The sequence below is a fragment of the Notolepis coatsorum genome (assembly GCF_963971535.1).
Source record: "Notolepis coatsorum genome assembly, chromosome: 1".
Lineage (NCBI taxonomy): Eukaryota > Metazoa > Chordata > Actinopteri > Aulopiformes > Paralepididae > Notolepis > Notolepis coatsorum.
This window is the reverse complement of record NC_140165.1, coordinates 120,355,744-120,427,832: the sequence shown is the minus strand read 5'-3', so window position 1 is coordinate 120,427,832 and position 72,089 is coordinate 120,355,744.

The window sequence follows — 72,089 nt, the reverse complement described above, 5'->3', positions numbered from 1 at the left end:
CCAATACCCGCACACCTTGCCTCCACATGGAGAGAGTGGGAGACGGAACTCCGCTCACTCCCAGGCGTCAATATACGCCGCAGCTACTTCCCACCCACAGTGAGGCCAGAGACATGCAAGATGGATCTACACATCTTCAGCGACGCCTCCGAAGTAGCCTATGGATCGGTGGCCTACTTGCGTGCCCAAGAGAAGGGAGGAGAGATACACACTGCTTTCATCCTGGCTTGCTCAAGAATAGCCCCACGAAAGCAACAATCTATCCCGCGTCTAGAGCTCTGCGCAGCCCTAGCAGGAGCGCACCTAGCCACGTTAATCCAACGTGAACTCACCATTCCGGTGCAAAGAACAATCCTGTGGTCAGACTCCACGACAGTACTCACATGGATCAGGTCTGATTCATGCAGATACAAGGTCTTCGTGGGAGTCAGAGTCACAGAGATTCAAGAGTTAACAGAAGCAGCGAGCTGGCGGTATGTGGACACCAAACACAACCCAGCTGACGTCATCACCCGGGGAATGTCCCTAGATGACCTCACCCGTCACAACATCTACAGTGACGGACCAGAGTTTCTCAAGCTCCCGGAAGAAGAGTGGCCTACGCCCACCCCACGGGAGGCGAGTAAAGAGTAGGCTGAAAACAAGAAACCTATGTTCTGTGGATTGAACACAATCGCCTCCACAGACCCCAACATAGATGATTGCCTCACCCTACAGAGTGCGCAGCTAAAGACATTTCTGTGGCACCACCCAGAGATTCAGCCCACCACTGACATTTCAGCAGCTGACTACGAAGAAGCAGAACTTCTTCTACTACAACGAGCCCAGAGAGACTCGTTCCCCGACGAGCTAGACTGTCTACAGGGAGGAAAGCCCGTCCCATCAGACAGCAGACTGCTCCACCTGGCACCCGAGAGCGACGCCCATAATCTCATCAGAGTGGGTGGTCGTCTGCGGAGAGCCCCCGACCTACCGGATGACGTTAAGTACCCGATAGTCTTGAACAGCCGACACAAGGTCACAGAGCTGATCATAAAGAAATACGACGAGGATGTGCACCACGCAGGAGCAGAGAGAGTCTTCGCGGAGATCAGACGTCGCTATTGGATACTTCAAGGGAGAGAAGCAGTGCGGCGCTTCCAGCGAACCTGTCTAGACTGCCGAAAGTGGCGCGCGCAGCCCAGTATAGCCCGGATGGCAGCCCTACCTCCCTGTCGCCTCCGACTCGGCGACAAGCCTTTCCACTCCACAGGTATGGACTGTTTTGGCCCGTTGTATATAAAGAAAGGAAGAGGAACCGAGAAGCGGTGGGGTATTGTATTCAAATGCATGACCACCAGAGCGATACATATCGAACTCCTCCCAACCATGAGCACAGACTCATTCCTTATGGCCTTCCGAAGATTCACATCGCGGAAAGGAAAACCGTCTACATTGTTGTCTGATCACGGGACAAACTTCAAAGGCGGAGAAAGAGAGCTGAGAGAGAGCTTCCAAGCTATGGGCCCAGAACTTAAGACCCACCTCGCTCCATCCCAAATCGACTTCCAGTTTAATCCCCCGAACGCACCCCACTTCGGTGGAACCTGGGAACGAGAAGTACGTTCCATAAAGACAGCCCTGTACGCCGTGCTTGGGGCCCAGACTGTGGCGGAAGAAGTCCTAATGACAGTCCTCACGGAGATCGAGGGAGTATTGAACTCCAAGCCCCTCGGTTACGTCTCAAGTGATGTAGCAGATGTCGACCCAGTCACCCCCAACACACTCTTGATGGGGCGGCTGGACCCCGCGCTACCCCAGACAATGTACAGGCCTGAAGAAGCGAACGGCCGAAGAATGTGGAGGTACAGTCAAGTACTGGCTGACAAGTTTTGGAATAGCTTCCTACTCCACTACCTACCGTCTCTACAGACCCGCCAGAAGTGGGTAAAAGAGAGAGACAATTTGACAGAAGGAACAGTCGTCATGATTATCGACCAGTCACTACCCAGAGCTATGTGGCCGGCTGGCCGCGTAAGCAAAGTGATCACCGGTGCCGATGGAAAGGTCCGAGCAGCTGAAGTGCTCGTCCAAGGGCGGACTTACACACGACCCGTGGCGAGGCTAATAGAACTGCCAAGACTCCCAGACACTATCGATGACGACCATGACCCCATGACTTTGTGAGTTGACTGACCCTTACAGCGGACATTGAGTGGTAGACAGTGCGGTTAATCTGTCTCTGCTTAGCTAATTAGGTGGGACTAATTAGGGGGCGGCTGTTGTGAAGGATCAGATTAAACCGAATATATATATTTATTTATGGATATATATTTAATAGTATTTGTATATCGTTCGATATCCCTTGTATATTCTTTGTACATATACACTGAATATCCCTTTAGTCTACTACAGCCCATAATAGTTCATTCTCTCATTGGACAAGGACCTGGCGCCAGCAGACAAGCCCCTTGAGTCAAGTTCAATAGTGCCGACGAACATGTCGTTACTAGCCCCGGTTCCGCGTAGGAATACGGCTACCGAAATACGAATGGTACTATTTGTTCACCGTGCATATAAATATGGCGCAAGTAAAGTAGAACTTCCCTTGTTCCCTTAGCCCTTAGTCTTTACCCTCCAACCTAGTAACAAGACGTGAAGCCTCACCCACGACCAGCGTGTGGTGCAGTATGGTCTATTTGGCCCCAGAATAGGCATTGAGACCTCGTGTAAATTAATAGCTGAATTGTCATAGTTTGGCACTGTACCGTCGAGTGGGACGTATTTCTATTAAGTTAATAATAGTCTATTATGTATGGTGCATCGTGCGGTATAGAGTTCTAAAGTGAGTAGCATCCCCATCGCTTCCTCGTGTTATCTAGAAGCTTAACCAGGTTGGGCAGACCACACGTGGTGCTTGCATCCGAGGAGTTCTGGACGAGGACAGAGGGGGACCTGCACATTGGATTACCTACCCGGACGACTGCTGAGCCCTATACGGCATGGAATATCTATTTGCTTTGGTGCTTTGATTGTGGAGCGGATAACAGCCAACACCGGTGAGTGTTGGAATTACCCCCGAGAGGAGCCCAGGTGAGACGGCGCTCAACCCAGACTGAGGTCGCCTCGCTTCTCCTTCGTTGTGGACCTACAGCCTACAGCTACCGTCTACAAGAGGGCCCAAGTGTATTCATCTGTGGATCAAGATTCTGCGGGCACTGTGTTCTGTACCTGAATTCTCCCCAGAAATCGTTGGCCAGATGGGATACAGCTGACGGCTCTCCTACCCCCCCCCCTACTGGCTTACAACCGGCAGGACCCTTTAGTATATCCCGCTATAATCATTAAGTACCATCGCTATAATTCCCTAAGAGCCAGGTTGTATACTTGCTTCCTGCGTAACCAGAGATTGGACATTCAGTGTTGATTTGCCTACGAATACTCATTTGCCTTACAAGTGCATTCAAATCATAAATGTAATAAGTAACTATTGTATATACCCTTTGCTATATTAAATATTTGACTGTTACCTTTGTGTGGACCTGATTTCATATGTGGGAAAGTGTTCATCATATTTAGATATCGTGTACTGTATGGCCAGTAGTTAAAGTACATAAAGCGGTAGTGGTTTAATGATACCATACTTATCAATACAGTCAGGGAATTGTACCCCTCAGTTACATTTATTGTATGCGTTTATTGCATGCGTTAGTTATTATCTGGTGCCGCCTAGTGCAGGGGTTCTCAACCTTTCTGCTGCCAAGGCACCCCTGTGTCCAATAAAATATTCCAGGGCACCCCTACATACGATAAAGACTTTTCCGGTCCTGTCTTTTTTGCTACAATGATGACAAAAGTGCTTGCTTTCAAAATAACGTTTTTTTTTAACCCATTGAAACCGGGAAACACATTTGTGTGTATATGCAGGCTATATAATGCATTATTAGCAGGCGTTTCAGGTCTAAATGTATAAATAAATATAGCAATAGTGTGACCATTTCTCAAACAGAAAATCATGTATTTTCTTTTTAAATACAGAAAAGGATCACACAACATGATAACAGTCTGGTTTAGCATGAGAACACAACATGATAACAGTCTGGTTTAGCATGAGAACACAACATGATAACAGTCTGGTTTAGCATGAGAACACAACATGATAACAGTCTGGTTTAGCATGAGAACACAACATGATAACAGTCTGGTTTAGCATGAGAACACAACATGATAACAGTCTGGTTTAGCATGAGAACACAACATGATAACAGTCTGGTTTAGCATGAGAACACAACATGATAACAGTCTGGTTTAGCATGAGAACACAACATGATACCAGTCTGGTTTAGCATGAGAACACAACATGATAACAGTCTGGTTTAGCATGAGAACACAACATGATAACAGTCTGGTTTAGCATGAGAACACAACATGATAACAGTCTGGTTTAGCATGAGAACACAACATGATAACAGTCTGGTTTAGCATGAGAACACAACATGATAACAGTCTGGTTTAGCATGAGAACACAACATGATAACAGTCTGGTTTAGCATGAGAACACAACATGATAACAGTCTGGTTTAGCATGAGAACACAACATGATAACAGTCTGGTTTAGCATGAGAACACAACATGACAACAGTCTGGTTTAGCATGAGAACACAATTGATTGATTGATTGAAAAGTTTATTAACAGATTGCAGAATGGGTACAGTACAGTACAGCTCAATACATACAATTGTTAAGGGGATGCAGACCAGAGAAAGACTTTCGTCTTGTTTACATCAGGGTCCCCCATTTTCAATTCATCATAACATATATGACATACATGACATACAGATAGACAGTACTGCTACATCTATACATTTATGACATATCAGATTTGCAAATACAGTACTGTTTGTGATACAAAAGTGTCCAGAAAAAGAGTGTATATACATTTGACGTAGAAACTGTACATTGGAGGAGGTTGGGTGGGGTTGGGTGGGTGTGTGGGGGCTGTACATTGGAGGTGGGGGGGGGGGGGGGTTGGGTAGGGGGGGGACACACACTGTACACTGTACATTGGAATACTGACAAAGCCATACTTGGTCATTTATTGTACAACTGGGTTAGGACATTTGTAGGGGCCAGTTTCGAATTGCAGTCTCCCGTAGGTGTTTTTTGAGAGTATTTTTGAAAGTGGGTTGTGATTCACATTCCTTTACAGCTTTGGGTAGGGCGTTCCACATTGATGTGGCATAATTGCGAAATGTGTTTAGTCCCTTGTTTGAGCCGAATCTGGGTTTAACATGATTTGTGGAGCTCCCTCTGGTGTTGTGATCGTGGTATTCACTGACCTTTGGGAAGTATTTTGACATGTACATGGGTACCTTGGTCGCATAGTGTATCTTGTAGACCAGGCCCATTGCAAGTTGCTGTACTCTATCGTCTACTCTAAGCCATCCTAGGTTGTCAAAGTGGGCAGGGGTGAGGTGGGTTCTAGGAGTCAGGTCAAGCAGTAGTCTAACTAGCTTGTTTTGAGATGTTTGTAATTTGTTTTTTAGTGCCTTTGAGGTGCTTTGGTACCATGAGGTGCAAGCATAGTCATAGTACCCTTGAATGAGTGCTCCTGCTAGAGTCTTCAGACTGATAACAGTCTGGTTTAGCATGAGGACACAACATCATATCAGTCTGGTTTAGCATGAGAACACAACATGATAACAGTCTGGTTTAGCATGAGAACACAACATGATAACAGTCTGGTTTAGCATGAGAACACAACATGATAACAGTCTGGTTTAGCATGAGAACACAACATGATAACAGTCTGGTTTAGCATGAGAACACAACATGATAACAGTGCTGGTTTAGCATGAGAACACAACATGATAACAGTCTGGTTTAGCATGAGAACACAACATGATAACAGTCTGGTTTAGCATGAGAACACAACATGATAACAGTCTGGTTTAGCATGAGAACACAACATGATAACAGTCTGGTTTAGCATGAGAACACAACATTGCAGCTGCACTGTTTGACTGGGGCAATCTCAGCGGTCGAATTGGTACTGGAAGGTACTGAATTGGTATTGGTAACTGTAACCTGTTTCGATGGACGAGTTAAAAACGTGTCCATTTTGTGTGAAAATTCAGCTTTGCGGTTCACGTTGGAAATATTATTCTAGTGAGGTGACGATTGATTATGACATCACATCCCTGCAGAGTGCCTTTTACTGTTTATCTGTTAAATACAGTTTTCATTCATTCATTCATTTACATTTTGTATCATAATAATCATAACACAGCGGCTGATACACTCACTTGTTCTGCGAGTAGACCATCACAGTCGGAAGCGTGTAATTAGCACTTTTCAGAAGCTGTGTGGTCCGGTCTTGAACTTTCCATAACGTGTCTCGATAAATCCATTTGATTAGATCCAGCACTGAATGCATTTAGTGATTATTATCACAACGACGATTGCGATAGCTGCTTTGCATTTCCTTGATAACGGACATAGGTCTGCTCTTTTATGACACACTTGATGGGTGTTTAGCTGGGGTGGAGGGGGTAGAAAAAATTCGTATTGGGGACTGGAACACGGATATGCTGCGTAAAGCAGCACCCGTCTTCAAGGCCTTCAGTAGATTTTCTGATCTGCACGGTTTCAACCAGCTAATCACCCAACCCACAAGGGTATGTGATTCGACACAAACCACCATTGACCTCATTTTGACCTCTGACAAGTCCATGATCTCCAATAAAGGGGTGATAGCATGCGGGTTAAGTGATCATTATATGATTTTCTGTACCCGCAAAAAGCTAAAACAGAAGGCCGGCTGTCACAAAACAGTCACATCTAGAGACCTCAAAAGTTACTCTAGAGAGGCCTTTAACCTAGAACTGGGGAGCTTGGACTGGTCAGATGAACTCAGTGGTACACAGGTTGAAGAAACATGGCTTGGATTCAAAACCAAATTCACAGCAATACTCAACAACATGGCACCCATAAGAACCACCAGGAGGAAAACAAAAACAAACCCCGCGAACTTTGGAAATTACTCAATAATCAACTAGGCTGCAGTAAAAAACTTAAAACCAGATTCTCAAACATAAACATAAAGACGGACAACACGCTCATCACAGACAAGCTGGATGTAGCCAATTACTTAAACATCTTCTTCACAAACATAGCCACAACACTGGTAAACAAACTACCCTCCCACTCAGGGCATTATGGGGTAGAACACATAGTAGCATACTACAAAAACCTAGGGGTCCACAAAGACGACTTCAAACTTGAAATGGTAACAACCGATGAGGTACTCAAAAAATTGAGCGCCCTCCAACCTAACAAGGCCACTGGCCATGACAACATCCCCTCCAAATTCCTCAGAGACGCAGCAGCCGCCATCACCCTAGTCATCACACACATAATAAACCTCTCTATAAAAGAGGGACACGTCCCCAAGGACTTCAAAATTGCGAGAGTGACCCCTCTGCACAAAAAGGCCAGCAAATTAGACCCAGGCAACTACCGCCCTGTTTCTATTCTACGAATAGAATAGTCTACGAACAGGTCGAAAAGTACCTGGCAGAAAAAATTCTAATCTACGAATTCCAATCTGGCTTCAGAACGTCCCACTCCACTGACACATGCCTCCTCTATTTGAATGACCACATCAAACAAGAGGTGGACGCGGGCAAATACTGCGGCATGGTCATGCTGGACCTACAAAAGGCCTTTGACACTGTCAATCACTCCATTCTGATTGACAAGCTAAAAGCAATTGGTTTTGATAGCTTATCAGTGAGCTGGATGCAATCCTACCTGGAGGGGAGAGAACAGATGGTAGAGGTAAACGGTACTCTACCCCCCCCCCCCTCACAGTGAGCTGTGGTGTTCCACAAGGAAGCATACTAGGACCGCTACTCTTCCTAATTTATGCAAATGACATGTCGTCAGCCTGTGACTGCAACTTGTTCCTGTTTGCGGACGACTCAGCCCTGCTGGTCTCTGACAAGAACAAGTTGCAGGTTGAAAAAACCCTCAGCTCAGAACTACGCAAAATCTACATATGGCTCGCTGATAACAAACTATCATTACACATGGGCAAAACAGAGTCTGTAACTGAGGGGTACAATTCCCTGACTGTATTGATAAGTATGGTATCATTAAACCACTACCGCTTTATGTACTTTAATTACTGGCCATACAGTACATGATATATAAATATGATGAACACTTCCCACAATGAATCGGTTCCACACCAAGGTGTAATTAAGTATTTATTGCAGCAAAAGGTACATAATATACTTCTCTGGTCACTTTGGATGCGCTTATAAGGCAAGGAATGTGCGTAGGCAAATCAATAATGAATGTCCATTCTCTGGTTACGCAGGAGGTAATTATACAACCTGAATCTTAGGGAATTATATCTATGGTACACTAGTAATATATAGCGGGAGATACTGGAAGGGTCCCCCCGGTTGTAAGCCAGCAGGGGTAGAGGATCTGTCGGTAGTAGAGAGTCTGGTCAACGATGACTAAGGAGACTCCAAGTACAGGAGACGGTGCAATAGCCTCTTGATCCACAGACGAATACAGCTGTTCTCCGTAGACTGTAGCTCCACAGTGAAGAAAGCTAGCCGGCCTCAGGCTCTCTGAGGCGCAGGCTCGACGTGGCTCCCCACAGGGTAAATCCCACACGTGTAGGCGTCGGCGATTCTCCGCTCCATAAATCACAGGACCAAAACAAATATAATCCAGCCGCAAAGGGCTATGTAGTCGTCGGGTAGATTAATCCAGTGTACATGTCCACACGGTTCTCGTCTAGGTCTCCTCGGGTGAAAGCGCCATGAAAGCAGCCCAGCCTGGATAAGCACTCTAGCTGGTACGAGGAAGCGTTGGTGATGCTGGTCACTGTAGAACTTTAGCTGCACGATACACTATACACAAATAGACTATTACTGACTTAATAGAAATATGTCGCACTCGACGGTATAGCGCCAAACTCTGACAATTCAGTTATCAATTCGCACGCGGTCTCAATGCTCTTATTTGGGGCCAAACAGGCCATACTTCACCGCACGTTGTATCGTGGGTGAGGCTTCAACTTATTGGGTAACTCTTGACTTCTGACTAAGTGCTTCTGTATTCACCTGCGCCATATTTATATGCACGGCGAACAAACTAGTGCCAACCTCATTTCTGTCTCCGTATTCCTGGGCAAGGCCGGGCATGTACAGACATGTCTTGACGGTGACTTTGAACCTGACTCTAGAGGCATGGCCCTGGCGCCTGTGGACCGCTGTCCAATAGGAGAATGAAATATTATGGTCTGGACTAGGCTAAAGGGACATTCCGTGTATATGTACAAGGAATATACAAGGGATATCAAACGATATACAAATACTATGCAATATATATCAATCAATAAATATATATATTCGGTTTAATCTGATCCTTTGTAACAGCCGCCTCCTAATTAGTCCCACCTAATTAGCTAATCAGAGACAGATTAACCGCACTGTCCACTACTCAATGTCTGTTGTGAGGGGTCGGGCAGTTCACAAAGTCATGGGGTCATGGTCGTCATCGATAGTATCGGGGAGCCTTGGCAGTTCTATTAGCCTCGCCACGGGTCGGGTGTAGATCTGCCCTTGGACGAGCACTTCGGCTGCTCGGACCTTTCCGTCGGCACCGGTGATCACTTTGCTTACGCGGCCAGCCGGCCACATAGCTCGGGGTAGTGACTGGTCGATAATCATGACGACTGTTCCTTCTGTCAAATTGTCTCTCTCTTTCACCCATTTCTGGCGGGTCTGTAGAGACGGTAGATAGTGGAGTAGGAAGCTGTTCCAAAACTTGTCAGCCAATACTTGACTGTACCTCCACATTCTTCGGCCGTTCGCTTCTTCAGGCCTGTACATTGTCTGTGGTAGCGCGGGTTCCGGCCGCCCCATCAAGAGTGTGTTGGGGGTGACTGGGTCGACATCTGCTACATCACTTGAGACGTAACCGAGGGGCTTTGAGTTCAATACTCCCTCGATCTCCGTGAGGACTGTCATTAGGACTTCTTCCGCCACGGTCTGGGCCCCAAGCACGGCGTACAGGGCTGTCTTTATTGAATGTACTTCTCGTTCCCAAGTTCCACCGAAGTGAGGTGCGTTCGGGGGATTAAACTGGAAGTCAATCTGGGATGGAGCGAGGTGGGTCTTAAGTTCTGGGCCCATAGCTTGGAAGCTCTCTCTCAGCTCTCTTTCTCCGCCTTTGAAGTTTGTCCCGTGATCAGACAATAATATAGACGGTTTGCCTTTCCGCGATGTGAATCTTCGGAAGGCCATAAGGAATGAGTCTGTGCTCATGGTTGGAAGGAGTTCTATATGCATCGCTCGGGTGGTCATGCATTTGAATACAATACCCCACCGCTTCTCGGTTCCTCTTCCTTTCTTTATATACAGCGGGCCGAAACAGTCCATACCGGTGGAGTGAAAAGGCTTGTCGCCGAGTCGGAGGCGACAGGGAGGTAGGTCAGCCATCCGGGGTATACTGGGCTGCGCTCGCCACTTACGACAGTCTAGACAGGTTCGCTGGAAGCGCCCCACTGCTTCTCTCCCTTGCAGTATCCAATAACGACGTCTGATCTCCGTGAAGACTCTCTCTGCCCCGGCGTGGTGCACATCTTCATCGTATTTCTTTATGATCAGCTCTGTGACCTTGTGTCGGCTGTTTAAGACTATCGGGTACTTGACGTCATCCGGTAAGTCTGGAGCTCTCCGCAGACGACCACCCACTCTGATGAGACCATGGGCGTCGCTCTCGGGGGCTAGGTGGAGCAGTCTGCTGTCTGATGGGACGGGCTTTGCTCCCTGTAGACAGTCTAGCTCATCGGGGAATGAGTCTCTCTGGGCTCGTTGTAGTAGAAGAAGTTCTGCTTGTTCGTAGTCAGCTGCTGTAATGTCAGTAGTGAGCTGAACCTCTGGGTGGTGCCACAGGAATGTCTTTAGCTGCGCACTCTCTAGGGTGAGGCAATCGTCTATGTCGGGGTCTGTGGAGACGAGTGTGTTCAATCCACAGAACATAGATTTCTTGTTTTCGGCCTCCTCTTTACTCGCTTCCCGTGGGGTGGGTGTAGGCCACTCTTCTTCCGGGAGCTTGAGGAACTCTGGCCCGTCACTGTATAGGTTGTGACGGGTGAGGTCATCCAGGGACATTCCCCGGGTGATGACGTCAGCTGGGTTGTGTTTTGTGTCCACATACCTCCAGCTTGCTACTTCTGTTAAATCTTGAATCTCTGTGACTCTGACTCCCACGAAGACCTTGTATCTGCACGAATCAGACCGGATCCATGTGAGTACTGTCGTGGAGTCTGACCACAAGATTGTTCTTTGCACCGGAATGGTGAGTTCACGTTGGATTAACGTGGCGAGTTGCGCTCCTGCTAGGGCTGCGCAGAGCTCTAGACGCGGGATAGATTGTTGCTTTCGTGAGGCTATTCTTGAGCGAGCCAGGATGAAAGCAGTATGTATTTCTCCTCCCTCCTCTCGGGCACGCAAGTAGGCCACCGAACCGTAGGCTACTTCGGAGGCGTCGCTGAAGACGTGCAGGTCCATCTGGCACGTCTCCGGCCTCACTGTGGGTGGGAAGTAGCTGCGGCGTATGTTGACACCTGGGAGTGAGCTGAGTTCCGTCTCCCACTCTCTCCATGTGGATGCAAGGTGTTCGGGTATGGGGTCGTCCCAGCCCTGGTCCTTGTCCCATAACGCTCTTACAATCATCTTTGCCCTGGTGGTGTAAGGTAGAATACATCCCAACGGGTCATATTGTCTGGCGAGTGTTCTGTATACACTCCGTCTGGTGGTCGGTAGTGCAGTCGACCTTCCCTGCTCCTTGGTCAGGGGTGTGTGTTTATAATGGAGCGAGTCTGTTTTGAAGCGCCAGACTAGTCCTAATGTCATTTCTTGGGCTTCTCCTGGGATGGTCGCCATCCAGGTCTCGCTGCTTGCTGCCTTGTCCTCGGGGGAGAGGCTGCGCAATACTTGCGGGTCGCTGCTGGCCCACTGCCTGAGATCAAAGCCGCCTTTGATCAGGGAGGCGCGGAGCTTGAGTAGAAGGGCCTCAGCTTCTTCTGGCGTCGAGACGCTTTGCAGACAGTTGTCCACGTAGAAACTATTTCCTACACTTTGTCGGACCTCTTCATCAGCTGCTGGGTCCTCTGCGACGTGTTTTTGCAGTGCAAACGTAGCACAGCATGGGCTGCATGTGGTTCCGAAAGGGAGGACTTCCCATTGATAGATGGCTGGTTGCTCATCCCCGATCCTCTCTCTCCATAGGAACCGCAGCAGGGGCTTGTCCTCCTCCACTAGTCTCACCTGCAGGAACATCCCTTTGATGTCGCCGCTGATGGCCACCTTGTCTTGGCGGAAACGTAGTAACACGCCTAGTAGAGAGGGGCCGAGTGTTGGGCCGGGCAAGAGCTCTTTATTCAGATTTTGTGATCCGATCTGGTAGCTGCAGTTGAACACAATACGATCCTTGCCGTTGTGGTGGACTTTGTGGTGCGGCACGTACCATGATTCGGTCGTCTGATCGGCCTCTTTAATGTCAATTTTCTTTATGTGTCCCGCTGTGATTAGCTTGTTAATCTCAGCGCGGTACACCGTCTCTTGAGCGGGGTCTCTGGCTAGGCGCCGCTCTGTGTTCAATAGATACCGCTCCGTCGCTTCTTTTGGGGCGTGGAAGGTAGGCATACCCTCTCGCCTCAGGAGTGGAGTTGCGTATCTCATCACTCCGTTGACTTTGACTCTCTTTGTCCCCTGCTCGAGGAGGGCTATAGCGTAAATGTCTTCCTTGGAACGAATGTCTTTCTTTTCGTTCTTAAAGGGCATTGTCTCTAGTGTCCATAGCCTCTCGACATGCTGTAGGAGGGTGGTGTCTTCTTCTGTCACTCTGGAGTGGAGGCAGCTAGTGGCTGCTGTTCGGTTAAGAGACTTAGCGAGGGGGCCTTGTAGTGTCCATCCTAGGCGGGTCTCGACTGCTGCAGGACAGCCTCTGGGCCCTGTGTGGACCCGGTCTATCGGGACGATGAGGTCTGCATGGTCGGAGCCTATCAGCAGGGTCGGGGTGGCACCGTCTATGAGCGGTATAGGTAGTTGACGCAGGTGCACATATTTATCCATCAGCTTGGCGATGGGGTAGGTGTACTGCAACAGACCTATTTCTTGGCTGGTGAAAGCGTTAGTAATCCTATACCGTCTCTCTGGCTGCCCGCTTGCTGCGATAGTGAAGGAGACATTCTCGCCCTTTATCGTCTTTAGATCTCTTCTTATTGTCCGAATCGTCATCTGGTTTTCGCTCCCCCGCAGCCCCAGCTGGGCCGCAGCGGACGCGAGGAGAAGGGTCTTCTCTGACCCGTCGTCAAGGACGGCGTAAGTGTCCATGACCTTATCTTGGTAACTCAGTGTTACGCGGACCACCTTTAAGAGCACCCGGGCGCCCCCGCTGCTGGCGGGGTCAATGTACATAACACTTGCCTTTGTGCTGCTTGAGGGTGCAGGCTTTCTTCTGTTACTGTCGTGTAGGACATCTAGGTGGGCTCCGTCACACCGACTACACCTCTTCTTTAAGCGGCAATCGGCTGCCATGTGACTGCGCGCACATCGGTAACAGCGTCGGTTGGACTTTATCCATTGACTCACCTCGTCGGCGGTCATCTTCTTGAACGTGTCACATTGTGACAACCAGTGTTCCTTTTCGCAGTACGGGCACACCATCTTCCACTTCTCTTTCATCGAGGGGGTACTGTGGTTCTTGCTGCTCGGTACTGATTCTGATTGGTGCATGACGGTCACCAATCTTCGGCCATCGTTTGCTCTCCTAGGTCCCTCTCTGGAGCTTGGTGTGCTCCGCATGAACGTATCCAACCGTAGGCTGTTGACTTCTCTCGCCAGGAAGTCGGCTAGGTCTAGGAGGGATGGCTCGGGACCGTTAGGATCACGGTGGTCTCTTTGCCGCCTGAAGCGCTCTTGTCGGGCGGGCGGAAGCTTCTCTAAAATCCTCTCAACATTAGAGTTTGCGTACAGTTCGTGCATACCCTTTTCTCTTTGCGCCCCCAGCATCCCTACCAGGGATTGTACCTTGATAGACAGGTCATCTAGTGAGCGATTGTCTGTGGCTGGGGGTAGGCAGTCAATATGCCTTATCTCTTGTATTACGTAGTCCCATATGCGTCCATATCTTTGGTCGAGTGCTGCTAGAGCCGCTGTGTATGGGGTAGTAGAGGTGGCATAGGCCAGCGCTATATTGTGCGCTCGGGGCACCTTGAGGTGCTTCAGTAGGATAGCATACTTGTACGGTTCATCAGCTACATCGGACATCATAGTCTCTAAGCACATTCGTAGCTCCGTGTACTGTGCTCTGTTCTCGTGGGTGAAGTCCGGAAACGTCGGTGTGCCAATGTATGATGCCATGGATGGCTGGCACATCGGTGAGCGTTGGAAGAGAGGCCTCCTTGGCGAGTCTCCTCTTACGCCTCTTGGTGGGCTGGTACCTGCTGGGTACCATGGCCCGCGTATCCAGGTGCTGTTCCTCGGGGCTGGTCGTGCGTCAAGCTCACCCGTGAATTGAGTCGGGGGTCTGTAGCGCAGAGCCGCGGGGGTAGAGCCTGGGCTGTACTGGACCTCCTGGTCCTGTGGAGTACTGTGCTGCTGTCGGGCTTGACTCTCCTCCTCTCCCTCTTCTTCTTCCTCTGGCAGGTCCTCTAGATCCTGTAGTCGTCTATTTAGCCTCTCCGCGGTGTAGACCGTTTCTTCCTTGTAGCTGGGTCTCACTTGGACCGGTCGGGGAAGGGGTTCGGAGGGGGGTATAGGCTCTCTCTGGTGGTCGGGCTCAGGGTCGCTTGATCTGGTAGGGGAGGGTGCCCTTGACCCTTGTCTTGACGAGGCCCTGGAACCCCGTGCGGAGGGAGGGGGTGTTGCCCTGGTGATCAGCTGCTCCATTATCTGCGCTTGTAATCGGTCGCGCTCGGCTTCGCGCTTGGTGAGAGCGAGGTCGCGCTCTGCTTCTCTTTGGGCACCGGCAGCGGCGCGCTGGGCTTCGGCGGCGGCGCGCTGGGCTTCGGCCCGGTCCCTTACCATATTCTCTTCCGTCTGAAGGCGTCTAATCTCTAGACGTATACGATCTTCGTCGCTCCGTTGCTGCGCCTGAAGGCGTTCTCTTTCCATGGAAGAATGTTCGCGCTCACTAAGCGTCTGTGCTTGGAGTCGATCGCGCTCTGTTGAGGCTGCTAGGCTGGCGAGGAATGCCTGTGCCAGCATCTTGTCCGCCTCGCTGGGGGAAGACGCTGGTTGAGGTGATCCGCTCCTGGCAGTACTTGTTGGAGATCTGTTCTCCTGTGGCGAGTCCTGGAGATCCATCTCCGGGGTGCTCTCCTCTTCTTGTAGCGGGTAGAGTTCCATCCCTGGAGGGCTGTCTTTATCCTGGAGCTCTCCGGGGACTACTTCTTCGGTCTTGGCGGGGGATAAAGTCGTGTCGGGTCCCTCCTGGTCCCTACCGTGAGCTTGGTCAGTTACGTTAGAACCCACTAGGGCCTCTATTGGCGGGGTAGCCTGGTCGATAGGGTCGGACATAATTTTACTATCTACTTTTTCCGCGTTTACCGTCTGTAGAAAGCTAGGTAGTATATTGGCAACGTAATCCTCTAAGTACTGAGGTGTCTGCCGTCTACGCTGCGGGCGATCTACTTTAGGAGAACCGTTTTGTGGAGTGTTCATCATAGGCCATGTCAATATTAATACCACTATATTAATATTACGCTAGTTACCATCCGGCTCGAAGGACCAATTGTAACTGAGGGGTACAATTCCCTGACTGTATTGATAAGTATGGTATCATTAAACCACTACCGCTTTATGTACTTTAATTACTGGCCATACAGTACATGATATATAAATATGATGAACACTTCCCACAATGAATCGGTTCCACACCAAGGTGTAATTAAGTATTTATTGCAGCAAAAGGTACATAATATACTTCTCTGGTCACTTTGGATGCGCTTATAAGGCAAGGAATGTGCGTAGGCAAATCAATAATGAATGTCCATTCTCTGGTTACGCAGGAGGTAATTATACGACCTGAATCTTAGGGAATTATATCTATGGTACACTAGTAATATATAGCGGGAGATACTGGAAGGGTCCCCCCGGTTGTAAGCCAGCAGGGGTAGAGGATCTGTCGGTAGTAGAGAGTCTGGTCAACGATGACTAAGGAGACTCCAAGTACAGGAGACGGTGCAATAGCCTCGTTACATTTACATTTACATTTAGTCATTTAGCTGACGCTTTTATCCAAAGCGACTTACAGCGTCTCTTGATCCACAGACGAATACAGCTGTTCTCCGTAGACTGTAGCTCCACAGTGAAGAAAGCTAGCCGGCCTCAGGCTCTCTGAGGCGCAGGCTCGACGTGGCTCCCCACAGGGTAAATCCCACACGTGTAGGCGTCGGCGATTCTCCGCTCCATAAATCACAGGACCAAAACAAATATAATCCAGCCGCAAAGGGCTATGTAGTCGTCGGGTAGATTAATCCAGTGTACATGTCCACACGGTTCTCGTCTAGGTCTCCTCGGGTGAAAGCGCCATGAAAGCAGCCCAGCCTGGATAAGCACTCTAGCTGGTACGAGGAAGCGTTGGTGATGCTGGTCACTGTAGAACTTTAGCCGCACGATACACTATACACAAATAGACTATTACTGACTTAATAGAAATATGTCGCACTCAACGGTATAGCGCCAAACTCTGACAATTCAGTTATCAATTCGCACGCGGTCTCAATGCTCTTATTTGGGGCCAAACAGGCCATACTTCACCGCACGTTGTATCGTGGGTGAGGCTTCAACTTATTGGGTAACTCTTGACTTCTGACTAAGTGCTTCTGTATTCACCTGCGCCATATTTATATGCACGGCGAACAAACTAGTGCCAACCTCATTTCTGTCTCCGTATTCCTGGGCAAGGCCGGGCATGTACAGACATGTCTTGACGGTGACTTTGAACCTGACTCTGGAGGCATGGCCCTGGCGCCTGTGGACCGCTGTCCAATAGGAGAATGAAATATTATGGTCTGGACTAGGCTAAAGGGACATTCCGTGTATATGTACAAGGAATATACAAGGGATACCAAACGATATACAAATACTATGCAATATATATCAATCAATAAATATATATATTCGGTTTAATCTGATCCTTTGTAACAGAGTCCATTCTCTTCGGTTCAAATAACAAACTCAGCAAGACCGACGGCTTCTCAGTTGCAGTGGGTGACAATATTGTCACAAGGAAAGACGAAATTACCTACCTGGGTTCCATCCTAGAGGCAAATCTTTCCTGTGACAAAATGGCATCCAATGTAATAAAAAAAGTCAACCAACGAACTAGATTCTTGTACCGGATCTCCTCTCTGGTAAAAAAGAATACCCTGAATACTCTGGCAGGAGCACTCATTCAAGGGTACTACGACTATGCGTGCACCTCATGGTACCAAAGCACCTCAAAGGCGCTTAAAACAAAATTACAAACATCACAAAACAAACTGGTCAGACTACTACTTGACCTTACCCCCAGAACCCACCTCACCCCTGCCCACTTTGACAACCTAGGATGGCTTAGAGTAGACGACAGAGTACAGCAACTTGCAATGGGCCTGGTCTACAAGATACACTATACGACTAAGGTACCCAGGTACATGTCAAAATACTTCCCAAAGGTCAGTGAATACCACAACCACTACACCAGAGGAAGCTCAACAAATCATGTTAAACCCAGATTCGGCTCAAACAAGGGACTAAATACGTTTCGCAATTATGCCACATCAATGTGGAACGCCCTACCCAAAGCTGTAAAGGAATGTGAATCCCTACCCACATTCAAAACCGCTCTTAAAGAGCACCTACAATTCGAAACTGGCCACCGTAAATGCCCAAAACCCCCACCACCTCCTAATAGACAGTCTCCTCCCCACCGCATGTATATATTCCCTCCCCGCCGTATGTATATTTCTCTCCCACCCACCCACCCCCTCCTAATGTACAGTCCCCTCCCCATCATATGTATATACTCTGTCAGGATCTAGGGGTAACAGTACTGTATATTTGAATACCGTTTATGTCACAAATGTATCAGTACTAAATACCTATATGTCCCTATGCCATAAATGTCATGTATGTTGTGTATGTCATAAATGTCTATATGAATTGAAAATGGGGGACCCTGATGGAAACAAGACAAACGTCTTTCTCAGGTCTGCATCCCCTTAACAATTGTGTGTATTGAGCCGTACTGTATTGTACCCATTCCGCCACTGTCACTAGTAATGAAAAGTCTGGAGAACATTGTGAAATCTGATGCAACCAGATCAGCTCTTGACCCCATGCAATTTGCATATAGACCCGAGAGAGGTGTTGATGATGCCAAGTTATTTATTTTGAACTCTGTACATGAGCACTTAGAAAAAAATAACACGTATGCAAGATTACTCTTTGTTGACTTTTCGTCAGCCTTCAATACAATGCAGCCTCACATACTTGTAGAAAAACGTATAAATTACTTTAACCTCGATCACCAACACATCAGATGGATTATCAGTTTTCTTACCAATAGAACTCAGAAGACAGTAAGTATAAATGGAAAAAGTTCCAAATCAATTATAATTTCCACTGGCTCACTGCAGGGCTGTGTTCTTTCTTCACTTCTTTTTGTTTTATACACAAACGATTGTCTTAGCAAATATACAAATCACCATATTGTAAAATTTGCCGACGACAGTGTTATCCTATCTCTTCTCAGTCAGTCAGATAAATCACACGGACCCATAATGCAAGACTTTGTAGACTATAGTGTGATGGCTGTTTTCTGGATCTAAACGTATCCAAAACCAAAGAAATTATTATCTCACCAAAACACATAGAAGTCACCCCAACAACCATCCACGGAGCTGAGGTGGAAATTGTCCAGAACTACAAATACTTAGGAACTGTGTTTGATGACAAACTTAAATTGAGTGACAACACAGATGTTATCATAAAAAAGGCTCATCAGCATCTGTACTGTCTTCGAAAAACTAAACTCCTTTGGAGTCGACCAGAGAATTCGGACAATGTTTTATTCTTCCTTTATTGAGAGTATTTTAACATTTTCATTTGTATGCTGGTTCACATCCCTCTGTCAAAGAGACAAGAACAAACTGCAAGGTGTTGTCAACCTTAGCTCCAAAATGATCGGCAGAACACAAAGATCCCTAAAGATCCCTAATGCAGTTTAACAGCTCAAGTGCTCAAGAAAGCACATAAGATAATTGATGACTCCACACATGTCCTTCATGTGTGTTGACCTGCTGCCCTCAGGAAAGCGCTTTAGACAGCCTGCCTGCAAAACAAACCGAAGGAAATGTGGGTTTGTTCCAGAGGCCATTCGACTGGTGAATGGCCACAGTATAAAGGAAAGGTCAGTTTACAAACGTGCACCCTTTGACCCCTTGATTTTAATATTTTTGACGAAAGTGCACTTTTTATACCGACCGAATCTATTTATTTATTTATTTATTTATCTATTGGACTGACAGATCAACAATGTAGGGATCCCGTTCTGGCAGTGTCATGTCTTTTATGCTTTGAAGTGTCATGTATGTCTCTTGTCCCTGTTTTGTCCTGTTCTATCTTGAATGTATAGAAATGCAGCTGTTTGTCATATCATGCCTTAAATTGCCCCTTGCGGGACTAATAAAGTTTTTTGAATTTAATTGAATTGAATGAAGTGATCTCCGCTCTCCTCTCCTCCTCACCCAGGTGGAGGCCTTCAGACGACCTGCGTTCACAGAGCTGCTGGATGAATTAGGGGAGATCGCCGAGACCCTGGAGCTGCCCCCCCCACTCCGAGGTCAGATCTGAAGCCCTGCCCCCTCACCCCCCGCCAGGCCCGACGTGAAGCCCTGCCCTGGGTGTCATGTGCACCTTTTTGATATTCAGATCTCTATTAGGGACCAGCAGAGTTTTTACAAGTACATTTATTTCATATCTCGATCTGACAATATGGAGTTATCAGTATATTATCAGTAAGTGTTTCTATATTGAAGAAAGAAACACGGAGTTGCTACACTGGGTCAAGAACAGTAGTGGTGGTGTTGGTTGTTAACCTCCTGTATTGTCGCAGTGAAAGGGTTAACCCTTTGGTAGCGTGGTAGTGAAAGGGTTAAAGCTGCACTGTGCCATTTCAGAAGAGGGGGAGTTTGTTTGCGGAGCCTGCAAAATACATTTCACTGTAATCCTAAGAATGATTCCATCTTAACCCTTTCACTACCACACTACCAAAGGGTTAACCCTTTCACTGCGACAATACACGACAAATGGTTAACCCTTTCACATCCACACTACAGAAGGTGAACACTACACTAGTGTGGTAGTGAAAGGTTTAACCTTCTGTAGTGTGGTAGTGAAAGGGTTAAGTTATCATAAAATCAAAAAAATAATTTGCAGGCACTGTGAACAAAACGTAAGCCTAGGATGTTTGTTAACTAAATTGCGGGCCATTGCCTTTGTAAACGACAGCAATGAAATGTCTTTATTTTCCGGTAGCTCTCTAGCTTCAAACAGTGTTCCAGGATCCAGTTATCCTCTGACGACAGTTTGTTTATTCAGTTGTGAAGATATATATTATTATTAACTTCTCGGACTCTTACAAAATGACTTTACTTCTTCATGTAATATATTTTCCTCTTTTTGCTCAGTTTTCCTTTTCTGTTGTTGTTGTTGTTGTTGACTCAATACACCAGCTCTATGATTGAACTGGCCCGTATTCCTTACCAGTATTTTACAAGTTAACCGTATCTTACAATGACTTTCCAACATGGCAAGTTATCACAGTTTATTACACCGTGCAACACTTTGTACCGCTACTTTAATGGAACACGCCAACATTTTGGGAAACGTTCTTACCGTCTTCTCCAGAGAGAGACCAGAAGATAGATACCAGTTTCCTCTCTGTGCGTTCAGTAGAAAGCTATCTGGCTGCATGTTAGCCTAGCTTAGCACAATGAATGGAAGCGGACATGACCGGTTAGCCTAGGCATTGTCCAACTAACACCTCTACCAAAGGCTAACCGGTCATGTCCGCTTCCATTCATTGTGCTAAGAGGAGGACTGGTATCTATCTTCTTGCCTCTCTCTGGAGAAGACGGTAAGCAAATTTGTCTAAAGGCTTGAAGATATGGTTTCCTAGATATAAATATACGGTTTCCTAGATATTGTGTATGTTGAGATAAACGATCCATTTGCTGAAAATGGGGATATATATTTTCTTTTAATTCAATTTGACAGAAATGAACTTGGACATTTGAATTGCCGTCAACTCGATGTTACCTTTCACTCTAAAACCGAAGACTTTGGTTTTTAAATACTGGCATCTTTACCCCCCCATGCTTTGTTTTATTCTGACAGTTTGTTGACAAATGCTGTGAATAATCGTCTCCCTTTGTCAGTGCATTTGTATCAAAACAAAAAAAATGGAATTCAAGATTAAAGTTATATTTAAAGTATGAAAATGGCATTTCACAGATGGCTTCCATCCACGATATATAGGCTATGTGTCTCCACTACATACATTTTTGTGATACAGTAAGTTGTTGTTATTTTCTGTCTGTTCGTTGATTTCAAAGTTGGTATCCAACCAGCGATAACTGTTGGGTTTAACTGCTTTCATGTCTGGTTACCTGGCAACAGCCTTTGAAGCCTGCGGTCTTTTAGCATATTTAGCATGGAAAGGAAACCAGGATATTACCCACTGTGTATACATGCAAGGGCGTCATTTTGTTTTCAAAGGTGGGGGGGGACACATTTGGGGCATGGTCCGGTGAAAATGTTGAACATTTAGAATTTTAAATGCATCAATCTGCACTTTGAGGGTCAAGTAGACAACATACTGTATGTATAAAACACTACAGTATGGCTCAATACACACAATTGTTAAGGGGATGCAGACCAGAGAAAGACGTTTGTCTTGTTTACATCAGGGTTCCCCCATTTTCAATTTATGACATTTATGACATACACAACATACAGATATAAAAATCTAATCTAATCATCTAATCTAATCTAATCTAATCATGACATTTATGACAGTACTGTTTTGGGAAAGTTATGTGAACACAGAAGAGCAGAGCTCGTGATAACGGCTGCAGTGGCTACTTTTGAGTTTTATATTGTTAAGATATTGTGTGAGCAAAAAATAAAAGAACAATACAGTATAGTTATTAATTTACTCATACAGTATGTACAAGCCTGTTTGTAGAACTGCCCTGTGTTGTCGACTAAGCTAAACCCTATGAAGTCTAATGGGAACATGAGAGGATGCTCAGTATTGCACTACTGAGTTATTTGCTGCTATGTTTCAATATTATAATAATAATAATAGAATTATAATCATTTGTATATGTATATCACAGTCCAGTCGCAATACTCCAATTCAGCCACTGAGTGGGGGTGGCGCTGTGAGCGATAGAGACCGTTCTCCTATGAGGTCTGCAGTGATTACAGTTGCAGAGGAGGTTGTGCTGCCCCACAGGTTTTTAAGACGTGTTTTGTGTGGCCAACCATCCTGGTGTCTGGGAGCACAGTTGCTGGCTGGCAATTGGGAGCTGGAGGCTGGACCGACACGGCGTGTAGGGCAGCCACTGTTTTTCCTCTTTTTAACTTCTCTGTGCGTCAAGTGATCTCCTTTTTAGAGTTTTAATTAGTTTCCATTTTTACCTCTGTGCCATCTGACCGCTTTATTTTATTGTGTATTTTATCCAGCAGTGCAGTGATGCTTCCTATTTATTAGACGTGCCGTGTGTGTGCTCTGTTGAGGTGCAGTGCTGCGTTTGTGTGCAATATTCTTTTTAATTACTAGTAATGGTGGTCTAGATTGGTCCAGTTGGGTATGATCCCTTTTTAGTAGGGGTGTAACGGTACACAGAAGCCACGGTTCGGTACGTACCTCGGTATTGGGGTCACGGTTCGGTACGAGTTTGGTACAACAGAAAACAAATATTTATAATAATTATTATTAATATCATTTTTTGTAATTTCTTTTTCTTTTTCATTTTTAAAATGTATATTATATTTATGATAATTATTATTATTAAATAGAATACTTTTCTATAGGCTTACCGTGGTAATTAGTGATACTGGTGTCATTCTGTGTTCAGGCATCCTTGTTTTTTTTTCCTTTTCCTTCCCAGCCCTTCCCAGAGACAGTCGCATTTCTCTCCTCTCCCCAGGCTCCTCAAGGCCGTTCCTACCGCCGCCTCTACTGCTCCATGGAGCCCGACGCTGCTATGCTCTGCTTCGTGCCGGTTGCCGGACTATACTCAAATCAACTCTAAATGGATCTAATCAGTGGATTGCATATTTTCTTCAAGAAGCAGAATAAAGCTAACCCTCTCTGTAACTGAGGGGTACAATTCCCTGACTGTATTGAATAAGTATGGTATCATTAAACCACTACTGAGTTATGTACATTACTACTGGCCATACAGTACACATGTATATGAGATGAACACCCACACAATAACACGGCTTAACAAGGAAAGTACTGTTTGTAATATTTATTAGAAGAGCACCAAGATTATCTTACATTTATTAAGAATTAGAGTTGCGCTTGTAAGGCGAAGAATGTGCATGAATAGGTCAAGAGCGTAAGTCCATGAGCATATTACGAAGGGGATAATTAATACCACCTGTAGCATAAGAATTATATAAGGTACACTCGTAGGTCAGCTGGAGATACTAGGGGGGTTCCCTCCGGTTGTAAGCCAGCAGGGGAGAGGATTTGTCGGTAGCAAAAGTCTGGATCAACGAGGAATAAGGAGACTCCAGGTACAGGAGACGGTGCAATAATCCCTTGATCCGTAGACAAAGCAACAGCTATTCTCCGGTATGCACTGCCGCATGGATGAAAGCTAGCCAGCCTCAGAGTCCTAGAGGCGGGCTCGACGGTGCTCCTCACAGGGTAAATCCCACACGGTAGTGGGGGTAGACGATTCTCTGCTCCAGCAGCCACAGGACCAAAGCAATATAATCCAGCCGAAAAGGGCTCTGTAGTCGTCGGTGTAGGTTATCCAGTGTACATATCCACACGGTTCTCGTCTAGGGCTCCTCGGATGACGGCACAAGGTTAGGCCGCCCAGCCTGGATAAGCACACTAGCTCGGTACGATGAAACGTTGGTAATGCTGGTCACTGTAGAACGGTAGCCGCACGATACACTATACATAATAGACTATTACTTAATAATAGAATAGGTCGAACTCGACGATACAGCGTTAAACTCTGACACTTCAGCTATCAATTCGCACGCGGTCTCAAGGCTCTATTTCGGGGCAAAACGGGCCCACTTCACAGCACGTTGTATCGTGGTGAAGGCTTCAACTTATTGGGGTAACACTTAACGTTACTTTGAACGAATGATGAACTGAATGAACTGTGGACTAAGTGCTGCTGTATCCACCTGCGACGTATTTATACGTAAGGTGAATAATCTAGTGCCAACCTCAGTTCTGTCTCGTATTACTGCGCAAACCTGGGCATGTTGAGACACGCCTTGGCGGTGGCTTTGAACTAGACATTGGGGGTATGGCCGTTGGCGCCTAGGGGTTCGCTGTCCAATAGGAGAACGAATATTATGGTCTGGCTTGTACCTAGGTAAAGGGATATTCCGTGTATATGTACAAAGAATATACAAGGGATATCAAACGATATACAAATATTATACATGGGATCTCAAGCAATAAATATATATATTCGGTTTAATCTGACCCTTTGTAACACTCTCTGCCTATTGGGACATCATAATCGGGCTACCAACTTGAAGACGTGGTCATTTTTGGATTATCGAAGCTTTTGGACTGCAATAAGAAGATTTTGGATCTGTACCGCGCACAGGACCTACCAAAATGAACTGATTAAGACACTTGGACACTTGGACTAATAATGCATTCAGTCATTTGGACGGAGTTGTTAAAACTCACTCCACTCAAGAGTTATATTTCACTGTATTCAAATCAAATTTAAAGTGACGTGGCTGGGATAAATGTGCCAGTCAGTCAGCCAAAACAAATTCCTGGACCAAGGTCGAACCAGAGAGCTGCTGGAGTCGAAGGCCCTCTGGGAGATAAGAGTGGCAAGCGGCTTCCCCCCACTCCCAATCCCTACCCAATCCCCCCTCCCGCGTGTACGCCTGGCGCCTATGACGGCAGCCAACTAGTACGCGTGCTGGAGGGGGGGCCTAAGACTGTTTCATCACCAAAGTCCTATCCGCCAGTCCATGCCCCCTCCCTCTGGACAATCTTTTCCGCCCTCCCTCCCGCCACCTGGCGCGACGACACTTTGTTTCAGACACTTTGTTGTTGTTGCAGCCGACTATCGCATATGGCGTCTCAGGCATTCTGTAGATGACATGTGTCAACAAATGTACATGTCTGTGTGAATTTATGTTGTGCCGTTGTTACTGTAAAAATGTAATGATTGTGATATGTTGTTATTAATGAGACGATGAGCTGTATGTGTGTCACTGGAATTTCCCCAAGGCGATTAATAAAGGAATATCTTATCTTATCTCTTATCTTACTGCCCCTTTAAACTTATCCTTGCTAAGTTTCAGTTTCACTTCCAGAGAGAATTTTGCTTCACGACCAGACTGAACTAGAGAACAGATGACATATTACAACAATGGCAGAGGATTATTTGGATTTAAACACAGTGGAGCTCAGATGATCTGTCCGGAAAAGTAGGTTTCTTCTTTTTATTTGATTGTGACATTTGAAGACATTTATGACATATAGATATACAAATATACAGTACTGTTTCAGAGAAAGAGATCCTAAAAAAAGATATATACATTCTAGGGGGAAGCAACTGTACATTGGAGGGTTTGACATTTACCGGGGCCAGTTTCTAATTGCCACCACCCGTAGGTGCTCTTTGAGAGCGGTTTTAAAGGAGGGTAGGGATTCACATTAGTTTACGGTTGTGGGTAGGGTGTTCCACATGAGAGAGAGAGAGAGAGAGAGAGAGAGAGAGAGAGAGAGAGAGAGAGAGAGGGGGAACGAGAGAGAGGGGGGGAACGAGAGAGAGAGGGGGAGGAACGAGAGAGAGAGGTAAAGAGAGGGAGGAGGGAGAGAGAGGGAGGAGGGAGAGAGAGGGAGAAGAGAGAGAGGTAAAGAGAGGGAGGATGGAGAGAGAGAGGTAGAGAGAGAGGGTATCACTGCTTGCTACCCGGGATTCTGACTGAGACCCTGACCTGCTGGGAGCATCTTCTCTGCTCAACACCTTGAAAGACATGAGATTGTGTTGTTCAGTTCAGAGTTTTTATTTGCCACATGGAATCATACAATCATAGTTTCTTCATTACACAATCGTAAATAGTCATTCCATGGACAAAAGGAGCAGGAAGAAGAATAAATCTTATAGTTACCTGCCCCTTATTCCTAAACTAACAAGTATTTACTTAATGGTCGGCGTACAACCTAATTTACACAAATAATAATTTATACCATTATAAAAGAATCCACAGTTAAACAAGAAAAAATTAAATAATAATAATAATGATAAAGAATAAAGAATAAAATTGCTTTCAGTTTAGCTGGTCGTCCGTACTAATACACATTGGCCGTATTAGGGGGTGGGAAACTGATGGGTGGGGATCGGGCGTTGTGGACAGCGACTCCTACAGGTCGGTTGGTGCGCCTGCGCAGTAGAATCAGGAAGTGTCGGGGGCAGCGTGAGCCTCCCACGCGTTACTCCTCGCCACTGAGAGATCGAGCTGCGCAGGTGAAAAGATGCGACTGCTGTTACCTCAAGTACCGGAGGGGACTTGTGCTATGTATGACTTAGTCCACATTGCAGCCGGCTTGTGGGAGGCAAGAAACAGCGTTCGTGACAGGGGAGGGTTGAATTGGATGATACGAAATTGGGATGGGAGAAAATATAGAAAAAAATGGGAGAAAAAGTGGATAAAACAAAAGAATAAAGAATAAAAGAAAGAGAAGAAAAAAAAAGAAATAACTAAATATTATTTTTTATACATTTTTTTGAATTGATAAACACTATTACATCCCTTAAGCTCGCTATGGAGATAATTCCACAACTTTACACCAATAACTGAAGGACACATCTGTTTAAGTGTGGTACGTGCAAACTGATGTTTAAAATCCTCTGGCCCCCTGCCGGGGAGCACCTGGGCTGGGCGTCCGGCCTGCCTTACTGTTCCGCAACAGTAAGCTACTTCCGGGGTAGGCCTGATTGGCCCCGACAGGCACGTGACAGGCGCGGCCACGCCCCGTGGCAGCCTCAGGACGCGCAACGAGGCTGCTGAGAGCTGTCACGCGGAAATAGGCTGTCTATTGCCATTCTCTAAGACAAACTCTAACCTTAACCAGCTCCTTAACAGCGCCTAAACTTAACCCTTTAACCTTAAGCAACTCCGAAACTATGCCTAACCTTAACCTTAACCATGCCTAACCTTAACCATAAGGCATAACCAACTCCGAAAGAATATTGCCATTCTCTAAGACAAACTCTAACCTTAACCAGCTCCTTAACAGCGCCTAAACTTAACCTTTCTAACCATAACCAACTCCGAAACAATGCCTAACCTTAACCAACTCCGAAACAATGCTTAAAGTTAACATGCCTAAACTTAACGGCGAACGAATGCACGTTAAAAAAAAAAAAATTGAAGGGAATTGAACTCGCCAGCAACAGACGGTAGGATCCACACCAATGCAGCGCTGCCAATTGAGCTATTTCTGGATAGTGAAAAAGGGCGTATTACTACTACATAATGCTGCCGCAGAGCGTGCCGCGCGGCAGAGAAAGTTGCGCGTCCTGAGGTGGCCGCGTGGCGTGGCCGCGCCTGTCACGTGCCTGTCGGAGCCAATCAGGCCTACCCCGGAAGTAGCTACAGTTGCGGAACAGTAAAAAGCGTCCGGCCTCCTCTGGCCCCCTGCCGGGGAGCACCTGGGCTGGGCGTCCTGCCTCCTCTGGCCCCCTGCCGGGGAGCACCTGGGCTGGGCGTCCTGCCTCCTCTGGCCCCCTGCCGGGGAGCACCTGGGCTGGGCGTCCTGCCTCCTCTGGCCCCCTGCCGGAGAGCACCTGGGCTGGGCGTCCTGCCTCCTCTGGCCCCCTGCCGGGGAGCACCTGGGCTGGGCGTCCTGCTTCCTCTGGCCCCCTGCCGGGGAGCACCTGGGCTGGGCGTCCTGCCTCCTCTGGCCCCCTGCCGGGGAGCACCTGGGCTGGGCGTCCTGCCTCCTCTGGCCCCCTGCCGGGGAGCACCTGGGCTGGGCGTCCTGCCTCCTCTGGCCCCCTGCCGGGGAGCACCTGGGCTGGGCGTCCTGCCTCCTCTGGATGACGTGGAAGGGCCCGGCTCAGTACTCTGCCAGTGCCACCCGTATGATGATCAGATCTACTGGTTAACGGTGTGTGTGAGAGGCTGTTCTACGACTCGATTTGGGCCTAGAACCTCCATCTCAGACTGATCCAGACCCCGAACTGAGAGACGGAGGCGTTTAAGGACTTTTTCTGTGGGCCTATAAGCTCAAGGCCAAACCTTTTACACTGAAAATATCTTTCAACCCGAGCAATTAAAAGGTCCTGTAAGGTGTTTTTTTTTTGTTAAAATAAGTGTTAAGTAGCTCTATGTTCCAACAGCCATCACTGCTATAGAGTGTCTGGACAGTAACATGGGTCTCCCAGTCCCTCAGCTCTGCAGTAAACAGAAAATACATTTTCTGGTATCCTGTTCCCACTTTATCCAATCAGGAGAGAGAACCCTAGATAATGTTAATGAGTCAGATTTTCTTACTGCACTGGTAGATTATTTCACTTGTTTCTACGACACATTTGCTTAAAAATTGTTTTTATATCTTATCTTTTTGCAGTGTGGAGTTCTCTCTCCTGATTAGATCAAGTGGGAACGGGATACCAGACGATGTATATAAAGACAGGCAGTCAAATTTGATTTGAATATAAAAATATGAGAAAAGTAAATAGTGTAAACAATATAACAGGTCCACAAGATCTCCCCAGAGAGGGGACTGCACTGTGCCGTTTAGGTGCAGATCTCCCCAGAGAGGGGACTGCACTGTGCCGTTTAGGTGCAGATCTCCCCAGAGAGGGGACTGTACTGTGCCGTTTAGGTGCAGATCTACCCAGAGAGGGGACTGCACTGTGGTGCCGTTTAGGTCCAGATCTCCCCAGAGAGGGGACTGTACTGTGGTGCCGTTTAGGTGCAGATCTCCCCAGAGAGGGGACTGTACTGTGGTGCCGTTTAGGTGCAGATCTCCCCAGAGAGGGGACTGTACTGTGGTGCCGTTTAGGTGCAGATCTCCACAGAGAGGGGGATGTACTGTGGTGCCGTTTAGGTGCAGATCTCCCCAGAGAGGGGACTGTACTGTGGTGCCGTTTAGGTGCAGATCTCCCCAGAGAGGGGACTGTACTGTGCCGTTTAGGTGCAGATCTCTCCAGAGAGGGGACTGTACTGTGGTGCCGTTTAGGTGCAGATCTCCCCAGAGAGGGGACTGTACTGTGGTGCCGTTTAGGTGCAGATCTCCCCAGAGAGGGGACTGTACTGTGCCGTTTAGGTGCAGATCTCTCCAGAGAGGGGACTGTACTGTGGTGCCGTTTAGGTGCAGATCTCCCCAGAGAGGGGACTGTACTGTGCCGTTTAGGTGCAGATCTCTCCAGAGAGGGGACTGTACTGTGGTGCCGTTTAGGTGCAGATCTCCCCAGAGAGGGGGCTGCACTGTGCCGTTTAGGTGCAGATCTCCCCAGAGAGGGGACTGTACTGTGCCGTTTAGGTGCAGATCTCCCCAGAGAGGGGACTGTACTGTGCCGTTTAGGTGCAGATCTCCCCAGAGAGGGGGCTGTACTGTGGTGCCGTTTAGGTGCAGATCTCCCCAGAGAGGGGACTGTACTGTGGTGCCGTTTAGGTGCAGATCTCCCCAGAGAGGGGACTGCACTGTGCCGTTTAGGTGCAGATCTCCCCAGAGAGGGGGCTGTACTGTGCCGTTTAGGTGCAGATCTACCCAGAGAGGGGACTGTACTGTGCTGTTTAGGTGCAGATCTCCCCAGAGAGGGGACTGTACTGTGCCGTTTAGGTCCAGCTCCTTCAGTCAGTCCTGTTCTGCAGTCAGAGCCACTCAGTTCTGGAACATCCTACCAACTGAAATAATATACTGTGCTACCTACCACACCTTTACAAAACAACTCAAAACCTGGCTATTAACAAATCAAACATGTGCCCACTTTTAATCAGTTCCTTGTGTATTTTGTTATTGCTTTTACTATTATCATGTTGGATTGTGTTGTACTTTAAATGCTTCTGTTTTAGGTGTATGGTAACATCTTGCCAAAAGGACTACAGTTGCGAATTAAGACAGCTGGCTATAACTGGCACATTTACAGTACTGTTGATTAATGTGTACGGTCCTTTTTAAATAAACTGAAACTGAATTAACAGTGTAAACAAGGTGCAGATGAGGGTCTATATGCACCATCAGTTATATTAAACATTACAGTAAATATAGGCAACAAATCATTAGAATCTTAATATATACTATGAGTAAGAGTAAAAGTACACAGTACACACTAGGTGCAGTATACACAAGGTACCCTAACTGGCATGCTATACGTCATACGTTGTCCGTGCAGGTTTAGGTGGTTAAGAGTCACACACACTTAGTGGGCACACATTCCTAGTAGTTGAGCTGTGATGGACCTGTAAGCGCCTGGCAGAGGGCAGCAGGTCAAACAGGTGATGTGCTGGGTGGTGAGAGGAGGTCAGAGGTCATCGTGTCACATGGTAGCCTCTCCCTGCTAGCTGGCACACCTCCACCATGCCGTATCGACGAGATGCCCTGCCTTGTGCAGAGCAGACAGGTTCCAGATCACGTGCAGGCAGCATAAAACGCCTTAGACACCATTATTCTGTACTAGAGATAAGTAATAGAGATAAGGCTTGTAATACACAACAGAGAAATTCGACCACCACATTGTTCAGGTGTAATGCCGGTGGATATGGTGCAATATTGCCCTAAATTATTCTCTCATAATTGAACTACGCAGTTACATCATTAGGCCACAAGATGGCCCCGTTGTATGACTGAAGTAAGGGTTCAGTTGTGTCAGCATTTTGCTGTAGTGTATGTTTCAGTTACGGCATACTGCTACTGTCTTTCATGGATCAACAATCATTTTAACATTCTCTTTAGTCTGTGTTACAACCCCAGTAAGTCAAGGGGAAGGGGTAACTAGCATAAAAGATGATTGTGTAAACGGGAACCGGTACTAAATTAGAAAAAAACTGAGTATTGATAAGCTCCGACATTATCGGTACTGCTATCGGTAGTCTATATATTTTATTTTAAATAAATATTTAAATGATGATCTTCATACACAGGCGTAGATATTGTTTCTTTCTGCGCCATGCCCTGCTCTACCTAGAAGCCACCCCTCTAAACCACATGCAGTATTTCATGAGTCCTATTGCAAAGCTTACAGATGTCAAAGAATAATTGGGAGGGACGCAATCTTTCAAAACTTAAAAATGCATTGTTTTGCATCTATATTTAGCACATATTTGATAGAATCTCTATCGAAAATAATCAAGCACCCCTTGGGCCCTATGCGTGTCTGGTTACAGGCAGCCATGTTGGAAGAGAGGAGTAGAGAGCAAGGCCTCTATTCAAACCAGAAGTCCTTCCGATGCAGATCACATTAGTTGGATTGCTGTCCAGGATGAATGTGTTGTTAAGTATGTTGAGTTTCTAGGTTCCTCTATGAATGCGCTGGTGTCTCTTTAAGCTGCCAGACTGACTGAAGCTCTTCTCACACTGGTCACAGTGGTAGGGCTTGTCTCCTGTATGAATGCGCTGGTGTGTCTTTAAGCTGCCAGACTCACTGAAGCTCTTCTCACACTGGTCACAGTGGTAGCGGGGCTTGTCTCCTGTATGAATGCGCTGGTGTTTCTTTAAGCTGCCAGACTCACTGAAGCTCTTCTCACACTGGTCACAGTAGTAGCGGGGCTTGTCTCCTGTATGAATGTGCTGGTGTATCTTTAAGCTGCCATATCTACTGAAGCTCTTCTCACACTGGTCACAGTGGTAAGGCTTGTCTCCTGTGTGAATTCGCTGGTGTGTCTTTAAGTTGCCAGACTCAATGAAGCTCTTCTCACACTGGTCACAGTGGTAGGGCTTGTCTCCTGTATGAATGCGCTGGTGTTTCTTTAAGCTGCCAGACTCACTGAAGCTCTTCTCACATTGGTCACAGAGGTAGGGCCTCTCTCCTGTATGAATGCGCTGGTGTATCTTTAAGTGTCCAGAGTGACTGAAGCGCGATCCACACTGGTCACAGTAGTACGGCTTCTCTCCTGTATGAATGCGCTGGTGTTTTAGAAACGCAGCCTTTTGGATGAAGCTCTTTCCACACTGGTCACAGCAGTGAGGCCTTGACTCATTCATATCTCTGCTTGTTGTTGGGGAGCAATGCAGCAATTGTACCTGGAGAAGAGAGAAGTACACCAATGAACAGTTCAGATTTTGCATTCGTTCAGTTTGTATTTCTCAAGTTCTCAAAATGTTTTATGCTCCAAATTTAGTTGATGTGATTTAAAAGTGAATCTGCTCCAAGGGCGGTTATTGAAAACTGGCCAACATAAAAAAAATACTGAGATAAATCCCAAGAGGCAGTTGCCTGCAATATGACATTGTGGTTGTCCTTGTAACAATATCATTGTTGTTCCTAGTTTGTGTTGTTTTTTGGAGCAATTAAGAGTACACAGCCCACCAGTACAGATAATTCAGTCTGAAATTATATATTCAATGGAATGGATGTTATATTAGCAATATCAATTATACATGTCAATTAATCCATGTATTGATTAGCCAAAGAGTAGCCTATTGATCATTAGTTTGTAATAGCCAAAGAGTAGCCTATTGATCATTTGTTTGTAATATATCAATCAGATCAAGATCATGAATTAAGATCACTTTTTGTCTGTTTCTTTCAAGTCTTATAGTATCCATCATATTGCTACCCTATAACCTTTCAGTCTGCCCAGCACCAAGACAACTGTTGGCATTGCAGCCTTGATGCTGCTCGTTAATCCTGTTGTGGCCTATGGCTGAAAGGAAAGGTAAAGTAGGAAATACCTTTTTCTGTTGATTTGGTCATATCTGTCTGTCATAGTAGTCTTTAGTGGTCTGTCTTTGACCAATTCATGGACAATGTATGTCTTTACAGCTACGATAGACCTATCAGAGGTTGTAATATTGTGAAGAGAATGAATGTAATATTTAATTAATTTAACCCTTTCAGTGCCAAACACGTAATATTACGTTTTTGCTCGCCAGCGGTTGAGTGCCAGTCACGTAATATTACGTTTTTGGATAGTTTGTCATTTTTTATTTTTTTTTATATCCTATTCATGGGTACCGAAGACGTCACTTCCGGAATGCCAGCCGCCATCTTTGTGACCTGCTTTATTAGCGACATTGACCATCATGGCAGTCAACACAGCACATCTTAATGAGAGAGAAAGACAGCAATATTTGGAGAAGACGTCAATTATTGGTTGTGATCCATATTTATTACCTTCAACTTTATTTTGTCTTAATACTAGTCTTTAAAACAATAACGTTAGACAAACGTTACCACACGAGTTCAAATATTATATCGTTATGTATTTGAACAATTTTGTTAACAGTTGCAGTTTAGGTGAATTGAATGATGGGGTGAAAATGATGAATTTAAAATGGGGGACCCTGATGTAAACAAGACGAAAGTCTTTCTCTGGTCTGCATCCCCTTAACAATTGTGTGTATTTAGCTGTACTGTACCCATTCTGCAATCTGTTAATAAACTTATCAATCAATCAATTAGGCAGTTTAATATTTTATTCTGTTTTCTAATAATACAAAGTTCTCTAGGCTATATTTATTTTTTACTGGCAGGTCTAAGTTAATTAACCACTATTTATTTGTTTAAAAAAGTTATTGCTTTCTGTGTATGGCCCAGCTAACATTTGGGGCTTCTTAAGCTCAGGAGAGTTTAGCTTTGACTGTATATTAACGTTCACATTTTTCACTTAACAGGTGAATCATTCCCAGGCTCTGAACACAAAGGCAACATGTCCATGGATAGTTGTGCAGGAGGAAGGGACAGTGGTGATGGCACATTGCACATGTATGGCTGGGTTGGGCGAGGTGTGTTCCCACGCTGCTGCACTGATGTTCACAGTTTTGGCTGCTGTTGACAAGAGAGAAGGACAGACATGCACCGAGAAGCCATGTGCATGGACCAAGCCAAGCACGAAAAAAGTTGAGTATGCTGAGTTGTCTAACATCTTTGCTAACCAAGAGCAAGTTGAAAAAGACAATTTGCAGCACATGAGACCATCTGCTGATGAGTTAAAGTTCTTCTGTGAACAGCTCCACCAAAGTGAGGACCAAGAGGCAAAGCCCAAGAAAAGTGCGATCCTGTCAGTCATCGAAGGCCATTCCCTCAGATACATGCCCAAGACTGTACAGTTGGATCTGCCAACACCTCTGTCAACACTGTATGCAAGCACCAGGCTTGAAATGGATTTGCCCGCACTGCTGGAGGAGGGTGCCATGATCTTTGATGAGCTGCATCTCACACCAGAGCAGGTAAGAAATGAGAATGGCTCGTTAAAACAAGAATGTCACAATCCCAATATATAAACATCACCAAATTCATTAAGAATAGCTTAATTCCTTTGTGATAATTACAGCTGTTTTGATAGTTGAATTCTTTTTTTAGTGTTTGTTAGTTGAGGAGAAGACCCGGGAACAGAGAAAGTCGAGGATGTGGTTTGATCAGAGAGCAGGAAGAGTTACTGCATCGTCGTTCCATGAGGCAGCCGGGACAAAGAAATCTCTATCTTTGATTAAGAGAGTTTGTTATCCTCGCTCCTCTCAGTTTTCGACTGAAGCGACCAGGTATATATATATATATATATATATATATATATATATATATATATATATATATATATATATATATATATATATATATATATATATATATATATATATAATTTTAAGCAATACGAAATCATGCCTTTTTTTCACTACTTTATCATGAATAAATAAAATTGAGAACTGGATTGAGAAACTATATATTAGGTGGGGAAAACAAAATGTTAACATTCTAATTACAGTATGTTTGGGATAATGTAAAGAGAGCCATACCCTGTTGGTGTTTATTTTGCAATAATGAACATCTCTTCGAATGATTCAGTTTATTACACTTACTTATGAAAACAATAATTAAATAATTAAACACAAGGCTTAATGATGAAAAATTAATAAATAAATAAATGTCACTACAGTCAGGTGTTCTCAGGTTAGAACCGCACTGTTTTGTTTAGGTCCTAGTCTGGAGTGGTTCTCAAATGTTCAAAATAACATGGCTCACTTTTGCATTATCTTCATCAGATGGGGTCTAGAAAACGAAGACACTGCCAGAGAGTCGTACCTGATGACGATGCAAGATCGCCATGCAGACCTCACCGTTGCAGCATCTGGGCTTATCATCAATCCAGAGCTGCCATGGATAGGTGCATCACCAGATGGCGTGGTGACCTGTGCTTGCCATGAGCCTGGCATGTTAGAGATTAAGTGTCCGTTCAGTGCAAAAGGCCGCACTCTAAATGAATGTGCCAAAGACTCACGGTTCTGCTTGACTGTCACTGAGGAAGGTTTGATGAGCCTAAAGCTAGATCACAGTTACATGTATCAAGTGCAGGCCCATATGCGTGTAGCAGAGGTAACATACTGTGATTTTGTGGTGTGGACACCTCAAGAACTTTTTATACAGCGTATCCTGTTTGATGGCACATTTTTTGATAATGGGTATTTGAAGGTGGTTGACTTCATTAGAACAGGGATACTACCAGAGCTGTTGGGTAAATGGTTTACTGTGCCACGCCTCTCAGCCACTGCAACCTCTGAGGAGACACCTGAGGGATGTTACTGTGGTGAGCCTACTGGTGACACAGACAACCTCCTCTCTTGCACATCTGAGCAATGTAAGCGAAAACACTTCCACAAGTCTTGTCTGAAGCTGAGCAGGGTACCAAAGACTTGGAAATGTTTAGAGTGCAAGAAGCAAACAAACAAGAAATAAGCTCCACAGATAATAACATAGGCCCTTCGGGTATCTGCAGGTTTCAACAAGTTAATTGAGCCGATACCACAGAGTCGGGTTCACCCTAGAATGGCTGATATTACATACATTATTCCATATATAGTCATAGAAAAATCGATGTAATGTGCTATTTAATTCTAATTCATCTAGTTTATTGATTGATTGATTGATTGAACATGTACATTGGTCGTGTAGTGTATCTTGTAGACCAGGCCCATTGCAAGTTGCTGTACTCTGTCGTCTACTCTAAGCCATCCTAGGTTGTCAAAATGGGCAGGGGTGAGGTGGGTTCTAGGAGTAAGGTCAAATAAATTCTGAAAGAAACTATTCTGTCTTTTGGTCATGTATTTGTGTAATGTGTACACATTCATCTGACATCACTGAATCATATTCAAATACCGTAGATCAGTGTCACCAACCTTTTAAAGCCCAAGATCACTTTTTTTTTGGTGAAGGCAAGATCTACCTATTAAAGCGTTGAGAGAAAAAGACAGCCAAGATTGTACTTTATTTAACTAAATTACTTTTATTTGCCTGTATTCTAATTACATGCAATGCTTTGGTCCAACATTAAAACGTCAAAGTAGAACTGTAATGTACTTTCTCAGTCAGTGCTAAGTGCAGTCATCTTATGCTGCATCACTTTTCACATCAAAACAAAAGTAGAACTGTAATGTACTTTCTCAGTCAGTGCTAAGTGCAGTCATCTTATGCTGCATCACTTTTCACATCAAAACAAAAGTAGAACTGTAATGTGGACTCTCATATTATTAACATTGACAAACATATTTACAATTAGCATTTTATAAAGTAGAACTGTAATGTGTACTTTCTCAGTCAGTGCTAAGTGCAGTCAGTGCTAAGTGCAGCATCACTTTTCACATCAAAACAAAAGTAGAACTGTAATGTGGACTCTCATATTATTAACATTGACAAACATATTTACAATTAGCATTTTATAAAGTAGAACTATAATGTGGACTTAAACATATTTACAATTAGCATTTTATAAAGTAGAACTATAATGTGGACTTTCTCAGTCAGTAATAGATCCATTTCACATGGTAAGCAACTACTGCCTGTCTATTCTGTGGGCACCACAGATGGGCAAATATTACAAAGAGCACAGCAAACTGTTACCATCTTGTCAATGGAGATAGGTTGTCCTTGAGCGGCTGTTTGGCAGAGCGACAGTGGGATGGTGGTCTGAAGGATGGTGTATTTGTTCCTGACCAGGCCAATGACTCTTTCCACATGGATCCTAACGGCAGCTCACCCACCCAGTTGTCACACAGCTCACCCACGCGCTTAGCGGAGGTGATGGCCAGCAGGAACGCAGCCTTGAAAGACAGTGTGGCCTATCCATCCCCACTTTCGTCTCAGGATCTGCTTCTCCACTGGTTCCTGTCTTCCTTTCAGCCATAGTTCCTCATTCTTGATTTTGTTTGGCCACCGGATCCCAAAGATGCGTTTCAGACAGCTGTTTATAAAGGTCTGTATCTTCTGCAATGTTCTTTTCGTCATTCTCCAAGTCTCTGAACCGTAGAGAAGGACAGATTTGACATTTGAATTGAAGAGCCGCACTTTGGTTGTCATGGCGATGTCCTTGGAGGACCAGATGTTCTTCAGAATGATGAATGCTGCTCTGGCTTTGCCTACTTTTGCTGTGACGTCGCCATCTGTGCCGCCCTTCTTATCCAAGATACTGCCTAGGTAAGTGAAGGAGTTGACTTCCTGTATGGATTCATCACCTACTGTGACTGTGATGTTGGTAGAGGTGTTGATCATCATTAGGTTAGTTTTCTTCCTGTTTATTTTCAACCCAGTCTCAAGGGATGTAGTTGCCAGCTTGGTTGTCTTGTCCTGCATCTGGTTGTAGTTGTGTGACAGGAGAGCCAGGTCATCAGCAAAGTCGAGGTCATCCAGTTGTGTCCATAGGGTCTGTGATATATGGTACTCGGGTTCGATTAAGAGCAGCGTGTTGAAGAGTATTGTGATCGACTAATGATGTCTGTAGTGCATTCCTGACCTGACGCTCACTAAACCTGTTGCTGTGGCTACCAACTGAGCTTGTGTGTGTTGTCCAGTTATTGCTATACGGAACCCAGCCAAAACTACAACATGGTGTCAGAAGCGGCTGAATCTTCACTCTACGCACGTCGATCTCACGGATTATAAAACCCAGCGGATTTGCGGAGTGAGTGATGAACTTTTGTTGGGCTAGTTGTTGCTAACGCTAGTAACAGCGTCTGGACGGCGCAGCAGAGCACAGCACAGAACAGAGGAGATGGAGCAGCTCAAACCACCGTCCTCGCTGCTACTCACGGGAAACCTGGCAGAGAATTGGCGCATGTGGGAGCAGTGTTTTCAACTGTATATGACAGCCTCTGGAGCAATTGCAAAGGATGAAAAAATTAAAGTGGCCATACTGTTACACACAATTGGTGAAGATGCTTTGGATGTATTCAACACGTTCACATTTGTTGGGGGTGACGAGGAGAAAGTGGATTCAACCCTCAAGGCTTTTGAAACATATTGCAGCCCACAGAAGAATATTGTTTTTGAACGGTACCAGTTCTGGTCCCATTCTATGGCTGATGGGATGACAGTGGACAAGTTTGTCACGGAACTGCGCCAGAAGAGCAGAAACTGTGAGTTTAAAATAAGTGAGAACGAAATGATCAGAGATAAATTGGTGTTCAGCCTGAATAATGCTGCTCTGAAAGAAAGGCTACTGAGGGAGAAGAATTTAACCCTTGAGAAAGCAGTAGATGTGTGCAGAGCATCAGAAGCTGCGAGGAGCCAGTTGCAAGCTATGCAAACAACACAGGCTGTGGGGGAATCATATGTGCAAGCCATAAGTAGAGCTCCAGCTCAACCAGAGAGGGGAAGATTCTACAAAGACAGGAGGACAGAAAAGAAAAACAGAGAGTGGATTGCACAATGCAACAAGTGTGGGAGAACACATGAACCACGCCAGTGTCCGGCTTATGGTGCTGTATGCCACAAATGTAACAGGCAAAACCATTTTGCGAGGATGTGTTCTACACCAGCTGACAGGACGGGCACCCAAACATACAGAACAGTAATAAGACGTGGTGTCCACGACATTGAGACTGAGGTAGATGTAGATTCACTGTTTATAGGTACTGTGTCATGTGTGGAAGTGGATGCAGTCACTAAAAGTAAAGACACTGGTTTAGACTTCCGGTTTAGCTGCAATATGTAGCGCACGCAATTGGTTACAGCTCCGCTCCCGTTATCGTTAATTTCGTTTAAAAACCTTATTTGGACAATACCTAAAGAGATTAGACCACATCGTATGTATTGATAAGACCCTCTACTAACTATATCAAAAAGACAACATGGATAAGGATAAGAGAAAGGGTGGAAGGAAACAAGACACAGCAATTCTAACGGCGCCGATTGAAACACGCTCAAGGAAAATAACAGGCGACGCTGTGGCAGATCCGTTGGGGACAAGCCCCGACGCGGGGAATATAGAGGAGAATACACAGGGACCAAGGACAACTGGCCCCGAGATGGAGACAATAGATGACAACATAACAGGAACATCAGAAAAAAGTACCGTGAAGGAAAAAGCAGGCGATTTTGAGAAGATAATAGCAAAAACATCCATCGGATCCCTCACTGCTCCAATAACATCAACTGACACAAGCAGTTCAGTTGCACAGCCCGACTTCAACTCTCTGACTATCCTGATCAAAGAACAGATGGTCGCTTTCAAAGCACACGTAGAAGAACACTTGGTCGCACACGCTAAACACATCGATACTAAATTCGAAGAGGTTATGAGAGCGGTCGTTTTGCAGTCCGTGCGAATCACGACAGTGGAGATTTCGGTGACAGAAAACACAAAAGCAGTCAAAGCGAACGAAGGTGGCTTGACAGAGATGGGAGAAGAGATGGAAAGAGCTAAAGAGGAATATCGGAGGGAAATAAAATTGCTTAAAAACGAAGTGATGGAGAGGCAACTAGAAACCCATCGTTACCACAGGCGGAATAACATCCGCATTGTGGGGCTTGATGAAGAAGTGAACTGCGAAGACATCAACTTTCCAAAAGAGTTATCAACGATTTTGGAAAACTCCGATCCAAACAAAGTGCCAGAAGTGGAACAAGTTTACAGAATTGGTTCCCAGGGGCAAAGTATCAACGGGCCGAGAGTCATCATTGTCACTCTGCGGAAAACTACAACAAGGGATGACATCATCAAATATGCTCGCAACCAACGTGGGAAGCTGAAGTATGGTGATAAACCAATATTTATCTACGAAGATTTGAGCAGAGAGGCCATCATCCGACGTCAACCATACAAAGATGTGATGCAAAAGCTGTACAAAGCCGGCTACAAGCCAAGGCTAGCATATCCGGCGCTGTTATCATTCTTGGGCAATAACGGCCGCAGGTCAGGTCCATTTACACCCTTTGAAGCTGAGGATTTCCTGAATCAAAATGCAGCAAATAACCCAAAGCATGACGAAAATGCCGGAATCAGTTAAGCCTCTCTCTAAATATATACCAGTGTTGGAATGACTTTATTGTGTTCATCAATGAGGTCATTCCACCAGTGTTGGAATGACATTGTTGTGTTCATCAAAGTAGCAAACGATATGCAAGTCGTCTATAACAAAGTGTACTGTGTATAATACGATTCATAATACATTATAATTTCAGTCTCTGGTCTCTGAGGGGACAAATAAATATCAATGCAAAAAGATCTATCTGGAATATTCTGGGTTTATCGCTCAAATGCCCTGGGTCTCTTAGATCATTCTGGAATGTAAAATAGTCTAGGCACTAGTATATTCTACAACCTTCTAGAATATAAGGCACCATGACAACGAAGCATACAACTATAACAATAACATTCGGTGTGCATACACATAGCAGATAATAAATTAAATGAAGTGCAATCAGTCCTTAATAATACTTTAAAATTAACCACACATAAACGTATGAGCACAGCAAGGTTATTCTAACAATTTAAGTAATCACTCCATTAAAGGCACATTGAAGCGCTAAAAGGCGCTGCTTTTCTATCTTATCTAATCAGTTAAATCGGTTCTAGTGGCTTCTCCACGTTGATAATTATTTATCTCTTATTCCTTATCTATATCTTTCCATTGATTTTTATTTTATTTAATTTTTTCTTCTCATTACTCTATATTCTTTAAATATATTTTAACTTACATTGTTCTTTTCCAATGTTCTTCACATTAAGGTGTCAATATTACTCTATATTTTTTAAATATATTTTAACTTACATTATTCTTTTCCAATGTTCTTCACATTAAGGTGTCAATATTGCTCTACAATCTTTTCCTTTTTTTTCCCCCCACACGTTGGTGGAGGGTTCAAAGGAATATGTCGATAAAGGTTTATTCTCTTTTTTTTATTTTATTTTTTATTTTCATCTTTAGGTTATTTATCACAATACTTCATTACAGTAAGGGAAGGTGCAAGACCAAAAGCGACATTCTATTGCAATAGAATGGAAATGTTAGATCCTATGGCAATGAGCATAGGAAAATTAGGATTACAATGCTCAGTTTGGGCAATCCGGTGGACCATGGGAGAAAGTCAATCGCGGAGGATGTGTTCTTGGAACACAGGCATGTTCGACTTTCTGGGTGAGGGGAAAATAGGGGATTTTTATTTGTATATATATATGTTTTTAAGCTCAGCTCTCAACGGGACCTCATTAATTGGATGTGCATCTATTGTAGCTTCATACTCCAGAAACATTACCAAAAACTACACGAAAACATGCATAGACTATGGCTAGTTTGAATATAATGGTATGGAACACCGGTGGGATAAACAAACAACACAAGCACAAAAGCGTGCTTACACTGATGAAAAAAGAACATGTGGACGTGGCTCTATTAAGCGAAACGCACATTTTAGAGGGAGACATAAATACGTTAGCGGATAACATATACCATAATATTAGTCACTCTTCTTTTGCTACGAGAACTAGAGGGGTAGCCATAGTCGTCAGACGCAAATTAAATATCGAATTGAAAGGGGTATGGTCGGATGCTGAGGGGCGCATAACTATAGCTAGGATTATACACAATAACAGGAAAATTGCATTGGCAGCGGTATATGCCCCGAATTTGTACGAAGTGGGTTTCTTCACTTCACTAACAGGAGAAATGTTAAACCATCCCGAGTACTCATATATAATAGGTGCGGATTTTAATGCCATTTGGAACCCAAGGATGGACAAAACTTACCTTTCCTTCTCCAGCGAACAAAAGAATTCATCTAAAGCATTAAAAGATTGGTCGAAATCAACAGGAGTAACTGATTTATGGCGTTCACTTAACCCCATGACCCGCAAGTACTCCTGTCGTTCGGCGAGACACAACACACTATCCAGAATTGATTACGTCTTTGCATCCCCGAGAATATTTGATAAATATGAAGTGGAAATGACACCCAATGCGCTATCAGATCACTGCTACTTAATCCTGAAAGCAACATTTGGTACACTATCTACCCGGGCCCCAAGATGGCGTTTTAATTCGATGCTGCTTAACAACAAGGAATTCATTACACAAATTAAAGAAGCTCTCACAGTATTCCTACAAGATAATGCTAACTCGGTGCAAGATCCCAGAATATTATGGATGTCGGTAAAGAATATGATCAAGGATTTCTCGGATAGATTTACCTCCATATTGCGCAAAAATCAAAACACAAAACTGTCTGAAATGGAAACGCTTTACTCAACGCTTTTTAATTCTTTAAAATACAACAACTCTACTAGACTAGATAACCAAGTTAACATTCTAAAGACAGAGATCAAAGCAATGTACAGACAAAAATCGGAATTGCAAATACGCAGCACTAGACAACAGCAGTACTTCCAAGGTTCTAAACCTAGTCACCTATTAGCCATGCGACTAAGAATTAATGCAAAATTTGCAGATATAACTGCCATTAGGAAACAACAAGCTCTAGTAACAGAACCCAAAATAATAAACGATACATTCAAAGAATTCTACTCCGATTTATATAACTCAGAAACGACCTTTGATCAAGACAAATTAGACACATATCTTAATCAAATTACTCTCCCTAAACTTACGGATGAAGACGCTAAACAGTTAGAAGTACCGATCACATTAGAAGAACTCAAGAAGGCCATATCCGGAATGAAAAACGGCAAAGCTCCGGGAATTGACGGTATCCCATCAGAAATGTACATTTCTTGCTGGGACATATTTGGACCCTTATTACTAAATATGATCTTATACTCAGTCAAAGAGGGAAGCTTCATTGAACACCAAAATACCGCACTCATTTCAGTTCTTCACAAAAAAGACAAAGACCCCACTGAATGCGGTAGTTACCGTCCTTTAAGCCTCCTCGGAACCGATGTCAAACTGTACTCTAAGATATTAGCCATCAGATTGCAAAAGCATATGACGTCTTTAGTTCATCCGGACCAAACAGGCTTCATAAAAGGTCGCCTGATCAATGATAACATAAGGCGAATACTGCACGTACTAGATACAGACAAAGAGGACATCACACCTAAGGCGATACTATCCCTGGATGCTATGAAAGCATTTGACAGGTTGGAATGGCCGTTTCTATGGGCAGTATTGGAAAGGATGGGGTTAGGAAAAGGTTTCATTGATATGATTAAAGTACTATACAAGGACCCATCGGCCAGGATTACAACAGGCACATTCATCTCCGATATCTTTCCGGTATCACGCTCAGCCAGACAAGGTTGCCCTCTTAGTCCCGGACTATTCGATCTATCATTAGAACCTTTAGCACAATTTATAAGACAATCCCAACACATAGAACCAATAGTAATCAAGGGCACACATCATAAAATTAGTTTATATGCGGACAACGTAATATTGTTCATGCAAAACCCCAACAACACATTGCCGCTTATACTCAAGTTGATAGAGAACTTTGGTGATTTATCGGGATTTAAAATAAATTGGCCTAAGTCGGCTTTTCTTCCTCTTAACACCAGTGCAAAAAAAGAGACAACCCTCCCAGGTGCGATACCCATGGTCAAACATTTCAGATGCTTGGGTGTGGAAATATTTCCCACCATAAGACAAACGGTGAAGCACAATTACACAAAAATACAGAACAAAATCAAGGACGACCTGGACAGGTGGGCAAAACTTAAAAACTCAGTACAGGCAAGGGTATCAATAGTTAAGATGGATGTATTACCAAGAATCAATTTCTTCAGCTCAATGCTTCCGTTACCTCCTCCAGAGGGCTACTGGAAAAGATTACAAACCTCCACATACAAATTTATTTGGAATAACAAACCACCTCGCATAAAAAGATCCACCGCACAGAGAAATAAAGCAGACGGTGGCATGGCAGTCCCAGATTTTTTACAATATTTTAATGCCTTCACATTAAGACCATTGAAGAAGATATGGTTTGACCCCGAGGCTTTGGTATCTTGGAGAAAATTAGAAGAAAACATAGTAGCCCCACAGAGATTGAAAGACATAGCATACACTAAACTTTCAATCAAGCATTGTGAGCGAGAATTTGGCCCAATAATAACCCATGCAATCAGGACATGGCGGGAAACACAAAGGAAATTTCCTAACCCTCAAGTATGGCATAATCACACTCCCATATTCAATAACAATGCTCTCTTAATGGGAAAACGACCTATAAGATTCCCTGTATGGGAAGAAAGAGGCATACACTCATTAGGGGATATTTTTAATAACAAGGGCCTCTGTAGTTATGTCGAAATATGCATAAAGTTTAACCTCACCGAGTCCACATGGCTTTTTTACATACAGTTACGACTTTGTATGAGATCTCACGGTGTTCCATTACACATACCAATTGAACACCACAGATACCACACATTTTCTATGAAAGAGATACATTGGGAGGTTTTGTATCAGGTTTTTATTATCAATTACTAACGTCCTCGTATGAAACCCTTCAACTAGACAATGTCTGGAGGAGGGATATACCAGACCTGGAAAATGACTTTGATTGGCAAGGAGCCTGGGCAAATGTCCGACTTACATCAAGGAACCCGGATCATCAACAAATCAATCTGAACTATATTCACAGGACATACTTGACTCCTATAAGGCTGTGCAAAATGGGGCTTATACAAGACTCCAAATGCTCCCAATGTACAAATGGGGACGAAGGAACATTTATGCACATGTATTGGGACTGCCCACCAGTTAAGGCATTCTGGAAAGATGTGTCCCAACAATTATCAATACTCGTATTTTGGAATATACCTGTACACCCCGCGGTATTGCTATTGAATGATGTTTTTGAGTTTGCAGTGAATCCACAACTAAAAAGATTGGTTTTATCGGGTATCACAGTAGCTAAAAAACTGATCGCATCACGTTGGTTTCAACCGGAAAAAATGTGCCGGAAAGTGTGGTTTCTTACATATCTCGATGTGATATATCAAGAAATATCTACAGCAAGAATTCTGGGGCTCAATGAATCCAAAATGTCAATGTGGTTAGAAGTGGTGGAGAGAATAAAAGCTAGCCTATAATGGTGATGTTTGGTTAGGAGTGAGGGATAATGGAGGCACTATCCAAGAGGGGGTCCGGGAGGGGGGGGTTTGAGCTGGAGCATATGTGTGTAGGGTTTTAGAAAATAGGTATTAGGGGTATATTATATACTAACATTTATATAATTGTAACTTCGCTGGATATACACTGTATACGGTTAAAATGTTATTATTGACTATTTTTGTTTTATCCTGTTTCTGTACTTGCATATATTTTAACCACCTTTACTGAAAGTTTCATTATACATTGTGTGTTGAGTACTGACTTTTAATAAGTTTTGTTTTGCAATAATAAAAAAAATTAAAAAAAAAAAAAAAAGACACTGCATGGTACACTGTGGCCAATGTGAGGAATGTCCCGGTCAAATTCAAGATTGACACAGGGGCGGATGGAAACGTGCTGCCTATGTCCATTGTAAAGACATTTCCAGGTCGTATCCAGCTACAGCCCACAAGAACAGTGCTGGTAGCGTATGGAGGGAACCGTCTGAAGCCTGAAGGGACCGTGACACTGATGTGTGAAACTGCTAAGGCTAAAGCCAAGCTTGATTTCTATGTGATCAACCAGTCAACCGTGCCGATCATGGGCAGAGAGGCAAGTGAAGTACTGCGGCTTGTGAAACGAATTGATGCACTTGAGAAGACATCTCCAGCCACAACAGAGAAGCTGAAGAAACCTCCAGCCACTAAAGAGGAGTTGCTGGAGATGTACCCATCTCTCTTCTGCGGGCTGGGTGAGTTCCCGGGTGTACATCACATACACATTGACCCGGCAGTTACACCTGTGGTACATGGGTGCAGGAAGATTCCCCTTGCTGTCCTGGACAGGCTGAAGGTCACACTGCGCCACCTTGTGGAAGCAGATGTAATAACCCCGGTGAATGACCCAACAGCATGGGTGAGCAGTTTGGTGATCACAGAAAAAGAAAATACTCAACTCAGGGTGTGCTTGGACCCCTGTGATCTGAACAAGGCCATACAGAGGCAACATTACTCCATTCCCACTCTAGACAATGTCTGCTGCAAACTGGCAGGGAAATCTATCTTCACCATTCTGGATGAGAAGGATGGATATTGGCAAGTGAAACTGGATGAGCCATCATCTGAGCTGTGTACATTCAACACACCATGGGGCCGCTACCGCTTTAAGAGATTGCCATTTGGCATCAAGTCAGCCAGTGAAGTGTTTCAGCAGAAGAACAGTGAGACCTTCGGTGACATAGAAGGTGTACATATCATAGCTGATGACATGATAATCGCTGCATCCTCAGACCAAGAGCACGCTGAAATTCTCCAGCAGGTCATGAAGAGGGCACAAGCTGCCAATGTCAAGTTCAACAAAGACAAAATCCAGTTCAAAGTCGACAGTGAAATACATGGGCCACATCATCACACCAGAGGGTGTTAAACCTGATGATGCAAAGGTGATAGCCATCGCCAACATGCCGGCACCGGAAGACAAGAAAGGCCTCCAGAGATTGTTAGGCATGACAAGATACTTGGCCCAATACATTCCAGGGGAAGCCACAATAACTGCTCCTCTGAGACAGCTGCTGAGAAAGGAGGCAGCATGGCAGTGGGCCCATGAACATGATGCAGCGCTGGAAAGCCTGAAGGCTGCTCTCATTCAAGCCCCAAGTCTCAAGTTTTATGACAAATACAAACCCTTGACGATCCAAGCGGATGCGTCTAAAGATGGATTGGGGGCGTGTCTTCTACAGGAAGGCTACCCGCTGAACTATGCCTCCCGAGCATTGTCAGACACAGAGGAAAAACTATGCTCAAATAGAGAAGGAGCTGTTGGCGATTGTGTTTGCAGCCAAGCGGTTCCATCAATATATATATGGGCAGACAGTGAGTGTGCAGTCGGATCATAAACCTCTGGAAGTCATCTTTAAGAAACATCTAAGCAAAGCACCAGCTAGACTACAGCGGATGCTTCTCCAGCTGCAGTGCTATGATCTTGAAATCACATACACTCCAGGAAAAGACATGCATGTTGCCGACACTCTCTCTCGTGCAGTGGTGAAAGGGCACGTTGGAGATCTCACTGAGAATCTGTTTGATGAGAAAGTGGTGTATGCGATGGAGGCCACAGATGCGTTGAGTGAAAACATGCTCAAGCAACTCCAGCAAGCAACTGCAGCAGACAAAGTGTTGCAGGCAGTGATACAAGCACACCAAAAGGGCTGGCCAGAAAGGAGACAACGCTGTGATGGCATATTACACCAATACTGGCCGATGCGTCACACAGTGAGCATCAGAGATGGTGTAGTAATAACGGAAGACAAGATCATCATTCCTCAGAGCATGAGAGCAGTAATCATGGATAAATTGCATCTTGCACACCAAGGTGTCCAGCGAATGAAAGCCCATGCCAGGAAGGTCCTATACTGGCCAAGAATGGCACAAGACATAGAGAATAAAGTGGAAATGTGTGCCACATGTCAACAGATGCAGCCACAAAATCAAAGAGAACCTCTCCAGTCACATGAGATACCAGAACTGCCATGGATGAAACTGGGGACTGACATATTTGAGCTGCATGGACAATCCTATCTAGTGATTGTTGACTACTTGACCAAGTACCCAGAAGTGCTAAACCTACCAGACAAGACTGCCCACTCAGTCATACAAAGGCTGAAGTCAGTCTTCTCCAGACATGGGATTCCCAAAGAGCTAGTGTGTGATCATGTTCCTTTTGCGAGCTGTGAGATGCAGAAGTTTGCTGCAGAATGGGGCATCAAGATCACACACTCTAGCCCTGGATACCCACAGTCCAATGGCCTGGCAGAGAGTATGGTCAAAATGGTGAAACGCACACTGAAGAAGGCAGCTAAAACAGGCACTGACCCGCATCTGGCTTTGCTGTCATTGAGAAACACACCAGTGACAGGCCTAGATGTCTCCCCAGCGCAGATGTTGATGGGACGTGTCCTGAGGAGCCCGCTGCCGTGCACCAGCGCAGTGTTGCAGCCATCCACCCCAAGTAACATACATAACAGGCTCCAACACCTGCAGGCACGAAGGGGGAAGTACTACAATGTGGGTACCAGACCACTATCTGTACTGACTCATGGAACCACAGTACACATGAAAACAAGGCAAGGCTGGAAGCCTGCTGTCGTGTTGAGCAAGAGAGTAGAGCCACGCTCTTACAGTGTGGAATCACCGGCAGGCGTGATCTTCAGGAGAAACAGATGCCACCTGAGGACGGTTCATCCAAGTCTGCTTGAGAATGCTGATCCTGAGTATGCTGATCCTGAGTCTATCGACGAGCCAGAAGCTCTGCGGGACGAGCCATGGACTCTGCGGGATGAGCCGCCTGCCCAGAACCAGCCCTCCCAGTCCAGCATGGGCGACTCCCCTACATGCCGCACCAGGTCTGGGAGAGCTGTCGTGCCGCCTGTGAGATACAGCGACAGCGATTATGACACGAGCCAACGCTGAAGGTTGAGCTCCACCGGTGGGCTATGTTCTGGAACCTCTGGCCCCAAGCAACTGATACTGACAATATGAATTTATTATTTGTTACATTATTCCTGTTGGTAAGCTATTGGGAAAAGTGATTGAAGTATTTTGCTAATTCTGGTCTGCAGTAAGAGAGTAATAACTCTTACTAAAAGTAATAACTTTTCCTTAAGAAAGGGGGATGTGATATATGGTACTCGGGTTCGATTAAGAGCAGCGTGTTGAAGAGTGTTGTGATCGACTAATGATGTCTGTAGTGCATTCCTGACCTGACGCTCACTAAACCTGTTGCTGTGGCTACCAACTGAGCTTGTGTGTGTTGTCCAGTTATTGCTATACGGAACCCAGCCAAAACTACAACAGGGTCCACTGTATGCCGTTTTTATTTCCTTTTGTGGTGGTCTTCATAATCCAGTCTATGACTAGAAGGAATAGAAAGGGCGATAGGAGGCATCCCTGACGCACACCGGTCTTGACCTCAAAACTCTTTGACAGTTGGCCTGCATGTAAAACTTTGCATGATGTTCCTTGATAGGTGTTTTGAATCAGAGTGATGATTTTCTTTGGGATACCATAATGCCTCAGCAGTTTCCACAGAGTCTCTCTATCCACACTGTCAAAGGCTTTTTCATAGTCTATGAAGTTTATGTATAATGGAGAGTTCCATTCGATGGATTGCTCTATAATGATGCGCAGGGTGGCGATCTGGTCCGTGCAAGATCTGTTGCTCCGGAAGCCTGCCTGCTGGTCTCGAAGCATGGGATCCACAGCAACACTCATTCTGTCCAGTATAATTCTGTTGAGTACTTTTCCCGGTACTGATAGAAGCATTATTCCTCTGTAGTTGTTGCAGTTGGTAAGATCTACCTTTTTTGGTAGCTTGATGATGATTCCATCTTTCCATTCTTCTGGAATCTTTTCTTCCTCCCAGATCTTGGTGAAGAGGCTATGAAGCATATCTACCGCAGTCTTCAAGTCGGCCTTGATGGCTTCTGCTGGTATTTCATCTGGTCCTGCAGATTTTCCGTCCTTTGTTGAGATAATAGCTTTTTTGATCTCTGCTTTGCTGGGTTTATCACAGTTTATTGGAAGTGTTCTCTCCGCTGGTGTAATGTCCGCTGGCTCTGTCGGGGCTGGTTGGTTCAGTAGTTCTTTGAAATGTTCAGCCCATCTTCTCCGTTGGTCCTCTGTTGTTATAAGTGGGTTTCCCTGTTTGTCTTTTACCGGTTTGTCCGTTTGTTGGAACTTGCCTGCTAACTTCCTAGTGATCATATAGAGGTCTTTCATGTTGCCTTGCCCTGCCGCTGTTTCTGCTTGTTTGGCTAAGTTGTCTATGTGATCTCTTTTATCCTTCTTAATGCTACTCTTCACCTCCTTATTGGCTTGGGTGTATTCTTCCTGTGCCTTTGCTTTTGCTGATCTTGTTTTGCTTGTGTTCAGTATCTCTTTCCTCTCCTTTCTTTCTTTCAGTTTCTGGAGTGTTTCCATTGAGACCCATTCCTTGTGTTTTGTCTTCTTCTTTCCCAATATTTCTTTGCAGGTGTCCAGCCACAACGTCTTTGTGTGCTGCCATTGAGTTTCTATGTCCACATCTGTGTCTTCATCCTGTTCCTGTAGTTGCTGGTACCTGTTGGTAAGGCTGATCTGGAATCTACTCTGTATTTCTTTGTTCCTAAGAAGTCCAACGTCATATCTGGTTCTTGCGCCGGTGGTTGTGGCATACTTCTTCAGACGTAGTTTTATGATCGTCAGCACAAGATGATGGTCTGATGCCACGTCTGCCCCTCTCTTGACTCGTACATCTTGCCATGACCTCCTGAACTTTCTGTTGATGCATATGTGGTCTATTTGATTCTCCGTAACTTGATCTGGAGATCTCCATGTGGCCTTGTGGATACGTTTGTGGGGGAAGATGCTGCCTCCTATTACCAGTTGGTTGAGGGAGCACAGGTCTGCAAACCTTTCTCCATTTTCATTCATCTGCCCCAATCCATGTACGCCCATGATGTCTTCGTAGCCTATGTTGTTGGCTCCTATCTTGGCGTTGAAATCACCCATGAGGATGGTGATATCTTTTTCTCTCCGTCTGTCCAGTACAGCCTGCAGTTGTTCATAGAAATTGTCTTTCTTCTCGTCTTCGGTGTCGTTTGTCGGCGCGTAGCACTGAATGATGGATAGTCTGATGTTGTCCTTCTTAGTGGTGAACTTGGCGGTGATGATTCGTGGGTTCACCGGTTCCCAACCAATGAGAGAGCGCTGTGCCTCCGGAGCCAGCATCAGGGCCACCCCTTCCGTGTGTGGGGCGCCTTCTTCTGTATGACCGGAGTAGAGCACCATCTCCCCAGATGCCAATCTCAGTTGTCCTGCTTGTAGCCACCTTGTCTCACACAAGCCAAGGAGAGAAATGTTGTAGTTCCTCATCTCCTGTGCTACCTGGACTGTCTTCCCTGGTTCGTACATCGTCCTGATGTTCCATGTGGCAATTCTGGTGGTTTTCCTGGGGGTTAAGAGGGGAGTCGGCCTTACAGCTTCCTTTCGGCTTTCACTGCACGGCGTCATGCGCCTCCTGTGTGGGAGCCCTTCTTTTCCCAGGTCGAGTTGGTTTTGAATTATCGTAGATGCTTTAGTAACGTGCTTTTTTTCCAGGTAGGGTTGTTGGCCCTACGCAAACCCATTTAACCTCTGGGGGAGGGTTTTGGAGTTGGCTTGTTAGTCCTCTTCCCACGCCTATTGTCTTCCAGGTGATGGATTGCAGCCTCTTACCACGTGAGGCCAGACAGGCTGAGGGTCGTGTACAAGCTGTCTCGGCACGTCAAGCCCAACCAACTCCTGCTACTGTGTATTGAAAGCTGCACTAGGCGAGCTAACCCTACCAGCAACGCAAGACAGCGGCTGAACAACATAGCGCCCTCAAACCCCACATGACAAGAGGATATAGCCACGGCATATACCCTCACCGTCGAAGCCGACAGTCTACCCAAAATAGACTGAAGGAAGGAAAGGACAGCGTCCAGGGGGCAGGACACCGGGTCCAAGCCGCCCACCTTACACCACTCTTGGAAAATACGCCACCTACTTGCGTAAACTGCGAGTGGAGGGAGCATGCGCGTTCCAGATGGTGTCGACCACAGAAGGGTCAAGACCCATCCCCTCCAGACTCACCCTCTCAACAGCCAAACCATCAGCGGCTGTCCCAGAACAGGGAACAGCCACAGAGACCCATGCGCCTGAGAGAGGGCCCGCAACGACCAAGGAACAGGCCACGGCGGGGCTACCAAGAGCTGGATCAGGACCGGGAACCACACAGCTGTGCCCCGGTCCGGCGCGATCAGGATCAAAGTCCTGCGCTCCTGACGTATCGGCTCGTCGGGATGAGGACCGCCCCTCATGTGGAGCGCCCTCAGGCTGCGCAGATTTAGAGACGCCCACAGCCAGAGCTCGATCGCCGCCCGGTGCAGACGGATGGAGCGTACTCCACCCGGTTTGTTGATATACGAAGCTGTCGTCGTGTTGTCCGTCCGGACCAACACGTGCTCGCCCACCACCAAGTGGCCGAGCCGCTTGAGGACCAGAAGGACTGCCTTCAATTCCAACACAGACCGTCCAGCTGCCCCCCACTGCGTCGGTCCGACGCGTCCCCCCCCATCCCGTGAGGGAGGCGTCTGTGAAGACCGTGACGTGTGACAGCCTGCCGCCCATGGAGACCCCGCTGGTGAGGGTACCAGTCCTCCCCCAGTAGTCGAGATCCCCCAGTATTGACATGGGAACCTTCAAACGTTTCCACTTGCCTCTCACCAGGTTTATTTTCATATTGGAAAACCACCTCAGTATCCTCCTCAGCAAAGGATCGATGCTACCTGGCTCTCAAGCCAGGGTACACCTGCCTTGCGCCCTGTTGTCAACCCATTCACCCATAGCTGTGCCTATGGCCATGTGGAGTCTATTAAGTTTGGAGATCGCAGTGTCAACTGCTTTTTCATTTCCTAGTGTTGGCCGTCCTTTTGGTCACACTCATTATATTGAAGTGTAGTCTGATCTCTGATTCAGAATTGAGCTTTACGGTAGTCATTCTTATTTTAGGCTACTCACGTGATTCTACACATAAACTCCCTTAGTGGAGGTTTATTGTTTTACTTTTTCCAATATAAACTCCTTTATTAGGAGGTGTCCTTGTGGCTTATTTACTTTTATACGATACCTCTTTATTGAGAGTAGTCCTGTTTTTTGGGATTTGATTTATTTTCTTAATTACTCACTTTGAGATTTCCACCTGTAAAGGTTGTTTTCTGTTGTTTAATTTTCCCCTCTCCTAAAATATCTGCGTAAGCAGTCTAGTGGGTGTCCGTTTCACGGATAACTTTAAGAGTCCGTATTATCTGCTCATGACACACACACACACAGCCCTCACAGAATGAAAAAGCCATGACTGGGTCAGCAGATAACACAGGTCTCGAACAAGCACTAGCTGCGCAGCGTCAAAGATTGCTTTCACATGAGGAAGCTATCGTACAATTACAACAACAACAAGCTCTCATGGTGCAACAGCATGGGGAGATGTATGAAGGATTGCGCAAGATGGATAGTTCCATGAGTGATTTGGCTGACCGCATAGCCAATGCACAATTACCTCCCCCTCACCAGAGCCCACCTGATGTCTCTCAAGCACTACTCACGGGCCCCCGGTCATTACCTTGTGAGGCTAAAGTCCAGCTCCCCTCACGCTTTAATGGGGAGTCAGGTAAATGCCGTGGTTTTCTGGCACAATGCCAAATAGTGTACAGAGCCCAGCCTTCTCGTTTTCAGTCTGAGGATTCACGTGTTGCCCTAATTCTATCCCTGTTGGAGGGACCTGCCCTCGATTGGGCTGTTCCACTCACACAGGCTCACGCTCCAGTTTTAAACGAATCACAGGGACTCATGAATGAGATGGAGATCGTTTTTGATCATGAACTCTACGATAAAGAGGTCGCCATGAAGCTGACGCGCATGCGCCAGGGCGCCAGTAGTGTAGCTGAGTTTTCCATCGCTTTCAGGACACTGGCTGGGGCTACAGGCTGGCCTGAGGGACCACTCATCACTTTGTTCACCAACGCGTTATCTAATCAGGTTAAAGATGCTTTGGCGGTTGTGGGATCTCCAGACAATTTTAACACACTGGTCACTACCGCCATACGCGTTGATAACCGGATCAGATACCGTGAGCGTGAGAGGCGGGGCCAACGTGTTCGTGTCCCGCTGGAGGAAGTTTCGTCCTTTCCTCCACAACCTTCAGTGGCCAGCTCGTCTGAACCTATGTAGGTGGACAGCACTTCTGTGCGTGACTCCAGGCAGACTGGTTCTCATGTGGACTGGTGCCGGTACTGCAGGAGAAAAGGTCACACGAGGGTGGAGTGTCCGAAACTGAAGGGAAACGGTCAGTCTCGCTAGTGGGCTGAGAGACACTAGTGAGACATCACATCACCCCCTTTCGAACCTTTTTGCCTGTGGTTTTAGGCTGGAATAGGCAGTCTGTTAAGGTTGACGCCTTTTTAGACTCAGGGGCAGTAGACAGTTTCATCGATTCCAGATGGGCTGAGGACTCTAAAATACCTGTACATTCCCTCCATAAGCCCTGTAGTGTCACGGCGCTTGATGGACGGCCATTGGGTACAGGCAGTGTCACCAAAAGAAACAATTATTTATCTATGCGGGTTGCTTATGGGAACCATTCTGAGCGCATTCGATTATTTTTGGTAGATTCCCCCACGTATCCCATTGTGCTGGGTCATTCTTGGCTTAGTAAACACAAGCCACAGATAAATCATTCCTATCCAAAGTGTTAGAACGGATCGTCGCAACGCAACTTACTGACCATTTATCAAACAATAATCTTAATGAATCATTTCAATCTGGCTTTAGAGCCTTACACTCCACCGAAACGGCGGTTACCAAAGTCACAAATGACTTACTGCTCTCTCTTGACTCAAACCTCACTTCTGTGCTCTTCTGTGCTTGATCTCAGTGCAGCCTTTGACACTATCGATCACTCGATTCTTCTAGGTCGGCTTGAGAATCATGTTGGCATTCGGGGTCTCGCACTAGCTTGGTTTAAATCCTATTTAACTGATAGAACACACTGCGTGGTCTATAATGATTTAACATCCGAGACCCTCCCAGTGCAATGTGGTGTCCCACAAGGCTCTGTCCTGGGCCCTTTGCTATTTTCGATTTACATGCTACCCCTCGGCGATATCATACACAAATTTGGCATAAACTTTCATTTTTACGCTGATGACACCCAATTATATATACCTATTAAGCCAAATGATTCCTCCCAACTACAAAACCTTGAGGCCTGCTTGCTTGCCGTCAAAAAATGGATGTCGCAAAACTTTCTACTCCTTAATGCAGATAAAACTGAGATGTTAATTGTTGGCCCCCCAAACCACAGAGGCCTGTTTCAGGACATCTCCCTCAACTTTGATACCTGTCATGTATCCCAGAGCTCCACCATAAAAAACCTCTGAGTCATTTTTGATTCCTCCCTCTCATTTAATGCACATATAAAAAATGTCACCAAAATTGCATTCTTCCATCTTCGTAATATCGCAAAAATACGCCCCATTTTAACTCTGGCTGATGCTGAAACCCTGATTCATGCTTTTGTCTCATCACGTCTGGACTACTGTAATGCACTTTTTTCAGGCCTACCTAATTCAAGCATCAAAAATCTTCAACTCGTGCAAAATGCGGCTGCACGGATACTAACTAGAACTAGAAAATTTGATCACATCACACCAGTTTTGTCCGCCCTACACTGGCTTCCTATCCAAGCCCGTTCTGACTTTAAAGTGCTACTCCTCACCTACAAAATTTTAAATGGGCTTGCACCGCTCTATCTATCCGATCTCATCTCCCGATACTCGCCCGCTCGTGCTCTGCGCTCACAAAATGCGGGGCTTCTATCGACCCCTAGGGTTAAAAAGAAATCCGCCGGCCACAGAGCCTTTGTCTACCGCGCTCCCTACCTGTGGAACAAATTACCTGCCGTCATCAGGGGCGCCTGCTCCGTCGAAGCTTTTAAATCCCTGCTTAAGACTCATCTTTTCTCTCTCTCCTTCAACCTACCCTGATCTCACCTGGTCGGGGACTGACCTTTAGATTAATCTGTGTAGTTTAGTTATGGTACAGGGTACTACATGGTACCACTGGGTAGTTTACTACAGGGTAGTTTAGTTAGGGTACAGGGTACTACATGGTACTACATGGTACTACATGGCACTACAGGGTACTACATGGCTCTACGTGGCACTACATGGCACCACAGGGCACTACAGGGTACTACAGGGTACTACAGGGTACTACATGGCACTACAGGGTACTACATGGCACTACGGGGTACTACATGGCACTACAGGGTACTACATGTCTGCTCCTTTGCAGCACCACAAACATGGGAACTCTCTAACTCTCCCCCCCCCCCCCCCTCCCCCTTCTCTCTGAGTGCCCGTCTCCTGGCGCTGACTAAGGTGATGGATGCCTCGGGGTCTTGGCCAAGATTGTAGTGACTGCTCTACATGCACCTCCGAGGCCTTGGATCAGTTATTCACCGCCGTCTGTCCGTGGTCCTGTCAACTGATTAACAGTATCAACAGACTGTTAACAGATTAACAGTCAACGCGGTTTCATTGCTGGGTTAAGTACTTCTATTCTATTCACATAATACGCCTACTTCATATATCTACTCCATTCACATATATGCCTACCACTTGTATCTATTGCTATGTCCGCCTACTACAATCTCATGAGCTGTCTAACGCCTGTCCCGTCTCCCTGTCTCCCTATGACTTGCTGTCCTGGAGTGTTGACCGGAGTGTTGGACGTCCCGTGACGAAGGCCGGGAGGTTGCGACCCCCTCTGCGTGCCCCCCTGTCTCCGGAGGTCTCGTAGTGGTGACCGGAGTGCCGGATGTCCCGCGATGACGTCGGGGAGTTCGCGACCCTCTCTGCGCCGCCCCCTATCTCCCTGTCTCCGGCTGTCCCTGAGCAACGACCGGAGTGTTAAATGTCCCTTGACTAAGACGGGGAGGACGTGACCCTCTTTGCGCCGCCCCTGTGCCTCAAATAGATTCGCTATCAGCTCTATCTTTAATCTTTCAAAATGTTCAGTTGCTATCGCTATTAGCTCTATCTTTAATTTTTCAAAATGTACAGTTGCTATTGCATGCACTCATCTGTGTTCCACTACACACATGAGTGCATGCTTACCAACTGTCCGTCTGCAACACTACTATCACCAACATCTAAGAAGGGAGATCCCCCCCTTGAATGGCCCTTCTAAGGTTTCTCTCCTCCACACTGCCTGTGGAGCTTTTTTTCCCTATTGTTAGGTTTTAGTGAGTTTTTCCTTACCTTCGCGTGGGGTATGTCTGCTTGCATTCTTTCATTTATTTGTATTCATCTAAAAATGTTTGGACCTTATGGTGTTCTTGTTCTGTTCTTGACTTATTGTTATGTTTTCTTCTTGACTTGTTTAAAGAAGATCTGTACGGCCCATGGGGACATTAACGTGTGTTGTCGGGCCCTATAAATAAATTTGATTTGATTTGATTTGATTTAGGAGAAGGACACTGTCATGCAGTGGGGCTCCCAATGCCGTCACCGTTGTTTCCAAATTCCTCCATCACCCACGAGTTATGATCAGTTTAGTGAGAGCGGTTGTGATCCTGTTGAAGCAGTGGGCGGTCTTTGTTTCCAGAGCCCATTCTCTCAACCATTGCACCCCCAGCCATCTGTCGATCAGGATGAGAGTTTGGAATGGGTTCCACAGTTTGATTGGGACTCCCTCGGTGAGGAGGTCCTGGCGGAGGACAGTTTAGAGGCTCTGTGTGAGGACTTCTCCTCGCTTACTTGTACAGCTGACCCCCTCACGGAGAGCACAAACATCATGAGCGTGGAGTCACACCCGTTACAGTTCCCACTGTCTATGCTGACCTCAGTGAGGTGTTTAGCAAACAAAGGGTCACCATCCTGCCACCACACCGACCTTATGATTGCGCCATCGAATTGCAGCCGGGCTCTATTCCCCCTTGTGGTTCCTTGTACTCGTTGTCGGTCCCCAAAAGCGCAGCTATGAACACCTACATCAAGGAGGCTGTGGCTACCGGTTTTATTAGACTTCACCTGCGGGTGCTGGATTCTTTTTTGTGGGAAAAAAGGATGGAGGACTGAGACCCTGCATCGACTACAGAGGTCTGAACAGCATTACAGTAAAAAAAACGGTATCCCCTTCCCCTGATGAACTCGGCGTTCGAACACCTCCAGGGGGCATCCATTTTTACCAAACTTGATCTCTGCAATGCCTACAATCTGGTGCGCATACGCCAAGGGGATGAGTGGAAGACCGCGTTCAACACTCATAATGGTCACTACAATACCTGGTGATGCCATTTGGTTTTACTAATGCCCCTTCAGTTTTTCAGGCGTTAATCAATGACGTGCTCAGGGAGATGTTGGAAAAGTTTGTTTTAGTCTACTTAGATGACATTCTGATATTCTCCAAGTCCATTTCTGACCATGTCAAACATGTCAGGCAGGTCTTGAGGTGCCTTTTGGAGTCCGTGTTATCTGCTCATGACCCACACACACACACAGCCCTCACTGTAAGATCTGTATAACGGAAATGCCATTGGATATAACGTTAGTAGCTATTATTTAGCCCTTTATCTCGCCTTCCAGGAAATATACTAGACCAAATTCCATATAACGCTTATATTCACGGCGCTATAAAATGAGAACGTATTGATGAAATCTTTTTTTCTTTAAGCCATTTTTAAGGGACGGTTTATGGTCTCAATTGACAATGAGAATGTACAGATAGCAGATTTTGCTCTACAAACAGCCCCAAGTCTGTTTACATTTGCTGGCCCTCTACAGTTATATTAGACAGGCCCCAATGGCCATCAATGTGTTAATTTGGAATGTCAAAAAATGGACAAATCAATAGGTTACTCATTAACCTTTTTATTTCCCATTTAAAAACTAAATAGAATGCAGGTACAAAAATACAAACAAATCACACTACCTACTGTATAACCCTAATCCCCTCGCCCTATACATCCGAACCCCAGTCCACACCCTCATCCACCACCACACTTCCCAGGCAACACTGATGTTAATCATCTTCACCACTGTCATCAGAGTCATCATCCCATATGTAGCCCTATCCTCAGTTTCCTTAGAAACATTTGCACAGTGTTTCATAACAATTTACTCAAGCCTAGTAATAGACACAATATTTATGACACTGGGAATACATTCCCTGAGGTCCATAGATGTCCCTAGATACCAATAAAATGCAAATGGCCTTGTAGAAGTGGAGCAATCTTCCATTTACTTAGGTGTGTATTTTTAGGCGGATTTTCAGAGATTAAGAGGTAAAGAGGTTAAAATCGGATCAGATCTGATTGAGATTAAAGATTTTGAACTACTGGGCACTGAACATGGAGACCAATTGCAAATCGATCGGCACTTTCTCGGCCGAGCTATAGTAATTTTTTCCGCACCTACTCCCCAAACTCTGCATGCGCAGATTGATAAACCTAGACATCTGGACAATCCCGAGACTCCGTGGGCAATCTGCGCATGCACATGGGGAGTGGGTGCTGAAAAAGTGACTACAGCTCGGCCGAGAAAGTTCCAATCGACTTGGGATTGGTCTCTCCATGTTCAGGAGACTCAAAGTAAACATAATAGTACTTACAGATGTTGTGGTGTCCACAGTCTGATGTCTGTTTCCACAAGAAGAAAGTCTTGGTCCAGTAGAGTTCTGCCACAGAGACTTCACACTGTAAACACACAAAGCGTTTGTTGAACAATCCAGGAATTTATGTGGAGTGTATCGAGGCTCGTGTTGATGACGTGTGTGGTGACGGTGAACCTCGCGTGCCGGTCGTCCCACGTGACTGATTCAGGACATTTGGCACGTGATTCAAGATATAAGGGTCAACGAAGCGCAATAGTCTCCTATGACTAGGGTTGGGTACCTTTCACATTTGAACCAATCGATACCGATACCCAACGGTACCTTTTTTCTGCACTTTAGTCTCTAAAAATGTTATCTATCTACGTGTTGTAAAAGAAAAAATCCAAACTTCAAATAATTTATTATCATTATTATTTATTTAGAACAATTTGTTAATATATACTGTATATAATATATAATATCGCAGCGAGCGTTGTCTGCATCTAGCTTTTTAAAGTGTAACAACACTTGCGACCGTTCTCGGCTTGCCATTGCCCCGACTGCTTCGTTGTTGAATCAAGTCAAATCCTAGGTAAGCGTGTATTGTCCGTGTGAACGTTGACGTGAACGTGCGGAACACTACATAGGTTTCATTTCGCTGTAAACGAAACGTCATCGGACTTTAAAAAAATGTATTTGGCACCGGTGGTTCTCACGTGAATCGGTACTCGGTAGTACAGACGTGATTCGGTCGGTACCCATCCATACCTATGACCTCACATTGTGTCGACTTAGGTGTTTATTGCACGTTTGTTTGCTATCTGTTCAACTAACTGAGCTGATCTCTCTCCTAAGTATGCACATAGTAATATTAATAAATGTGACAACACAGCGTATCCCTTGTTCTAATTTCTGTTACTTTAAAAGGTGAAGTGTCTGTTGTGTTCAAAAGAACTTGGATACAACAATAACACCTCACCGATGCTGAGGCATTATAGAGCCTTGCATGAGAACAAGGAGCCCAACCAAGGTGGACCAAGCTCAGGTAAGCCATTTTAGGATGCAAATGTAACCTGTGTGTTACGTCTGTGTTGTCTCCGACTCAGCTTCTTCCCCCAGGCCATCACAACACTTAACACTGAACTCTCCACTCACAAATACACATGAGCACTAGGGGTGGGACGATACATCGATCCAGATCGATACATCGATGTAATTATCAACGATCGAATCGGATTGATGCGATGTAATAAGATCGATTCATATCGATACTCTTATTTTGAAAATCCTGTGGCGAGTCGCATAACTGATTGTGTTAAATGGGCATATGATATCATCTCATATCGATCGCAGGCACCTGAATCTAATCGTATCGTATTGTATCGTGAGAGACTTTGTGATATCGGCAAATATCGTATCGTTGTCCAAAGAATCGATATCGTATCGTATCATGATGAAACTGGTGATTCCCACCCCTAATGAGCACACACACACACACACACACACACCACTCATGCGGCAACCGCAAAAAAAATCATTTGAAACAAAATGTCACTTTAAAAAATTGAATCTTTAGAAACACTTTAAAAGAAGGAGGTACTGTATAGTTTAGATACATTAAGAGTTAACATTGTAAATTGCATAGTGGTGTATATAAGAACCAGTTTCTCAGGAACCTAGCATGTCTTTTTTTTACCATGCATATCTTGTGTCTTATCTATTTTATTTTTTCTATGCCTATTTTATTCTATTTTATTATTGTATTTTGCACAATCAAATTCAATGCGGGCAAGACCACCCACATTTCACTGTATGCCCTGGTATGTATGTGACAAATAAACCTCTTGATTCTTGTACTGGTGTGTGGCGACTCAGCTTTTATTTCTCAGCTGAGCAGGAGAGTATCCTCTCCTCTCTGGCTCAGCCTAGTCCTGAGGACAGTTGTCCCCCTATTGTCATTTCTACTGAAGAGGTTCGTCAGGAGCTTAACCTCCATCAAGGTAAACAGGGCCCTGGGCCTGATGGTATTTATCCTGCACCCTCAAGGTCTGTGTGACCAGTTGTGCCATGTTTTTCATTATGTTCTCTCCATCTCTGTCTTCACCTGCTTTTCCTCCAATGTGGTTAACATTATATCTCGTCCCTATTCCTAAAAAGAACAATGTGCGTAATAGCCTCACTAACCTGAGACCTATTGCTCGGACATGCCACATCATGAAGTGTTTTGAAAGGGTTGTGCTGGGCCACCTCAGGGAGCAGGTGGCACCTTATTTAGACCCCTTGCAATTGGCATACAGGAAGAGTGTAGGAGTCGACGATGCACTGATTTGTATGTTGCATCAAATGTATAGCCACCTTGAATCGTCTGCCAGCTCTGTTAGGGAAATGTTCTTTGATTTTTCTAGCGCCTTCAATACAATCCAGCCACATATCCTAGCAAACAGAAATATCCAGTTTAAACTGCACAACTCAACCAGCACCTGGTGCATGAAATATCTTGTTCCTCTGCCTCAGTTTGTTGGGCTGGATGATATAGTATCAGATGCCATCTGGACAAAAACTGGAGCCCCTCAGGGAACAGTTTTGGCTCCTTTCCTCTTTGTACTTTATACTGCGGACTAGGGCTGTCACTAACGACTATTTTGTTATCGATTAATCAGTTGATTATTTTATCGACTAGTTGATTAAACATTAACCATTAATTTACCCAAATAAATCTATTTCAATTGAATATTTCAAAATGTTTAATGTGTATCCTCCTTTTTAGCTTTAGATAAAAAGAAATACCAGCCAGAGATTATTACCGGCCATAAATAGCTTTTCAGTATATTTCCATGAATTATTATATGTATTGTGTTATCTCTCCACTCCACGCTACGGTAGTGCTTGTGCCAGCACAGGAGATACGATTAAAATGTATTTTTTATATATTATACATATTTAAATCAATATCTTCCTTTTGAATAAAATAGGCTCAGGAATCAGGATTGTTAAAGCTAATTAGCCTAATCCATGTGAAAAAGAGTAGCATATAGTAAATGTATGCACACACACACACGAGAGGGAGAATAGATTAGATAGATAGATTAGAGATAGATTATAGCAGATTTAATGATGTTACAATAACATCATTACAATTTTTAAGTGAAATATTTATTATCATCAACTATCAAGTTCGTTTTTATAGTGTACATTTTGGCTACTACATTGATCATCATCATTGAACGTACAGAGAGAAAGAGACCCCCCCCCCCCCCCCCTTTCCCCTTGAAAAACATGTTGTTTACAGTGGTGGCTGTTCATGTAAACATGTAATTAAACAAAGCACTCAGAAGAAAATAAACAAGCTACTGCATCCAGGGTACAAAATAGTTACACGCCCAGCGCCACTGGCTTGTAGATTTAATGTTTGGCCATCATAAATTAAGGCCTGGGCGCCATCTGGCGGCCAACAAAATCCACTGCATGGGTCGGCATTAATATGATGCGGGAGTGGTGAGTTGAAACGAAAGTGAAACTGTGTGTGTGTGTGTGTGTGTCACGTGTCCGTTCTAATGTTTACAAACAATGAACCTTTAAATGTAAATGAGATGCGCTCTGCTCACGAGGTCAAGTTTGTAACATGAGACGCACATGAGGTCTGTCTTCATCCGTTCTTTAGCCTACAAAAAACCCCTGCAATCGCGTTTTTGATTGTGCTCTGATATTTAACTATTTTGCATTTGATTTGACCAAATATGTGGAGGCATATTCCTGGAGTAGCTCCCCCGGGTCCCCCCTCAAAATTAAGAAAAACAGGTGACAACATTAACGTTGACGAGTCCGTTGCTACCACCAGCACCACCGATAACACTGCACCTGCTACTATCGTCGGTGTAGCTAGGAGATTTTGCCAGAGATGGTACATATCTGATTCCGGGAAACCACGAGAATGGCTTACATTTGAGGGGGGGTAATGCTTTGTATACCATGTCGTGCCAAAGCAACGGATAAAATAAAACGAAATTCATTTGTCATCGGGACGTCGGTGATGAAACTGGAAGCCATCAAAAGCCACGAGACGTCACGCTGTCACAGGTAGAGATGTTCCGATACCATTTTTTCCTTTCCGATCCGATACCTAAGCTTTGGGTATCGGCCGATACCGATACTTATCCGATACCAGTGCATACATTAAAAAAAAAAAAAGTATATAAATTATATATATACATATATATATTTTTACAGATACTGTTTTATATATACTGTTTTTTAGTAATAACTAGAAAGTAATGGTATTTATTCAACAGGTGATTGTATAGATTTGTATTAGTATCATTAATCAATGAGTATGGGGCTGCAGCACTGCAGATATACCCTACTCCAATGATCCACTCGCTTTGCACTCGCTACCCAGTGGCTCTACAGATATACCCTACTCAGTCTACAAGGCTCCGTTGGAGAGGATCTGTTGTGATTTTTGCACAATAAATATTCAACATTCTCTTTTGAGACTCCGCCTCAGACTCTTATCATTTGGCACTAAAAGCTAAACATTGTCGTCGATATGGCTGTCCGCAACATGTCATTAATTGTGTACGCGAGGTGGTTCAGTGACGACGCTAACGTGAGCTAGGTTAGCTAGCATGGAGCTACCGGCAGATGGGAAGACCATAGAAGACTGTAACGTTACTGGTGACATTGTGATTTAACTTGAAATACTCCTTTGCCAACTTGCTGTACTTTGCTTGCAGGTCTGCAGCCATTATTGCTGGATTATGAATAGCCCCAACTTTAGCCAAGGTAACGTCAAAGCTAGCTTTCGGTTAGCTGTTCAATGCTAATAACACCAGCCACCAAGCGAACCCATCAGAGCTCCCTGTCAACAGCGCTCTGTCGGGACGATGGTATTTTAAGAAAGTATCTGCTCTGCTGTTAAAATGACAAATGGCAATTGACACTTTAATTCACGGTCGATTAAGCACACGTTTGTTTTATAATGCTCACTCAGCGAGTAGGGTATATCTACAGAGCCCAACGTCCGCAGTGTTGTTGATAAATTACGTCATATGGTATCGGAGCGCAACATTAGAGGGTACTCGCCGATACCGATACCAGCATTTTAGGCAGTATCGGCGGCATTTCCGATACTGGTATCGGTATCGGAACAACTCTAGTCACAGGGACTGCTCTGTTAGATAAAAAGCACAGTCTACTCCGCTCCTGGCTGCTTCGACTGTACAACTGTTGACCAAGCTGTCAGAGTCGACTCTGGCTAAAATGCGGATACTATTCCGTAACGCCCACGCTATAGCGAAAAAATCAAGACCATACAGGGACTTCGCCTGGATGTGCGAGTACGTTTAGTGTTTTTTTTATAACGTTAGTCCAGCATGTTCATATAGGTGTATCGGCTTTCACTTTCAGCTAATTATGGTTGTAAAGCCTACCCAGTGGAATTGTTTACATAACAATGCATGATCACCAAGACAAAAACATTTCTCAATTAAATGATCAGAGAATTAATTTAGAATGGTAATTCAAACTTGATATGAAAATGTTACAATTAACTATAATTTGAATATTCAATAAAGGCCAATGTATGTACATTTGTATCTTAATATTGTTGAGGAACTGTCTGAGGAAGAGGACTAAGAACTAAATTAGGGCTGGCCGCCAGAACAATTAGAATATATTCGTTCCGTTCCGTTATTATTATATTATTATTCCATACAAGGCTGGATGCATTACAGACTCCGCTAACATCCCTTGTTGCCTTGTAGGTGGCAAGTATGGATTTGTTTATCTTGTTTGAAGTTGTTTTAATATGTTCTTTAATTCTTTTGCTTCCGTATTGTAAATAAATTCGCAATAAATAATTTGCATTTAAAACCATTAACGCTGACTCATTCCTTCAGTCCACTCAAAATTATGCTAATATTCCTTATGTTGTTTATGATATTAATTGAAAATAGCATACGAGAGTATTATATAGTAATAATAACACATGGCGATATACTAAAAAGCTATTTATAATTTTTGGCTGGTAAAAATTCTGGATGGCTGGTAGTTTTTAAAATCTACCAGCCAAATGGCTGGTAAGTCAAAAAGTTAAGTTTGTTCCCTGACTGCATCAAAGTTACTACTTATGATAAACAATAGCCCTTGGACACCGCAGTCACGTAAGGGGCTAGATAAACAAAGGCATTCGTTTTGTGGCATTAACGTTATATAGTTAGTGTTACATGTTCAATAACAGGTATTCACTCTTGGTCGACGGGAAGGGGAGAGGCGCACGCCTCGGCTCCTCAACAGACCCGTCCACCATCTACCTCGGAAAGGGGGACGGCAGAGAGACGGCGAGACACCGGCGCGGGGGTCCCGCCGGGCTCCCAACACGCCTGCCGCCCGTCCGCCCGCCACAAGTGCAACAAGACATTTGCAAGTAATGTATAAGCAGGGCTGTACACTGCGAGCATCTCGTCGCAAATTGCCCCCTAATCTGGCCGGTGCGAGTGGAAAATATCATCTGGGGGCAAGCTTGCGAGTAGTGATTGCAACCCTTCATTCGCATTTCACTCCTAAATTAATCCATACAAATTGGATAAAACATTAGCCTACAACCAGGGCATAATTAGGGCTGGGCGATATGGCCTCTAAATGATATTGCGATATTTTTTGGCCATATCACGATACACGATATATATCGCAATATTTTGACATTTCCTCTAAAGCACTTAAAAATGCTTGATTTAACCCTTTGATGCATACAGTCACGCCAATATGATGATTATAATAAGTCCCTGCAACATATGTTTGCATTATTAAACCATGAAGATTAGGGATGCCCCGATCGATCGGCCACCGATCGTTATCGGCCGATAAGCAGTATAAATATGCGATCGGGGAATTCCGATAATTAGTCATATTCGCCGATCGCGGAAACTGATCAAGTGGATATCTCACTCGCTTGTCTCAGACGCACAGGACCTGCAAACTGCTCCTCCTCCCTAGCCCCGCCCGTACCCTCGCTGATAACAAACTATCATTACACATGGGCAAAACAGAGTCCATTCTCTTCGGTTCAAATAACAAACTCAGCAAGACCGACGGCTTCTCAGTTACAGTGGGTGACAATATTGTCACAAGGAAAGATGAAATTACCTACCTGGGTTCCATCCTAGAGGCTAATCTCTCCTGTGACAAAATGGCATCCAATGTAATAAAAAAAAGTCAACCAACGAACTCGATTCTTGTACCGGATCTCCTCTCTGGTAAACAAGAATACCCTGAAGACTCTGGCAGGAGCACTCATTCAGGGGTACTACGACTATGCTTGCACCTCATGGTACCAAAGCACCTCAAAGGCGCTAAAAACAAAATTACAAACATCTCAAAACAAACTGGTCAGACTACTGCTTGACCTTACTCCTAGAACCCACCTCACCCCTGCCCACTTTGACAACCTAGGATGGCTTAGAGTAGATGACAGAGTACAGCAACTTGCAATGGGCCTGGTCTACAAGATACACTACACGACCAAGGTACCCATGTACATGGCAAAATACTTCCCAAAGGTCAGTGAATACCACGATCACAACACCAGAGGGAGCTCCACAAATCATGTTAAACCCAGATTCGGCTCAAATAAGGGACTAAACACGTTTCGCAATTATGCCACATCAATGTGGAACGCCCTACCCAAAGCTGTAAAGGAATGTGGATCACTACCCACTTTCAAAACCTCTCTCAAGAGACACCTACGGGAGACTGCAATTCAACACTGGCCCCTGTAAATATCCTAACCCAACCCCCTCCAATGTACAGTCATTTACCTAGTATGGTTTTGTCAATAGTCCAATGTACAATTTTGTTTGTTTGTACAGAGTCTCCCCCCCCTCAATGTACAGTTTTGCTTGTTTATACAGTGTGCCCCCCCCCCCCCCCCAACCACCTCCAATGTAAATTACCCAGTATGGTTGTCAATATCCCAGTGTACCCAACCCCCCCCACCCAACCTCCTCCAATGTACAGTTTCTACGTCAAATGTATATACTCCCTTTTCTTGACTCCTTCTGTATCACAAACAGTACTGTATTTGCAAATCTGGTATGTCATAAATGTATAGATGTAGCAGTACTGACTATCTGTATGTCATGTATGTCATATATGTCCTGATGAATTGAAAATGGGGGACCCTGATGTAAACAAGACGAAAGTCTTTCTCTGGTCTGCATCCCCTTAACAATTGTGTGTATTGAGCTGTACTGTATTGTACCCATTCTGCAATCTGTTAATAAAGTTTTCAATCAATCAATTCAATCACCCGTGTAGAGTTTGTAAACACAGAGGAGGCGGACCTCCTCTGCTGAGTCTAGATGGTGCATTCGACCTGAGCTAACGTTAGCTACCTAGCTATCGTTACTGTTTAAACAAAATTACCCAGTCAACTATTCACTTTTAGTAGGCATTGTCTAACGGTATTTAGCCTGCTAGCTACCGATAGCTCCTGATATCAACAAATGCTCCAGCAAGTCTTGTAGTGCATGTTGATACCTCAGTTAGCTCGCATTAGCTGACGTTAATTCACTGTTCAAAACGAAATGTCCGATTGAACTAAATAGTTGTCTTAACGTCATCTAGCCGGCTAGCAGTAGCTACAGATAGCTCCTGATATCAATGTCTTATAACATTGATTGAATGCGTATTCGAGCTGAGGGCTTGCTGAATGTGAAATGACCAAAGAACCATAACGTTACCAATAGGGTCCCGCTGCAGCGCCGGAGAATCCTTTTGCTCGCTATCTGCAAACAGCTCCACTGTCTGTGTGTACTCTACAGACAGTGGAGCTGTTTGCAGATAGCGAGCAAAAGGATTCTCCGGCGCTGCAGCGGGACCCCATTGGTAACGTTAAGTGCTTTGGTCATTTCACATTCAGCAAGCCCTCAGCTCGAATACGCATTCAATCAATGTTATAAGACATTGATATCAGGAGCTATCTGTAGCTACTGCTAGCCGGCTAGATGACGTTAAGACAACTATTTAGTTCAATCGGACATTTCGTTTTGAACAGTGAATTAACGTCAGCTAACGCGAGCTAACGGAGGTATCAACATGCACTACAAGACTTGCTGGAGCATTTGTTGATATCAGGAGGAGCTACTAGAGTACACACAGACAGTGGAGCTGTTTGCAGATAGCGAGCATTTTGACTTGTTGCGTGGTGGCGATGTCTCGCAGATAATACAAGTACAAGTCTAATTATATAATATATATATTTTATTAAAAAAATAAATAAAAAAATTATATAAAATAATTTTTAATTTCTTTCTAATCAAAAACGATCGGTATCGGTATCGGCCGATATGGCTCACGACGATCGGTGATCGGTATCGGTGGGAAAAAACGTGATCGGGGCATCCCTAATGAAGATGCTTTAAAAAATAATTTAATGAAAATGTACTAAGAGTAGTCTACTGACACACTAATAAAAAATGTATTTACATCTAAGACCATTTATATAAAAACATTTGGGTGCCTTTTTTTTGCACAGTACTGTGTTTTCTATCCACTTTAGCCAAACACACACACACATATATATATATATATATATATACACACACACTACTGTGAGAAAATAATAATCACACACACAAAGGGATGATGGCTTATAGCAGACTTAATGATTTTAGAATATTTCAGATAATGAAATTAAATGTTTATATCATCGACAACTATCCAGTTAGTATTTATACTGTCTGTAACGTTTGGCTACTTTAAATCATTGAATGTAGAGAGAGCTGTACTGTATTGTACCCATTCTGCAATCTGTTAATAAAGTTTTCAATCAATCAGAGCGAGAGAGAGAGAGAGGGGGCGAGAACGAATGAGAGAGCCAGCCCCCCCCCCCCCCGGGTTTTGTTCTAGGTTCGCGTTTGATCGTCTAAGCTGCCGTAGGTGATGACGTCACACTCGAATGTAAAAAGGAAGCGTTTAACAGACGGAGATGGAAAGTGGATGATATACAGTAACAGAAACGAATAACCAATAAATATGAAGTTATGTTTAAACTTCTGTTGTCAAGCGTTGTCAATATAACCCACCCCCTTTCCTCCCGAATGGAACTAGTGTTGTGGAGTCCGCTTTGACTGGTGTCCAGGGTTAGCAGCAGCTAACGCTAGTTAGCTTAGCATAATCCTAATGGTACCGTGGATAGCAGCTAACGTTAGCCCATTGCTCGTGTCAATCAAATTGCATGTTATTAAAGGTCCGCGCTGGTCTGTCTAATGAAATTACAACCGCAACATTATGCGGCCGTTCATATCTCAGCCCGTGCTGACTCCGTTGTGCCCATTCTGCGGTCTGTTAATAACGTTTTCAATCAGACAGATGTATGGAAAGGCTTTTATTATAACATCCGTTGCAGTAAAATCATTATGCCTCCAGTCGTTTAGTCATTCTGCAGAGCTCAAAGCTAAACGTCGGCCGCGGCGAGCTACCGCTGCCATTGTTGTTTTCATTGAGCTCTCCAATGGCGGAAGTAAAAAATTACGCTTGCCGAATGACGCTTGCCGATTGGTGCTAAGAACAGCAGGGCGGGTGCAAGCGATGTGACGTAATTGGCAGACGCGACTGTCAATCAAAATGATTCTGTTTGCCGACTGAATGAATATAAACGTTATTAACAGATTGCAGCATAGGTACAATACAGTACAGCTTAGAGCCATATGGAATCCGCGATCACGGAATCGCGGAATTGAGCAATAAAAATGGAATCAACTATAAAAAAAAAATTAATTCAAAAAAGTTTTTTTTTTTTTTTTTACTTTTTTTTTTTTAATGTTGTGGGACTTGTACAGCACTTTGTTCAACTTTGCCAGTGCTGTAAAGTTGAAACCTTTTTAAATATTAGACAAACAAAGCACTTTGCTTTCATGAAATATTGTAAGCAGTCATTTGAGGCTTTATAAAAGCAGCACAATGAACACAAATCTGTCAGTGCCGAGTCCGACCTCATCTTAAATAACAAACAGCATTGCTTGTTGTAGTTAACAAAGAGAGGCAGAGTTGATTTTGCAAAAATATATATACTTTTTTTTTTTTTTTTTTAAATAATCGAATTTTATTTTCATATTCGAATCCCATGCCCATCGAACGAAGCTTCGAAGTATTTAAGACAGCCCTATTAAATGGACTGTTATATCTTATTAAATTGTGGACATTTATTCATTCCCACTTATTAGACACTATTTCTGATGGTAAAATGAGCGTACAAAGCAAAATACAGAATTCTGAAATATTAAAACGGAAAAAACGGAATTTGGAAAAAAATAAAATGGAATTTGGAAAAAAATAAAACGGATTTCATATGGCTCTAAGCTCAATACAACAACAGTCAACAGTGGACTGGAGGATGCAGACCAGAGAAAGACTTTCGTCTTGTTTACATCAGGGTCCCCCATTTTCAATTCATCATATTTCATATCTAAATCATATAATATCTCATTGCTAAATATATGCAATATATAATCTAATAATCTAAATCTAATATATAATATAAAAATGCTAAATGCATGGGTATTTTATTTTGTCTTTAATGTTAGCTTGCAAACTCAAATACTGTCTTGGTAAGCCTCATAATGAATTGTTTGGGGAAAAAAAGAAAAACATCGTGATGCGTATCGTGTATCGCCGAAAGGTCAGAAAATATCGTGATATCATATTTAGGCCATATCGCCCAGCCCTAGCGGAGCCGTGGATGCACTCCGAAATACTGGCCGCTATGAAAACCAGAGACAAAAAATGCTCTGAGTTTCGTAAAAGTCAGTCAAAGCTTACTAAAAGCACGAGCAGTGAACTCCAAGCCCACGTGACTGAACTCAAACTAGAAAGAAACAGACTAAGAAACGACGTAAACTCCATGATCAAAACTGCAAAAAATAATTTCATCAATGACAAAACTGAGGAAAACAAAAACAAACCACGGAACTTTGGAAATTACTCAATAATCAACTAGGATGCAGTAAAAAACTTAAAACCAGATTCTCAAACATAAACATAAAAACGGACAACACGCTCATCACAGACAAGCTGGATGTAGCCAATTACTTA